Below are 71433 nucleotides of genomic sequence, written 5' to 3'. Positions count from 1 at the left end.
TCGAAAGATTGCTTTACCATTGCAGTCAAAATATGTGTTTTATAAAAAGTATTTTTATCTGTCACATATAAAAAAACTGTCACTGGCATATAAAAATAGGGGAGCATTCAAATACAACGCTGTGTTGAAATTCCAAAGCGATTGTTGAAATTTTGAATCAATGTATGTAGCTTTGGGATATTCAAATTATGATCAAACGAACATTTGAATTTTCATCTATACAGATGGTCGAAAATATTTGAATTTTTAGTTGTATAAAAATTTCAAATTAGTAGATTTAAGATTTTGAAGAAACGAAATTTTTTATATGCAAATGTATATTATTCTTTATTATCATCAATTTGTATTTATGTTTTTTTTTAATATGCAAGTACTATCCATCCTCTGATTTCAAACGGTTATATATGGTATCAAACGTTTTGATCAATATCACTAGTCTGTTTTTGGTTGGTTGGAATATATTACTAGTATTTAGAAATAAGCCCGTCCATGTTATATTTCTTTTCTGTACATGAAGTAAAAATAAATAAATAAAATATTTTTTCATTCAAATAGATTACTTTGGGTTATTATATGGTTATTTTTATTCTTATATCATTCAAAATCGTGCAAATATTCAGTGGATAGATTGTCTGATTATTGTCAGTACCGTAGTTCGTATCGCGCAGTCTGGGTCATGGGTCATGGATTCTGGGCTCGAACCCACTCTACCTTTTATTATTATTTTACTTGAACTTTAAATATTATTTTCATTAATATTTATTTCAATTTTATTTAAAACAAGAGTATGAACGATTACAAGGCATAAACTAAGAAGTTCTGATAAACTGTTTACTACGCCATTTGTCATTAATTTGACCTAAATGTCCTATAATAAATATGATAATGACGGATTTGTGTTGTTACATATTAAAATACAAATAATTCTTCCATTTATTGACTTCGCGGTCACTCTTCAAAAAGTTTTATTGTGTCATAGTATCATATCAAATGGTTTATACCACTATTTCCAAATATCCAATAAATGTATTTCTTAAACAAGAATTTCGGTTAAAAAAAGTATTTTAAATCAGAAAAGCCGTTTTAAAGTATTAATCGTAAAAAAAAGTGTAAAATTGAAATTTGTATGTATATACTGAAAAATATATCTCTTAAAAAATCAAATAAATAAAAGAATATCATAATAAAAAATAAGTGAAAGCATTGATCGTTTAAAATCAAAGTCCTTTTTAAAACACTCAAATAGCCGTTAGTAAAATTCAAATAAAAATATTTATCAAAATAATACAAACTGTTAAAATGGGTAAAAATAGGATATTTTGAAGTCTCAAAAGCGTAATGTGTTAAAATAATAATAAAACCGTGTTTTATATAATAATAAAATTATTCAGCAATCAGTTTGTGGTAAAATATGTCCATTTTTAATTAAAAAATTACTTGTAAAATACCACTATTTCTTTAATACGTTAAGATACAGGTTTCGATGCATTTTGGATCATTGTCAAACACCATGTGCATCAAGATACATGTCACAATGGATGTTAAGCATAAATGGTGAAATAGATTTAAAATTGAAAATATATATATACATATTCTTAAAACTGAAAGATATTATGTTTATTGTGACTTGGAAAATAACCCCTTTGTCCACCGGACCACAACGAATAGGAACGAATCATAAACAAACCGACTGGTTGACTTCAATAGTTCTCAAATTCTTCGTACACGAGTATATACAATAGTATGTAGAATTACGTTACACTCTATTTCATTCAGATCCAGTTATATATATAGAATGACACGTAATTTAAAGATTTTATTTTAAAACTAAGAAACCATGATACCCTGGAGTAGGCAGTGAGAATTGAACTCCATACCACTCTGTATATGCAAAAATTATTCGCCTCTTTCACATTCATGCATCTCCTCATATATACCCGCCGATTATTTCGACTCCTAATTTGGCCGCTTTCCAGTTTCCAGTGTTTGACATAGCAGATCGTGTTTTTCTCGATATTCATCTGCTCATTTCTCAACTACATTTACCTCAAAAATTTGTTTTACCATTGTTTCCGCACTCGTTTGTTCAACACGTTTAAACACAACACAACTTTCTTTATTTTATCGATAATCCGTGTAATATATATGTGTACGTGTGTGTAAATAAATAAATATTTTGGCTGAAACAATTATCGGGAACTCAGTAAACTTATTTATTGTAATTGCAGACAGTTTGTAGAATTTCATATTGAATTGTTGGGTAATATGTCCAAAATTAAACACGGTTATTGGATTGAATTCTGCTTCTATTTTTTATATATATATATATATATATATATATATATATATATATATATATATATATATATATATATATATATATATATATATATATATATATATATATATATATACGATATGTGATGCGTTTCGTCTTATTAAGACATTATCAAACACTCAAGTATTAATAAGACGAAACGTGTTACATATCATGTATGTTAATAAAGTAGAATTCAATCCAATAACCGTGATTAATTTTGAACATATTAGCCAACAACTCGATGAACGTTTAAACATGATTTTCCAGGAAGCTATATTGCATATTTTCAAATTGGATTTCAACCAATTTCTTGTTTTCTAAATTGACACAATATTTAAATAAAATTTGACATAACAAAGTGAACAGAAAATTACATTCAAAATTAATATTTCCCTCGAAAATTCGAAAATGATCTGACATTACCAGTATATTTATGACATTGACAGCATATCAATTTGTTTAAGTGAATATTTTTTTAATATAATGATTTAAAATGCTCATTTTTAATAAAATTGTGTTAATTTATTGATTCGGTGTTTAATTTGTAACTCCATTTTAATTTACGTATTAATTTTTAAATTAAACACCGATTTTTGAGTCTACTAAGTTGTATTTTATTAACAAAAAGACATAAAAAATTAATATGGTGACAATTGTTTCGCCTATTCCATTTTATCTTCACATTCGTTTGAAAATGTCATAACAATTATCACAGTATTAATTTTTTAAGTGTTTTTATCAATAAAATAGAACAAAGTAGACTCACAAATCTGTGTTTGATTTAAAAATTAGTACATAAATTGTGTTTAAAGAAAATGTTACATAAGTTCAAATTCTTACAAAAATAATAATACCTTTTTGAAATACGATTTGTCATGAACTTCGTGGAATTCTTTGACGATGTAATCAGACTCGACAACTTTTGAGAAAGAAAATATCTTATGCAATGTTTTATTTTTACATTTAAAATAATAATTTCCTCTCACACAAAACGTCAAAAAAACATAAAAATATCAAATTCACCGTTTATTTTCGATTACAAAAAAAATGAAAGAAAGGAATGTAAGGCTGAACAAGAAATAATTGAAAAGATTAGGAAGAGTTCTTTACGGTGGTATGGACATGTGGAGCGAGTGGATAACGAGAGAATGACTAAGAAAATATATGTGGCGAATGTGAGCGGGAAAACAGAACGAGAACGACCGAAAAAGAAAGAAAAAAAAAGGAAAGACACGATCAGATCAATCAGAACCTAAAATCTGGTGGTGTCAAAAGTCTGCGTTATCTGAGGGCATGTATGACTAGATGTATGAATGAGAAGGAGGCGAGGAGTGTATGTCAGGACAAAAGAGTGTAGCATTCCATCTTTTCTGCATATCCCTTCGGGGAAACGGCGTGATGGTAGTAGTAGTAGTAAATTTTTATATAATATTTTAAGTGGATATCAGTAATTTAGAAAGCAAATAAAACAGATTTTCTCAACAAAAAAATTAAAGCGTTATTTATGCTTCAATTGGAAAATTGAATTTCCAAAAACCATTCATTAACTTAAAAGGCATCATTATTACACACTATAAAATAAGAATAATCATTAAATACAATAGTTGTAAAACATACATGGCTGACATAGTATTGCACCTATCACTTAGTCAAGTTGGAATAAAAAACATTATTTTATTGTTATTAAAATTATTATTCTTACAACATTTTCAATGTGTCCAAATACTTGTTCACAAAGTCTGGATTATCTCCATTTACAGGAGTTATTTTCATATATTTTTTTTAACATCTCATTGTTGTCAATAATGGGTAGAATCGGTGTAACATTCACCAATTCTACCCATTATTGACAACGACACTACTCAAATTCTTGGAAGTTCTATACATATGAACCAATTTCGAAACGTTGTTCTTGAATCATTAGAACTTCACTAGAGACATCTATTGGTGAGATGTAAGAGTTTCTGCTTAGTAAAAAGCTTCTTTACATCTCACCAATAGATGTCTCTAGTGAATTTCTAGTGATTCAAGAACAAGGTTTCTAAATTGGTTCATACATAAATATAGAACTTCCAAGAATTTGAGTAGTGTGGTTGTCAATAATGGGTAGAATTGGTGAATGTTACACGTGTGTAAAGTGATCACTTAAACCGCAAATGCCCAGACTTCCATATTCTTCTTCATCTTTGATGAGATGTTAAAAAATAATATTATTATTCTTAATATAAAATTATTTTTTTTTACCTTTGTGTGAAAAAGTTAAACGGAAAAATATATTTAATATTCTCAATATTATTCATATTTAAAGCATTTACTTTGTGGTTAGTCATTTTTAATTATTAATTTTTACAAAAATGTTAATAAAATTTTATTGACATTTTTGGAAAAAATAAATAAGTAAATATATTTAATTTAATTTATGTAACCGCGGTATAGGAAGTAAAAAAGGAGATCATCAGAACATGTGGTTTACAGATAATTGGATACAAATAGGTAAAGGTGTTAGTATTTTCTCACGAACTTGTTCACGCGCTGTTTGTCAAAAGATATACTCGTATCAAGTACCCATTATCATAGTCTTTGCTACATTTACCGAGGAAAAAAAGAGTATATTTTTCTTCATCTTCTTATTTATATATTTATTGATTTGGCGTTTAATTTGTAAGACTCCATTTTTAAATTATGTTTTAATTGTAAAATCAAACACAGATTTTTTGAGTATACCAAGTTGTATTTTATTGTTAAAAAACACATGACAACTAATATTGTGACAATTGTTTCGCCTAGTCATGGCATTTTCAAACGAATGTGAAGTTTACATGGACTGACGGTCCTTATATAGTTTTACAATTCTTAAGTATTACTTAACTACCTAGAATTGTATAGCTATATAAGAACCGTCAGTCAATTTAATCTTCACATTCGTTAGAAAATACCATAACTAGGCGAAACAATTGTTACAATATTAATTTTCATGAGTTTTTTAACAGTAAAATATAACTTAGTATACGCAAATAATATGTTTTTAATTTTATAATATATACTAATTTTTTAAATTTATTTTTTACAGATCCTTGAGATCTGACTATACTACAGCTATCTTTCTATATTTTCAGGCTTCTGCTTGGAGGTCCACGTTCTTCATTGATTCCTTGAAGGGTGATGCATGGAATTTTGTTTTCTGACATTCTGTTTACATAATCATTTCATTATTGCCACCATTGTCATCCCCACCTCATGATATCTTCCATCTTACACGTGTTCCGGATATTAATATCTCTTACACGGTCTCGCAGTGTATTTCCGGTTATAGATCGGAGAGTTCTCATCTCAGAGAGTTCTCAACCGAGATTTGGTTCAAGAAGTATCTTTCCTTGTCTCAATTTCATAAGTTGCTATAGGTTCAAAACATGTTTTGTATATTTTCATTTTATTCTCAAATCTCATGTTTTTGTTCCTCCAGACTGAATTTCTGAGGTATCCAAATATATGTAGGTGCAACCTTATAGATTTGTTTTAGAGTTTCACTTTAGAGATCATCCTTACACTATAATTAAAAATTTTTTTTTCAAGGAATAACCCGCTAAATCTCTGCTTTAATAAGTTTGTCTGCAGGTAGGATAGTAAGGATAGGAAATAATAAAATGAAAAATACACCACAAACTACTACAACTATCATCACGCTGTTCCTGCAGGGGCAATGCTCAATGCATCAAAACACGTGTCAGAATACGTTTTCAAAAATATTGGTATTTAAAAAAAAAAAAAATTCATAATAATAATAATGTCATGACAAAAAATATCGTAACAAGTTTTTTGTCTTACAATCATGTAGATATATTTTTTTGTTTCAATTTCTTTTCTTCTCCTCACCCTACAGTCTTTCTGTTAACGACGTTTCCGAATTTATGTCAACCAAAACAATTTACCTTAAATTCACTTCCATTTTGATTGTTTGGTGGTGAAATTGGTTTATTTTATTTCGAAAAGAGCTTTTTTACGATTAACCAATATCCGATTTACCAGGAACCGAACAGTTCCATCGTAAAATGTGCTGAGTCTAGAATGGGAACAAAAAGTTTATATCCGTAAAATAAAAAGAGCTTTTATCATATGAGTTCTCACATAATCAACGAGTGATGTAAGTTTTTTGGTGAGTCGTTAAAAGCTTTCGACTATTTTTACAACAGAATTCTTAGACCATAAAATGACAAAGCTCTTTTTAGTAGAAAAACAACAATATATGTTTTATTTCGACTAAATCCGATTGTGAGGGCTTTAGCGTGATGTAGGCTATATAGAGTAAAAAAGATTACTAGTAACTATTACTAGCCTTGGTACAATTGTTTATTATTTAATAAGAAACACAGGTATACCTGGATCAAAAAATGCATTTAAGTAAATAAATAAAAAAACAAACGCATAGTCGTATAAATATAATTTATTTATTTTAGTTTATTAATTTAAACACGACTAATTTGGAAAATTACAGATGTTCTCATAAAAAGATGAATTTATTTTTAAAAATTAGTTCAAAACATCTTGTTCATATCACCTTTTCCTAGAAATAACTTCCCAAATTTGAATCTTGTGGTTCTCAATCATAGATAGAATGGTAAACGAGTATGTTACACCAGTTTACAAAATAATCACTTAAAAAAACACAAGATATGTTGTTAGACCTGTAAATGCCAGGAACTCCATATTATTCTTCAATTTTGTTAAGATATCAATAAAACAACTTTATTTCTTAAATTACGGAAAGGTGATTTTTCGTAAAATATAAAATTTATATTTTAATTCAACAATTCTACTTCTGTAAAAATCTATTTTATACACAATTTTGGTGCATTCGATTTCATTTTACAACATGGTTTTGATAATGGTGATAGTGATACTCCGTAGTGCAATTAATGGTCAGCACGCTCGGCTACCGTTCTGGAGGTCCCGGGTTCGATTCCCAGGGGGGGGGTCAAATAAATATAAGTGATTTCTTCACTATAATATTGATTCAATATCACCCTGGACTGGTACCTGAAGCGGAGGGCTGATCACCTTTCCTTCATGTGTAAATGATCAAGATAACACTGCGTTTATATGAAGGGTGCGGATAAGGGTTTTATTATTTTATTATTAACGCGTTTTATTTTATATTTTTTGTAAATTAGTGGTATTTATCAAGTAAAAATTTATCTAAAATTGTAAAAATCCACATTGTGACTGAGGAATAATTAAAATTGTAATAAAAATATATCAACGATAACAGACCACTTATTACACATTAAATAAAACACTTATAAAATACATTAATTCATCGTTTTATATATAATTAAAAAAAGGAAATACGTAGAATGGTAACGAAGAGGTAATGTAGGTTATTAAGTTTATTAAAAATATTTTCCGACCAGGCACTCACGGCTAAGAAACTTTTCTTTTTGTCATTCGTCTTACATTTTTACATTATGGCTTTTAAAAAGTTTTAATAAATTATGCTTCCTTTCAGAATAAATTATTTCTGAAGTCGAAAAAGAAATTTGGCTGAAACTTAATATTCAGGGCACTGTATTTACGTGACGTCCTTATAATTCCATTTTATTGATACAAAAAGAAAAATTTAAAAATTCTTTGTTACTATACTTCAAATAAATATTGTTTTAGATTTTTTGAGCTGAATTTAATCTCATGTAGAGGTTGCTTATCAGACGTATAATTAATATCTCAGCATTGAAAAATAAATTTTTGAGAAACGTATGAAAATATATAATTTAAAATATTTTTATTTTGTCCAAATTCTTGTTCACAAATTTGAATTTTTTCCAGTAAGTTATATATATTTTTAAAGTCACCGACCTTTGATAAATAGGATCAAAAGAACTGTTAAAAGAAGTTGAATAAAAAATACAATCTTTCATTTTTTTTAAAAAAACGATAAAATGTCAAAAACAAATATTTTTACGTTTAAAATTTCCTGCTTCTGTTGACATTTGTTTTTTTCTGTAGAATTTATTTGAAAATATTTAAGCAATTTTTGATAATATAAAAAGGGACAATGAACGTTCAATTTATTAAAGTTGACAGATATGTCAGAATAAAAGGTGAAACGTCCCACGTTCTGATGTCTTATGAAAATTGAACTTGACCTCCCTGAAAAAACGTGACCTGACTTAAAATTAAGGAATTAGAATATAAACCTTCAAAAAAGAATTTCTCTTTCATTAACATATTTTTAAATTCAAAACTTAATAAGAAATTATTAAAAATATTTTTAAAAAGGTATTTTGAGGTACTTTTAACATGTTGGAAAAATGTATAGCAAATGAATCATTAACATAGTTTATTTGCCAAATGTGAATTCCGAAACCTAACGTGTTGTAACGTGTTTCATTCACCAATTCTACCCATGATTGATCACACTACTCAAAATCTTGGAACTTCTATATACATAAAATATATATATAATATATATACATATATAGCTCAATTTCGGAACAAAGTGCTTGATTCAGTAGAATTTAGCTAGAAACATCTATTGGTGAGATGAAAAGTTTCTCTTATCTCACCAGTAAATGATAACAACAAAAAAAACATTTTTTTATTGAATATTTTTAGTACATGAATAAAATACACTCTGAAATTCTGACATTACGATTTCGACCAGATCACTAGAACTGCCAAAAAACTGAACGTATTGCAAGATATATAAACTCACAAAGACATCCGTCGAGTGAGTGATAGGTGACAGTATAGGGGAGGTTTTCTGACAGCTTTAAGGGATGCCCATTCTCCTAGATTAAGAGAACGGATGTGAGTCCCATTACTTCTTGATTCTCGTATGTGTTTATCACAGCAGGAATTTCGTCATATTTGTTATTGCCAGTTTTGATCCACTTAAGTACCCTTCTTGTATTTTTTTCTTCCTACCCTTTTCCGCATCATACAAAAAATGTAAAATCCTCACACTTCAGATACTAATCAAGGGTAATATAAAATAAATATATTGTTTAAAATCAATTAGGTTTATTTTGACCCCCCTGAATATCAAACCTGGGACCGCCAGTTAAGTAGATAAACGTTTTGACAGCTATGTAGCTACACTTTTGAAAGAGACCTGTTAATTTAACTTTTTTTTTATTTTAAAAGATGTGTTTTTTCAACAACGAAAAAACTGCATAATTTGTTTTGATAATTACCATTATTATTTTTAAAAATTACAACATCTATTTATATTATCAATGAACATTTAGTATGACATTCGTTTCTCGAATAGTCGTAGAAAGTTGTTTAAACCATTGAATAAAACAAAAACAATATCTTAATACAATATAATTATATATCTTAAATTGACGCATAATGTATTACATTTACTTTTGTATTTTTTAACAAAAATGTTAGTAATTACTTAGAAAATAGTACTAGTAAAAGTGTGTGAATAGTGCTATGGTGGTGACGGGTAGTATTGTTTTCATGCTGTTGTAGTGATTTTCCTGACGAATGGACGGATCCGTCTCGAAACCGGTAGATATAAAAATCGCGGTGAGTGGTTATACACTTATATTACTCAATATTTAAAAAAAATATATATTTAAAAATTTAAACGACCAACCACAAAGAAAATACCTAAAATATTAAAAATATAGAGAATGCCATATATTTATTTTGCTAGAAATGTAAGTTCAAAGTATAAAATGTAATTTTAAATTTAAAATTATAAAATGTAATTTTAAATTTCGGCTCATTTCAAACGGGATGTTTGGAAATGATTTAGAAAATATATGATTTATCAAAACACGTGTCAGAATAGATTTTGAGAAGTTTGTAGTGTGAAACTTAAATTAAAAATATTAAATGTTACCCGGGTTTTATGAAAATAAAGTGGCAGGCTATCGATTATCCCACCTTAAATATACGAGTTTGTTTACAGAATTATTTTATATTTTGTAAAATAAAACAACTTTGTTTTAACCACTTTTTATAAGTATACTTTATCCAACCGTTTTCGACTAGAACCTTGGCATCATCAGGGTTTATGTACTCTAAAACATTGAAATACTCATAGTTAACTATGAGTATTTTAATGCCCTTCAATATCTCACTTACGATACCAAGGTATCGTTATCGGTAAGGGAGTATTTCAATGTTTTAGAATTTAGTACATAAACCCTAATGGTGACAAGGTTCTTGTCAAATCGGTTGTATAAAGTGTACCAATAAGTGGTTAAAACAAAGTGGTTTTATTTTGTTTTACAAAAGATTAAGTTCATTAAATGTGCCACAGTGTATCTGCGAAAAACATTCAAAAAATAATATTTCTTTATTTACAGCATAATACAAGTACTGACACATCGCTCACTCCTTTCAAGAACGTCATAAATAAAAAATCGACAATTTTCATTTGTGTATGTTTTCGGAATGCCCAGAGAATGTACTATATCCCACCAAAAGAGGCATATTTTTAACTTAATATTTACCCGCTATAGGGCAGAAAGTGTTATATTTGCATTTTGATGAAAAAGTATGCTTCAATTATTTTTTTTAATATACTAAATATTTTTCAAATGTAGAAAAAACTTTCAGGTTTTCCTGAAAAAGATCTGTTGCAAAGTAAAAAGTTTAATAAGTGGCTTGATATTTATCTCTAAAACATTGCGTTATGTTTTTAAACTTTAAAAACGTTCTCATGAAAAATCAAGTTTTTTGATTTATGACGTTCTTGAAAGGAGTGAGCGACATATGGTGTTCGATACAAATTGCAAAGTGAATTTTTTGAAGTATCAATATTTAGTATAAAGTAAAGGATATAAGCTTTAAGGTTTTACGTATTAAATATTTACACTGCTCTGCTTTTTTTGTGTTAGGCATCATGATTTTATCGAGTTTCGAGTGACTAAAAGGGTTTGGAGAGGGATGATGGGGTACATTTATATATTCGGGAGTAAAGTGATGGGTCTAAAAGGGATGAATTGTATACAAAGGATAAAACAAGGAAGTCCTTCGTGATATATTTACATACGTATAATGGATTTTTTTATTTGTTTCTCATTTTATATCCTATGAAAACACAACGAAAATGTTTTGACGTCTCAACATAGATGAAGAAAAATATGAAAGTCTTGATATTTACAGGGCTACAACTAGTCATAGGCTGGTTAAAAAAATATTATTGCGATATTTTTAAATACAAAAATACAATTACCATATGTCTACATTGTATAATGGATTCTTCACAACAAATTAGGGGCCGTTTTTTGACATCTCAACATAAATGGAGAAAAAAAATGAATTTTGGTTTTTTTCAGGGCCTATGACCTGTCGTAGGCTGGTTAAGTGATGACCTTACACATTCATTGATACACAACATTCACCATTCTACCAATGATTGACAACCGCAGAACTCAAATGTTCGGAATTTCTAGATAAATTTATCAATCACGTGTATGTAAAACCTAGAAATTTAATTTGTCTCATAATGTAAAAATGATTTACTTCTTCAAACCCTTATTCATTCCCGATGGTGCATAGGGCACCGTATCATACAAATGCAGTATCACCTTGATCGTTAACACATGAAGGAAAGGTGATCAGTCCTCTGCTTCAGGTACAAGTCCAGGATTACATTGAATAAATATGAGAGTGATAAAATCAGTTATATTTATTTGACCTTCCCTGAGAATCAAATATGGGACCTCCAGTACGATTGCCGAGCGTGCTAATCATTACACTACAGAAACGGACCATACTATTAACCGTTTTCATATTCCGTTTATTTTCCGTGTTTATTATTATTACCCCAACTATGTTTTAAAAAAATACTATCTTAATTATATAAACTGTACTGTATATGTATATTTAAACATTGTTATAAGACTATACTGTGAACAAATTCACTACAGCCGTTAAAAAAAAAATATTTAAAAAATCCTGATCCCTAAAATGACTTTGATACGCGATTTTTTTTTATTCATTTAATATATTTGCATTTTTATTTATAACATAATACATTTGAATCATTTATACATATGGAGAACTTTTATATTTCGATTCGCTGTGCCTCTCCATAAAAGAGACTGTGTTCTTGTGCTTGGAGAGGGACTTACACTCGTGGTTTAATGTTATATAATTAAAGATATAATAGTTTTTTTTTAAAATTAGGAATGTAAAGGCAACTAGTCGTAACTCAAGTTGCGGCTGTTTGGCATAACATAGCTCAAAGCATTCTTATAACTAGCCTCTATCATATACAATCACAGATTTTGCTCTATCTCTTTCCTTTACCGAGATATTCATTATCCAAATAGCCGCATAATTTTATTAATTTGATACATGTTTTGGCAAAAAGGATCATTTTAAGTTAACTTTCAACTCGTTAATGTCAAAAACTGCTGTTTTTAACATGTGGCTATTTGCCTTTGCACATTAGTACGATCAGATTTCAGGTTTTACTCTTAAACGTCGAAATAAATGAAGCTCATATATTATGTGGGATATATTTTCATGGTTACCCATCCATTACATTCCTTTCAATATGCGGTGTAACGACCCTTCGGCAATGCACTTGAGTTCTAAGCACGTTCTTACGTTATGGTCGAGAAGATTTAAAGGCTTGATGCTGTAAAAATAATGCATGTTTTGCACACATACTAAGAAACACACAAGGTTCTTGTTTACATATGGTATATATGAAACTTATTACCTGGATCGGAACAAATGATCAACACTTTAAATGTTAAAATAAACACTTGAATAAGAACACTTTTTTGAGTTTATTCATACTTGACTTGTTTCGAGAACTACAGATGTTCTCAAAATTAGGTAAAAACACTAATTTAATTCAATTTATACTTGGCTATTTCTTGGAACATTTTCAAACACCGTTCGGTAAAGTTTTAATGAAAAATGGCTTAAACTCCTTTGTCAAAAAAAAAACATTCGAAAATAATGCGGAGTGCGTCACAGTGTGTAATAATAGATTTTAGGAATAGTCCCATATACCAAGCAAATATAATATTTTTCCATTTTATGTAATATCTATCCATTTTTAATCTTAGCCTTACATAGTTAATACCATTGTGAGAATAAGTGGTATTTATCAAGTAAAACTAAAATATAAAAACCATATTTTTTGTTAATTAATTCAATGCTCTATCGACGATTAATTTTTCCAATTGTATATCCCTATCAAATAATCAATTTGGGAAAATAACGATTCATTTCATCATTTTGCAACCCTTCCATATAATTCCTATTCAACATTTTTAATTTTTAAGGGTTTACGCACTAATACCATTTTGGAGTTGGAATATCTCATTAGGCAGTAAATATAATGACGTGAAGCAAAAATCACATTAACACCTTAGGTTCCCATAAAAAAATGAGTTACTAAGTAAATAAAATTATAAATCATTTCCATATGACAATATTTTAAGTGTGTTCATATCAAAGAACAATTTTGGGATTTGTCTCTATGAGGGAACTATTTATATTGATTTCTTGGCATAGATGAAAAAGAATATGAATTTTCGATTGTTTTAAAGTACCTAGTCTTCTGAATTCTTCTTTGTCTGTGTTAAAAAATTAGTACAAATTACTCATAACTGAACACAAACCTAGAATTTGGACGTTCTTAAAATATTTGTGAATAAATAACTGATAACAATTTAAGTTATAACAAATAATCATAAAAAAATCTTCCATAGTGTAAATAATGCAGTGTTTGATAGAATAATAATAATAATAAATCCCTTACCGCACCCCAATGGTGCATAAGGCACTGTTTCATATAAACGCAGTGTTATCTCGATCGATTACACATGAAGGAAAGGTGATCAGCCCTCCACTTCAGGTACCAGTCCAGTGTAATATTGAATAAATATTAGAGCGAAAAAATCACTTATATTTATTAAACCCCCCTGGAAATCGAACCCGGGACCTCCAGAACGGTAGGCGAGCATGCTGACCATTACACTCCGGAGGCGGATAGAATAAATGATAGTTATAAACAACTGCTAATTATTCTTATCAGTACACAAGTTTGAATTCATAGTGCGTACTTTTATATGCAAAAATTACAATTTGACATTAAAAATTAGATATTATTTTTTTGAACCTCATCAAAGATGCAGAGGAATATGGAAGTCTGAATATTTACGGGGCATTTAAAAGTTACGACTAAAAATGTATATAAACCGAAAAATAGAAGTGAAAACTCATCTTTGATATCTTATAGTGTGGTGGACATATCGTTTACTTTACAATAGAAGAAAACAGAAGACAAGAGAGAAGAAAAATATATACAATTGTATGTATTAAAGTATGAAACAGTAAGAAGTAAGTCAAAACAAATCATACCGTATTTCCGAATCGAGGAAATTTTTCTTCATTTTCATTTCCTGAGCAACACGCAATCAACAAACATATTACTACACACGAAAAAGCCTTCATTTCGATTTTAAAAAAATACCCTCACACTGAATCACAACCTTATACCTTAACTACACTGTCTCAAACTAGCTTACTTTTGGGTCACAAAGTGTTAAGTGCCTTAACGATAGCGCAGTCGCAGTTAAAATGCATAGGAACGTAATGGTGAGTGCACTTTTATATGTGAACCCGAGTGCATCTAATAATATTGTACCTATGTGTGTACATACACACGAGTAGAAGTAAGCACCAGTCTCGGTAGCTATCCAGTTTCAACATTCTTGCAGTACTGCAATTGATATTGAGGGGAGAAGGCGGGACAACTCTACATTTATAAAAAAACTATTTAAAGATCACAACACTTTGAGTTTGTAAAAAAATAATTCACCAATGCTGGATTTCATGCCAAATAAAAGTGATTGATGTATTTTTTCTTTGAAGCGTAACTGGTTACCTTTCCTTCGTGTGTTTAACGACCAAGATATCACTGCTTTTATATGATGCAGTACCCTATGCACCATTGGGTGCGGATAAGGGTTAGAAAAAAAATACTCTAGATATATCAACAAAGATGATGAATATTTTTAACTTATATAAAAACTAGTGTAAAAATATGTATAGTGACGATACAATTATTTTTGGAAAACACTTTGAGTGTGACCAAATATATTTTCACAAATCTGGATCTCCAATAACGAGTTATTTTTTTAAATATTTATTTTTAAATTTTAAACTAAATGAAAAAGAATGTGGCATCTTTCATCTCACCATAGATGTCTCTAGTGAATTCAAGCACTTTGTTTCGAATTTGAACAACATATGGAAGCTCCAATAATTTGTGTAGTGTGGTTGTCAATCAAATGTAGAATTGGTGAATGTTACACGCGTGTAAAGTGATCAGTTAAATGGGCCTATAACGGTCGTTGGCCCCATAAATGCATAGACCTCCAAATTCTTCTTCATCTATGTTGCGATGTCAAAAATAAAATAAAAATCTTCATATAGAAACTGTGAACCCAGTATAAAAAATAAATAAAAATTATTAAAAGTATATGATCTTAATGAGCTCTCAAATTATATTTAGAGAGTATGATATTATTAAATCTTAATTACACATAGTGCTACGTAATTTAAAAAACGTGTCCGCCTCTGTAGTGTAATGGTCAACACGCTCGGCTACCGTTCTGGAGGACCCGGGTTTGATTCCCAAGGGGGGTAAAATAAATATAAGTGATTTTTTCACTGTCATATTTATTCAATATTACCCTGGACTGGTACCTGAAGCGGAGGGCTGATCACCTTTCCTTCATGTGTAAACGATCAAGATAACACTGCGTTTATATGACGCAGTGCCCTATGCACCATTGGGGTGTGGATAAGGGTTTTATTATCAATTTAAAAAAAGGGAAAAAAATATTTCTCTTGAACGATATTCCATATTTATGGACAATACAACAATTTGTTTTACAATAAGTAAGTACCCTTGAATATATAAAAAAATTAAAAACGTAAATTTGGACCCCAGTTTCCCCTATGCAATGAGGTGATAGAAGATATATGTCCGTGTTAATTTTATGATGATCTGATTAGTGTATACAATATAACCTATTAAGTGTATATATTTAACTAAATCGATCTAATTTGAGCAAACATAATGATTAAATAATAATGAAAACAATCAATATCATCGTTATTGAAAGTAATTAGTCATCTTTTCACAAATAATTGTTTTTTACATTTTGTCTCTCGACTTATTTTACTATGAATTCTTTTGGCCATTACTTTAATGAGTGGAATTGAAAATTAACGTATGTTTATTTTTATTATATATGCTATAAATTAAACAATTTTTAAATTTTCTTTTTCTAGGTGCTCATAGAAAAAGCTATAGTAAAAGCTTTTTTATTATTTCTTAGTAAATTTGTTAAATGGAAAGTAGAATCGTATAAAAAAAAGTGTGGACATAGGTACCTACCATAAGCCTTTTAAATACCTAGACTTCCATATTCTTCTTCATCTACGTTGACAGATCTCAAATTTTAATTGCTTTTAATTTCATAAAATATCCTCGACACATGATTTGTGCTACTGTATTAAAAAATGTGGCAATATTTTTTTTTGTACTTCAGAAGAGACATTTTCCAGATGTCAATAAATTTCACAAAATCATTGTCAAGGCGTTTTTGAAAAATAAATTTAAGTTTTCATATTTGTTTACAACGAAGACACATGGATAATCAAATTACAAATAAATGTTTTGAATTGTATATTAATTTATAAAAAAAACCTTCGATTAATTGATTCCGCAGTCACTTTGTGGTAAAACCTTTGCATTTTTCATTAAACTTTAATTAGTGAACACCACTACTTCTTAAAATCTACTATGATTCGTGTTTCGATGCATTCCGCATCATTTTAGAATTAAATTCACAAACAGTGTTTGAAAATAGTGCGGAATGCATCGAAACACGTGTCAGAGTAGATTTTAAGAAAAAGTGGTATTTATTAAATAAATTTTAATTAAAAAAAACGTTTGTTTATGAAGCAAGGAAAGAATTCGAATAAAAGTAAATTCTTTTTACTTATATTTGATTCATACCTCATTTATTAAAACTTTTTTACATAAAGTTGATTCTTTACGCCTTTTTCAAAGTATTATAATTATACGCCAAGTTCATAACGATCATTCGGTCAGTGACATTCTTAATGTAATAAGTTGTGCTATTTTCTTTGACCTTCCACGAAAATCTTAAGGTCGAGGTCACCATAAGTTTGTTTAAATATTACTTCAACAACAACAACAAAAAAAGGTTTATATAACAGAAAATAATATCCTACGTCTAAAAAACAAACACTGGAAGCAAATAATTTCATTTTTGCTTACATATATTTTATTTTTGATATCTTAGAAAGATTGTTTAAATACAAGATATTGACTAAAAGGATTCCGTTTTTACCCAGACTTTTGGGATTATCATAAAAAGCATATGGTTTTCCTTGTGAAAAAAGCTAAAGGATCGAATTTTTGTAATTTCATTAATATCAGAGCTCTAAATTGCTTAAAATAATAACTTAAATATGCTCTTTTTTCTTTAATGTACATAAAAATAAAGAAAGCCGTCATTTAATTTTTATGGTTCTTGAAAAAAAAAGTTTCATTTTAATTCATAAAATTTAAAATGAAAATTAAAAGTAGTTAATTTATAAACATATTTCAAACTTGTTTTTTTTTTTAATTCACGAAAACTTAACTAACGAATAAAATTTTGGATTTTGGATATCGTACTATATGCAAGTGATTTATTATTGACATACTTATTCAATATTACTGAGTACCAGTATTTAAAGCGCAGAACTGATTTCCATAGCGTTCATGTAATTAACGATCAATATAAAACTACAATTAAGTTATGCAGTGCCCTATGCATCATTTTGTGTAGGTAACGGTTTGAAGAATAAGTTTTCAGTTGACTTGATGATGGAATGATTATTCTTAAACCTATGGTCGTAAAGTGGTATTACACAAAGTGAACGATGAATGATAAAGAGAGTGTTATATTACCATATCACAATTCATAATAAAATATAAAAAATGTTAGAAGAAAAATATTTTTTTTGTTAAACCAATGTATATAGGAAAAACAGAAACAAAGAATGATTAAAGAAAGCACTTGTTTTTTTACCACTTGAGTTTTATTATAGACTACATGTTTCAGAAGTTAAACTTCCATCATTCAGGTCTGTATAATAACTAAAATATAAAATATAAAATTGTTCTATAAATAAGAAGAGGGGAAAGTAAGGGGAAGTTAAAGTTTTATATTTTAGTTATCATACAGACCTGAATGATGGAAGTTTAACTTCTGAAACATGTAGTCTATAATAAAACTCGAGTGGTAAAAAAACAAGTGTTTTCTTTAATCATTGAAACATGTCTTACCACAAAGTTAATGCCGAAACAATAAATAAAAGAAACAAAGAACATTATGGATTCCAACCGACTGAAGTTTGGAAAAATGTCCCTATTTGCAGTGTTGATAGCTCATACACCCTCTGTTTATTAATCCGTCAGGCCAATATTCATAAGTTTAATGGAACTTATGGAGCTTTTTGAATTGGATATTTTTTGTTTAACCCTATACACAAATGTTTATGAGCTCTACCATGCTCTATCGGTTGACCAATTCACTACAATTAGACCTTTGAACAAAATAAAGGCTGTTTTGTCTAAAGACACTTTTCATTAGGCTGAAATGTTTCTATCATATGTACTTAATTCAGTTACAATACGCGAAATATCATAAAAACTAGAAAATAAAAGAGTATAGGGGTGAAAAAACCTTTGAATCTACAAAAGAGATTAAATTAATGGTTATGTATGTAGGCTGTATAAAACAGTTACTCATTACTGTGTAAAGGGATCATATTACATTTTAGTTTAATAATAAAATTGTATTGTGGCCAACAAAAAGGATAAATTTTCCTTTTAGATATCAATTTAAAAATAAATGTTATTTATCATGTAATTTTAAATGTAATGTATGTAATTGAGCACTGTGGCAGTTAGGTAGACGCTTGACTAAGAAACTGGCGTCGTGGGTTCAATTCCCATATATACCAAACAGAATTCAAGATTTTTTTCTATTAGTCTAGGTGTTTGTGATGTTTTTTTTTTCATATCTATTTTCCATTTTTTTCCTATCTTACTGCAGGTAAGACCCTTAAATGGAGACTTTGTGATTCATTACTATATAAAAAATAATCACCGTCATATATCTTTCCAAATAAATTTATTGAAATACTTTTAAATACATAGTTCAACCTCATACTATAGTTAAAAGTGTATTTAATACCGTCTTTGAAGTCGCATGTTTGGCTTCCAGGAAATCTTAACTTTAATATGTATTTCATGTCACCCTGGTATTTTAACCACAGGACAGATCACCTTTTTTTCAAATGAGCTATCACAACAACGATTCATTGCAGTGTTTTTTGCACCAATGGGTGTAAAAGAGGGTTAAAAGATAAAAAAATACATTTTCTTTGATCCTAATTCATCTCAAACGGTACATAGGCACACCACCAACAAACCCATACATCGGTTTTTATTTGAAAGTAAAGTAAAAGTCTTGAAGCCTAGATCTGGGAAAGAAATGGAATAAATTAAATTAAATATATATTTTTTTCATTATTTAAAAAACATTAAACCATATAAGTTTTCTTAAAAAGATGGTGTTTTAGAGTGTAAAAAAACATTTAGTCTGATAATTTGAAACAAAAGAAAAAACGCGGCTTCCACTTGCTGCTTTGAAGTTTTTTTATTTATTCAAAGCAATTTGCTTAAATTTAGTGTTTTAGTCATTAAATTTAACGTTACTTTATTTTTAGAGGAATAAAAATCTACCTTGATTAAAATTCCTTTTGTAGTTCATTGTTATATCAACACAAATTAGAAGAAAACATTAAAAATACAAAAGCCAGTGAAGGATGTTCCATACTCAATTGTTAGTTAATTCAATAAAAAAACTCGTGGAATAGAGAATTTGGAATTGAAATTGTTTTCTGAAATTCAGAGCAAAAAAATTAAAATAATCAAGTGAAATTAGGAAAAAGTAAAGTTTTTTAATATGTACCGTTTGTAGTGTAGCCGTTGGCAATTTTTTGTAAGATTCATGGATATATTTCTTTATTTGAGTTTTCGTCAAAACTAAATAAACAGAATTGGATACAAATATTGTAAAAAGAAAATAATTACTGAAAATCTTATACTAACTAATAAATATTCTGGAAAAATCATGTCCAAAGTCTGTGTTATTTAATGATTTCCCATTATTCTTGATAAATTTTAATACAAGCGAGTACGTAGAGTAATGGTCAGCACGCTCGGCTTAAGTGCTGGAGGTCCCGGGTTCGATCATATCCGGGTCAAATGAAAAAAGGTGATTTTTTCACTAAAATATTTATTCAATATTATCCTGAACTGATACCTGAAGCGGAAGGCAGATCATCATCCCTTCATGTGTCAACAATTAAGATAAAACTGTATTTATATGATGCAGTACCCTATGCACCATTGAATGCGGATGAGGGTTTGAAGAAGAAGACAAGCGAGTTCTTATTTTACATTAAAGATTGTCAAGTATACGTATTATATAATTTTGAACATTTTCAAAACTCACGATCTGTCTTTGGATGGTAAATGTTATGACATTCACTATTTTACCTATTATTGACAGCCACATAAATTCCAGTAAATTCTTATTCACTCTGTTCTTCTTCTTCATTTTCCTTCTGAATATAGGTCTCTTCCATATCCTTCCATTTTATTCGATATGTTTCTGATTGTAGGAAGTTTCTACCCCCCACAAGTATTTGGACACACATTCAAAATGTTGTAAATAAATTAACTGGTCAAAGTATACGCATAAATAATAAAATAAAAAGGATATTTATAAGCGATTGTCGTGTATGAGATGATAATCCAGCTTAAGGACTTCACATACAAATGAAAGAGTTTCTGCTCGATATAAAGCTTGCCTCATGCCACCATAGACGTCTCTCGTGAAGTCTATTGAGGTCAAGAACTGTGTTTTGAGTTTAATAGTGTAATGTATCTAGAAGTTTCGAGAAATGTCAAAAACGTAAAAAATAACTACTAAGCGGAGATAATCCAGATTTGTGAACAAATATTTGGACGCACTCAAAATTTTGAAATGACAGTATGCGATAAAAAATATTTTATTTTTTTAAATTGCATGTTATAACTTATCAACTTCTGAACATACCAAAACATTCATTGCTCGTTAGTTTTACTTTTCACCTGTCGATAAAACAATCTGTTAGTTTTCAAAAGAAGTCATGTGTAATGAAATAAATCCCATTAAGTGGTTTATAATAAGTGTTTAATTTTAAAAAAATAATATCAACATATCATTCCACAAAGTTAATGCCGAATCAATAAATAATATTATAGGGGGTACATGTTCTATATTGTATTTTTACATTTTAAGCAGCGTAAATCACTGGAATGAGTTATTATTTAATTAAAATACAATTTAAAAACATATGCCCCCTGTGACGTTATATTCCCCTATTCTTTCTGATAACGCAAGACTAATCTCGACGTTGAAGTTTACTGTATTTATAATTATTTGTATTACATTTAAAAAAAAATCAATTAAAACTACTATCCCCTTAACACAGTCAACTAGAGACACGCCTTAAACTGCAGCTTCCACATATTAATACGATTCCAATAATGTCCACTCGACCAGTTACAGACCTGGACATAACGTACGACATTCGCCCACATCGGTGGGACTATTTGCGGTCAGTAGATTAGGCTGTGCGAAACCGGTCTGCTGATCTCACAGAACAAGAAGCTGCCCCTGTTAACTCGATTCATCCGCAAAGCGAGTTTCTCGTCTTACAAGAATGGCGTGTCGCCGAAAGGATGAAGAAGATGTGCCATTTGTGGGTATAAGTGTGCCAATTAAATCGTTACAAAGCCAACATATCATTTTACCCAAAAAATATTGTCAATGGGGTAATAATTTACATTTTAAATGGGACTGTCTCAAATACATTTTAATTTACAGCAATAAAAACATACATACGTGAATAAATGTATTTATTACACATTCAAAGGTCATTCGAATTTTATTAAAATTAAACACTTGAATAATCCACTTTATCGAGTTTTATTTTAATTAACGACTAGTTTCGAAAACGACAATTGTTTTCATCTTCTGGTACAAATTAAAACTAACGAATAAAAATATATTTAATCGTATATTTAGGTTAATAAATATAGGTAGGGGGGTTAAGGAACAACATTTTTTGTAAAAGGAAACATTGATAATAATGGTGACGTATTTTGAAACAGTATATTATTAATTATTGTTTTATCTGAATTTAAATTTTTAAACATTCGAATGTCTATGAAAGAAAAAATTTACTAGCAATAAAGTGTGACAATTAGTCTTTATAAAGCCAACATATCATTTTTACCCAAAAAATGTTTTAAATGGGTTAATCGTTCACATTTAAATGGGACTTTTTTTTACATTTAAATTAACAGCAGTTCAAACATACACACCTAAATGTATATTTTTATTTATAAAATATTTCAAAGTGGCTCGAAAGCCTTTGAAAGAAAAATTTAACACATAATAATCCAATAAAATCTTTTTAAAGCTTATTTATCATTTTTACCCAAAAATTAATTGTAAATCGGGTGTTCGTTCACAAAGTAAGGGAACTTTCTCAAATACCTTTAAATTTATAGCGATACAAACATATTTATTGTAACTGCAGACCGTTGGTAAAATTCCATATTTCAATTAAATTTTCTACCATAAAATAAAAAAATGCGATTTGGATGTGATTATACCGAGCATTTCGAATTTATTTATTTAATTACAAAAATTATTCTCTATACAGTTTGTGATATATGTAACATAGTATAAAAATGAGCACCCCTGAAAGTACTAACGTTTTCACGACAAATAAATATAAAGTAGAATCGTAAATTTAGTTTGATTTTTAGTATCAATAAAAGTACAAAAGTAATTGGGTGAAGTTCCTTTTATTGGATTCAAGTAATATCTTTGTATGAGATTAGTATTCTTATGAAAAACATTCATTGTTATTGACGCCCTAATAGAAACAGAAGTTTTCGTAAAAGTCTGGACATTTGATGTTAAGTTAGAACATTATATTCAGTAAAATACTCACGATTCAACCAATGACAACGACACATCGCAATTCCTTTAATGACCCGATATTCAATAAAACCTATTTTTCGCAGTGACAGTAATAAAACAATCCGTTATTTTTTGACATCTCATCAAGGATGAAGAAGAATATGGAAGTCTGGCGCTTACGGGGCTGACAACCATCATAGGTTGGTTTAAGTGATCACTTAACAAACGTGTAACATTCACCAATTCTACCCAATATTGACAACCACACTACTCAAATGCTTGGATCTTCTATATATGTGGAGGTCTTCACCAAAAAGTCCTATATTATATATATAATAATTACATCGATTTATTGTATTTAAATGAATACAAATAAAGTTTTGTCTAAATGTACCTACAAAAAAATAATACTTTACTTACATTACTTTTAGACAAAGAAGCTGAAGTAAGTCAAATAAAAAAATAATAATAAAATTTAATTAGTAAGCACAACTATAACGTCCTAACAAAGTTTGAAAGTAAATATGCGGTAATATTGATACGAAACTGATCGAAAATTGTGTCAAGCAGATTTAAAAAATAAAAACTATTTACCAAGTTACGTAAATTATTTATTGATTCGGCATTAACTTTGTGGAATGACATGATTATTTTATTAAAATTAAACACTTGAATAATCCACTTTATCGAGTTTTATTTTTATTTACGACTAGTTTCAAAAACGACAATTATTTTCATCTTCTGGTACAAATTAAAACTTAAAACGAATAAAAATATATTTAGGTGTATACATAGGTTAATAAATATAGGTAGGGGGGTTAAGGAACAACATTTTTTGTAAAAGGAAACATTGATAATAATGGTGACGTATTTTGAAACAGTATATTATTAATTATTGTTTTATCTGAATTTAAATTTGAAATTTCTAGTCGTAAATAAAAATAAAATTCGATTAAGTGGATTATTCAGGTGTTTAATTTTAATAAAATACCACGTTTAAGATATACATAAAGAAAGACATAGCCAAAAAGTGATTGTAAAATCAATACATGAAACTACTGAGTGTTAATGACTTGTATTTTTCATGATCGAAATGCCTCAAATTATCATAAATGCACTGTTATCATGTCAATAACCTGAGTGCGGTGAAATGTAATAAATACTTCTTAAATAATTGCTAATCACTTTCAATTTCATGTCCGTTGCATTAACATATCGTTAACCAATTAACTTCTTTTAGTTGTTAAATAACGTAAATGTAAGAATCCAAACACGCCATCTTAAAACACTCACGAACAATATTTATTTTCACTTTTACGATGTTCGATTTGTAAGCATTCTCCCAATTAAAACGCAAAAATAACAACAACACAAGTAAAAAATAAAAATTTATTTATATTTTAAAAATATTAATCAATCGTAATTGAGATAGTCAGTTTTTTAACATAATACGTCATATCAGCCGACTAAAAACTGTTTGTTTCTAATGTGATGTAAAATGAATTATATTTTAACGTATTCTAAAAATGCATAAATTTCCTTTTTTTTTTACTTTTAGTTGTTAAAAAATCATTTGGAAAATTTATTAATTTAATTAAGCATTAATTGGAGTTTCTGTAGACGTATTTTTTTGTTATTTTTTTACTTTATTAACGATCGTAGCTAATTTGCACAAAATATATAGCACGTTTACTTTATGATAAAATAATGTGTTTTCTCTTTTAAAGTAGGTATTTTAATGTTTGGAAAAGAACTTATCTAAACAAGGATGAACATATAAAAAACAAGGAATTATGGATTAGTCTGAAATATTGTAATTATTATTGTTTTATAGTTAGGAAGTGACATATTCCAGATATTGATATGGTCCGCGAAATCTTTGCCGAGTTTTAGCGTTCGGTGTATGGGAGTTTTGAATCTAGATACTGTCCAGCTGTTATTAGAATAAAATAAATGACTTTTGTTTTTTTTTTAAATCAAGTTTTGTAAAACAATAAACAAAAATATTTTGAATCTATTTGCGATAAGAAAGGCAACTTTTGATTTCGGTAACTTGATTTAAACATTTAAAAGAAAACAACACCGACTAAACTTAGTAATAAAAATAATTTGATTTTTAATTTTTAACTAATTCAATCTACAAAAAAAAAACGAATAACCCCGATATTTTCTACCTGTATATAAGAGTAACACGGAAAACAGATTTTAAATATATGAAAAATGTTAAAACTGTTATTGACACGAAAATATTTACCCTTAAAGCATTCCGTTTGTAAAGTAAAAAAGTCAAATGACTTAGTCTTTGACATTTCACACACTAGTGAATAAACTGTTAAAACTTTCAACGTATAAAAGCTCTGCGGGTTTTCATTATAATATTCTCTATTAAGAGTACCATATCTCTGCTCTTTTATACGCCAGTTTTGATAAAAGCATAAACCCGTTTATGGGATACCAAACAACAAGTTTTTGACTGTGGAGCTTTATAGAGTGGCAATGTATCACATCCATACATCGATTCTCAAAATGCTCTTGGCGTGGTGTTTAAAAGTATTGTTTTACTTAAATACTATTAAACAATCTGTAAAATAAATATTTCTAATGTAAAATAAATATTTCCCTTTATTTATTTAATCTGGAAAATAAATGTTCTCTTTTAAAATAAATATTTCTTATGATCTTGAACAGTTTACGCTGTTACGACATTAAAATCAAATGAAAATTCTCATATTCTTTTTCAAGAAGGTGTATTTCAGTGAGTTTCGTAGGTTTCAGTCTCTTTAATGCCTGTCGTGAGTAGTTTTGAAATCTTTTTTTGTAATGTTGCTTAATTTTTTCAAAATTTTACTAAAGTTTCACGTAAAATATTGAAACGTTGAAAAAAAAAAGAATGTTTCAAAGAAATGTTTGAAAGAAAAACTTTTGTTTAAAAAAAACATCATTAAATTTTTATGCTTGAAATGGATTCCTGTATTTTTACGAAGAATTTTCTTTTTATCAAAGGCTTGTCAAATGGTAATAAGAATATCAAATGGTAATAAGAAAGGTTGGGGATGGAAAAATATAAAAAAAGCATAATAGACAATTTGGATAACCATCTTCGATTTCTCCTGTAATTGATAGTATTTGATCTCATCACGCCAGTTTTACAGTTACCTTTAACCCCATAGCTTCTATTTTGAATCAAACAATTTTTTTACATGTAAATATTAAATAAATTCTAATCGCCTCTGCATTTCAAATCGAAAAATGTAAATAATTTTTATCACTTGTTGTAATGCCATTTTTTTTTAGTAAATTGTGGGTCAAATAGTGAATAAAACAGAGTGTTTAAAGCGATACTTTTATTAGCCATCACATATCGTAAGCCCGTTAAAAATTCCAAGAACTCTATGTTCTAGGTATTCTTATCTCAAAATACTTATTTTTCAATGTTGAAATATTAATTTAATATTTATAAAACCATGTTCATCTTCTCACAATACAATGCCAGATCGATGAGCAATAGAATCATAGCCTATTTTGTATTTTGAAAGGAAATACTGCAAACTACGTGATCTGTAAGTGATTAAAAAAATATCTTTATAAATTCCACACGTAAAGGAGTTTTAACCCCACCAAATGATCTTTATAAATAAATATAAACATATTATTTTCAAATCATTTTATTTTTATTTTAACAGTAATTATTTACATAGTATAAATAAACAGGAAAACTTCCTTTATTGTAATAAATATATTTTATTAATCTAATCTTAATCTATGTTCACACATTTGTTCTAAAATGGCTTAAAATGATTAGATTTTTACCTTTTATTTAAGTACACTGCATATCTACACGAAAAATTTAAATAAATACTGTATCAAGGGTGAAAGTTCATTATTGTTTATTATTTTGTCATTGCAAGACAGACATTATTAAATTATGTGCTAATATTTTGTATATAATTTGGTCCGCCTCCGTAGTGTAATGGTCAGCACGTTCAGCTACCGTTCTGGAGGTCCCGGGTTCGATTCCCAAGGGGGGTAAAATAAATAGAAGTGATTTTTTCACTGTCATATTTATTCAATATTATCCTGGACTGGTACCTGAAGCGGAGGGCTGATCACCTTTCCTTCATGTGTAAACGATCAAGATAACACTGCGTTTATATGACGCAGTGCCCTATGCACCATTGGGGTGCGGATAAGGGTTTTATTATTATATTATATTTTGCATAATTCAATTTTTCAGATTGTTTTGATGCAAAATTATACAAAGCGTTTTATTATTTACTTTAATATTTTTTGTGGAATATTTTAAGAGATATTCCAATTTATGGAAAGGATTTTATTGAAAAATAAACTGTAAATTTTATTTACACGTGTAGTTTTAAACACGTGTTATTTAAAATATAATTTTTAAACCATAAGAAATATTTGATATACACATATATTTTAATTAAGATTTATTTTTATTAGCCTGAGCAACCCGTTATTAAAATTGGGTATCGAGTTTTGGAAGAGTGGGTTAGAACCCTGCAACTCTGACTGAAAGTCTGCGACGCTAACCACGGTACCATAATACAGACACACACACACACACACACACACACACACACACACACACACACACACACACACACACACACACACACACGCACAGCAAATGCACACGCGTACACACGTTACATATACACGTAAAAAATTTACAATATTTCTATAAAATTTTGTATACTCGTAGATAGAAGTACGAAACTTTAAAAGTACAACACTCTCCTTCGACTTTAATCGACTTTGTGGTAAAAAGTGGTATTGCACACTACATTATACACTTTGAAAAGGCATTACACTGATGAGAATAATGTTACGTTATCATACCACACTGTAAATAATGCTTTAAATATACAATAAATATTAAAGAGAACAAATTTACGCTTTGTTTTCTTCTGGTTTCAAGTCCTTAGCGTTTCTATACTGCCACCCTTGGTAAGCGAGGTCCTGGGAGTGACCTTCCTCCCTGAAGGCTACACCCCCAGACGATGAGTGCTCCCTCCCGTAGTAGCCTTCGTAAGGCCTCTGATGATACGCGGACTGCCCGTAGCTCTGTAGCCCTATCCCGGCAGGGGTGTATTGCGGACTGTTGTAATATTCTTGGCCGAATCCAGGATAGGATGACTGAAGATTTGGTTTGCAGAGCTTGAAGTATCCGATCAAACCTAAAGGGAAAATAGGAATATAATTTTTTGATTTGGCATAAGCTTTGTAGAATAATTTGATTATTTAATGATGAAAAAAAACACATGAAAACTACAGACGTTCTCATCTGATGAATTATTTTATATTTTTTATGTTGATAAGAACATTTATAGTTCTTAAAAATATCCGTCTTCTTGAACTGTGATTTGGCTTTACATAAAAATAAACTAAGTATAACTTTATTTAGGAAAAAGTATACGATAAATTGTGCTTAAAAATATGAAAAAAATGCTTCAAGTATTTACTTTAGAAGAAAACATAATGTTATTTTAAGTATTAATATTTTTTAATATTTTTGATCAGTAAAGACTTTTAGGAAAACTTTATGGTTTAGCTATTTTCACGTATGCACGTCCTTATGCGTACAATATTTTTCATTTGCATTGATAAATAAGTAAATTATTGGATACGTGTCTAATAAGTAATTTGAAATTTACCAGAACTTCATTCCTGTACTTATTAAATTTATCAAATTTAATAAGTATATGAATGATTAGATTTTATTCAAATTATTATCTTTTTAGTGAATGATGTTAGGGAAAATATTTGATGGAAAAAATATGCATAAACGTACTGTAAAAAGGTTTAGTTCTAAAAATTGTCGATAAGTTGTCATCCGGAGTGGACGTATTCGCTGCGCAATGCTCAATAAAAGCAACATTTAGGAGTTTTTTAAATAACATTTTCATATGGTGTACGGAGTGCGATTTTGGTCTTGTAAGGGAAAGGTAATTAACTTTAACTTAGCTATGAGTATTTCAATGTTTTAGAATTAGTACATTAACCCTGAGGATGTTAAGGTTCTTGTCGAAACCGGTTGGAAAAAGTGTACCAATAAAAACTGGTTAAAACAAAGTTGTTTTAATTTATAAAGTTTTTAAAATGTGCCACAAAGTATCTGAGAAAAACATTTAAGAAAAAAAATATATATGTAAATATATTTTGGACGGGCTAAAGATATTGTTTTATTTGATCATTCGGAATTTGTTTTATGAAAAACATGACAATACAAATAAATCAGTTTTACAAGACTTTTTTGGAGTTTACAAATGTAAACAAGACAAGTTTCGAGAACTGCAAATGCCAAATATAAATAGTTTGTATTTTCACATGTTCATAAGAATATTAATAATTCTCAGAACCTCTAGTGTTTACATTGATAAACTCAAAGAGGACGTAAACAAGTGTTTTATTTTGAAAAATGTTTTTGCTGTAATGGTATTTAGTTAAAAATAAAAGTATCCTTTGATAAATATATGTTAGATAAAAAAACACAAAATCACTTTCGTAAGAATTAAAAATGACGCAATATTAACGAGTTTTCAGTCTTCCCACGTAACTCAATTTATCAATATTCTATATTAATATTGGCTTATGGAAAACATGAAAAATGGTTCGTAATAAAATTTCCTGCTTAGTCTAAGGATTGGAGGCTTCTCCTTTGACCTGTTCCATCAATCCAAGGCTGCCATATTGACGTAAAAATATAGCACAATTTTGCTACAGAGACGCTAAAAAGCATACACAATAGATGACTATGAAATTTTGCGGTCGTGTGATACATGGTGATAGATGATTCGAAAAATATATCCAATATCTCGTACAAATTAAAACCTAAAAATATTACCTACACTTTTTAATATTTCAATTTTATAAGCACATCATGTTCATAATTTTCTTTGGTCAACAAACGATGTTTTAATTTCTTCTTCTTCTCCTTCTTACCCTTATCCGCACTTAATGGTGCAAAGGGCACTGTAGCGTATTGACGCAGCGTTATCTTGATCAGCAAGGTGATCACTCCTATGATATCGCTCATTTTTATATAATACCAATAAACACAATTCAGAAAATAAACATACATAAAACTAACAAACTAACCATCACAGGCAGGAAGAGAAAATAGAACGGTATTATTTTTTGGAATCTCAACATAGATAAAGACGAATATAGAAGTCTGGGTAGGCTGGTTTAAGTGATTATATTACACTTTCTGCTAAGTAGAGATAATCCTGATTTGGGAACAGGTATTTGGACACACTCAAAATGTTATAAATAGAACGGTACACGAATCTGTCTTTGCAAACAATCGTCACCTCTTCCACATTCATGCATCTCCATTTACATACCAATAAATTATTTCAACTCCTAATCTGACCACTTTCAAGCATATGAAATACTTAATCATGCCTTTTCCTCTGTCTTCCTCTGCTTCTATGACCACATTTGCCTCTTAAATGTATGGTTTTAGTATTCATTCGTCACTCATTCGATTCACATGCCCAAACCACTACATTACCTTTGATTTGTAAAAGTTTTCATTTTGAACCCCGTTTTCATGAGCAAAGATTAATTCTTAAATTAAAAAAGGGTAAAGAATAATTTTTTTGTTTCTTAGAATAATAATTATTTTTACAATAAAGTAAGAGTTAATTTTTTTTTTTTAACATTTTTTTTAACTCTTCACCTTTCAATAACTCTTTAATTTTCAAAACTATGTATTTATTTCGAAGAAAACTTTTTTTTAAACGTAAAAACGATGTTTCAGAAAAAAATCATTTTTGTAAAATGTGACCTGTATTTAGAGAAAATAAAGTCGCGACTTAACAAATACTTGCCCTTAAAAAAGAACTTAATAAAGATATACCATGAGTAATTTTCATCCTATTTTTAAAACTTTTACTTTTCAACAAGTCTCAATGAGTACTTAGCCTATTCGGGCTCTTTTAGGTCATCGCTCAGTGAGCAAAAAATTGAATACAATGCTTATTGCCGACTGAGAATATTGGATTTTATAAAAGATAAGTTTTTCGGGTGCTCTTAAAAACACGAAAAATAACTTAGATTATTTGCAATATGTCAAAAGTTTAAATCACTTTGACAATGTTATCGCTGTCTAGGTTTCCTTTTGAACCCGCTTAAAAAGTTCTAAGTATCGAAAAATTCAATGACCATATTATAAGAAAAAGTTGACTTGAAAATATTTTTCCTAAAACTGGAGTAATTTTTCAGACTAATGACATTAAAATAAGAAATTTTCTTAAAAGAATTTTCAAAATTAATTTTCAGGATTATTATGATGGATTAATAATTCGTTTATTCTTACGAATTATTTTTCAACATGCTCCATACAATTTTACTGCTAGTTTTGAATTGAAAATCTCGTAGGCAAATAATTATCCAAAATAGCTTCTATCTGGAGATAAGTCGTTCACTCCTTTCATCAACACCATATATCAAAAAACTTGATTTTTCAGGAGTTCGTTTTAAAAGTTTAAAAATATTATACAATGTATTAAAAATAAATATCAAGCCAATTATTGAACTTTTTATTGTGCAACAGATCTTTTAAAGTAAAACCTGATTTTTTTTCTCCATTGGAAAAATATGAAGTACATTAAAAAAAATAATTAAACAAAACATTTTATTTAAAATGCAAAACCAACACTTTCTGCCCAGTAGCGGGTTAATATTATGTTAAAAATATGCCGCTTTTGCTGGGAAGAAGAGCATTTTCTGGGCATTTCGAAAGCATGCACAATTGAAAATTGTTGAAATTTTAAATATGACGTTGTTGAAAGGAGTGAGCGAATTGTATCGTTTGCTAATTACGTAAATAATTATAAACATTTCATCAAAATGAGAATGAGTTTTAGTTCCTCGTGTGAGATAAAAGAGTTTTATAATAAAACAATTAACTTAATTAACAAGTCTGGTTTACGCCATAATTCCCAAAACCTTTTCGTTGCAGTATCCTTTGCTTCTTTTATGTGAACAAGATAGATCTTTTTTTAAAAAAAATTGTATTTCAGTTTAAATAAAATCGATGAAGTATAAAAAGAAAAAATAATCTTAAAAGATAATAAATAGTTTTTAAATTAAAAATATTTATATTTTGCATATTAAAAGCATTATTAGTTTTGTGGTATGGTAATATGACACTCTCCGTGTCATTCATGTGTAATACTCAAAGTGAACGATGAATGATAAGGAGAGTGTTAAAAATACTTATTTAATGTAAAGACATTCTCCAAAAAAAAGTATTTACAAACTCAATAATGTAATCTTATCCAATGTTTATTTTTTATATTTTAAATCATCATGTTACTTCGCAAAGTTGATGCCGAATCAGTTAATAAGTTTCATGTTTTTGTATGTGCTTTTAATATATTTATTAAATAATTTAAAACGTGTAATTAATATTCACTATGCTAAGGCAATTAGTTGAATGGTCTATTTTAATGAAACTAACTACTTAAATACCTTTTGAATGTTAGCTTATAAAATTAACATAATCCTTATTATTGTACTAAGCAATAAGGTTAAGTAAACCCTTAATTAAATTTTATGGTCAAAATTAATATACTTTTCGAATAATTTTACCATTAACAGATTTGTAAATTAGCATTAATTTATGTTTTACATGCCTTCCAAAATAATAAAAATGAATTATTTTGAATGAAGAAAAAATAGTCAAGCAAATTTTGAGGCATTTCAATAACTTCAATAACTTGGGGGAGGTCAGGTCAGAAGTCAGAATAATCGGCGGGTATATATGAGGAGATGCAAAAATTTGGAAGAGGCGAAGATTGTTTTGAAAGATTGGAGTGGCATTTCATTATATCCGGCTACTCCTGTGGAGAAACGGCGTGACGGTTAGTTTGACATAGTTTTTTTTATGTTATTTTTACCGTTTTTGTCTTTTTATATAATTTACACCAATTAAATCATTCCAAGTTTATTCATAATTTATCATTGTTTTATCTTATCAGTCATATTTTTTTACGTACACATTTAGATGGCAATTATGATAAAATCAACCGTATGAAGAAGAATTGTTTTCAGTATTTGAGTGTTTCCAAATTTTTGCTCCAAAATACTGGATTTGATCTTCGAATTATAACTGTATTGATAGGCTCAATACAGATGAATATTATTATTTTTAAATGGGTAATTTTAATAGCACCTTTTTCGTAAAATACTACCTTAAGGGAGCAGAAGAAGTCTATTGAGACGGGATTATGGAAGTCTGTGAATTTTAAAATGATGTATAAATTGTATAAAAGGATATAATAAATTGTACATAGTGTATAATGGGATAACCCAAATCAACCAATGATAAGCCGTAAGCCCTGCAAATACCCAGACTTCATTGACATCTCAAAAGAATTATTTATCTTTGCTGAGGTATTAACCCAAATCATGATATAAAAAACTGCCAAGTATTGTAGCATAATCCAGTATTCATGTACTAACAGAAACGTTAAATTACGCCGGCGAAATAAAAGTTATGCAATCCGCAGAGCAATTGTGTTATTCTGGTAAACAAGAAGGCGCTAAACAGTACTGTTTTCAGAATTAATTTTGTAAGAGAAATATTATTTCACGTTTTATTAACCTGTCTTACCCAAAGTATATAAAAAATACCCTTGCTCGTAATTCATTAACGTTGATATTCATAGAAATATTACAAGCAATAAGTTATATGGAGTTTACGACAAATGACATGCAGTTGAAAAATTGTATATTCATAGACCGAATGCAGGAAATGCGACGCGAATAACCGGAATAGATGCAAAAAATAATTGCTAACATTCATGCACACGGTTGTCGTGCATACTAGTAAGAGTACGATAAATTAATTATCTCGGTGAACATCAAAAACACACGGTGACAAGACCTCTCGACCATTGGATTGCGTATCTGAGAATTGAAGTAAATTGAGGGATTGTTTTTAAAAGCAGTATATTGAACATATTTTTAAATATCTCAATATATAAAAAAAGTGTTTCTTATTATTTAAACAAAGATTTAAAGAAAAAACTAAAGAGACATCCGAGACCCATATTTAAATTAATCACATGATTCGTAGGTATTTACTCGTAAATAAACATCGTTCAAACATATAATAGAATTAAACTCATTTTTTGAGCAGTAGTTTACCCTCATACGTAATACCATTTTCATTAAATAAGCCTTAGAATAGGATGATTTAAAAAAAATATGTTTAAATTTTATCAGTTACCAGGAATAATGATGGCGAGGAATCCAAGCAGTTTCTTGAAGCTAGCTAGGCCAAGAATCAGAGGCAGGAAGAGAAGCAGCTTCAGCTTGAAGAGTTTTAAGATCAGCAGCATTGGGATGAAGAGCTTCTTCAGCTTGTTTCTCTCTGAAAAATATAAATCATACTTCGTTAAAATCAATAAAAATTAATTAAGAACAAATTCTGAAAATAAAACAAGTCATCGGTTGATTTTTTTAAAAACATTAGAGTTCACTTAAACAAATTTATGATTGAATAAATGGTAGTAAGTATATCAAAAAATTAAGAGAGAAATTGGACTTGAAATTTGTTTGAATAGAATCATAAATTTAACTATTAATTTGTTCAAATGACAAATTGCTCGCACAGTGCAGGCCTTATTTCAAACTCTTGAAACATTTTTCTATGGGAGAGTGAAGAATTTTGCGAATAGTTATTAATCAAATTATGAAATTTATGATTCACACTTCTTCATTTTTTAAAACTTAATTGCTGTAAGGGTTGAGCACTGATTTTTTAAAGTGTTCATAATATTTATTTAAATTTACTAAGTTAAATTTAATGAGTTTTAAAAAATCAGGTAACACACATTAAAAAAGGTCACCATCACAAGAAAAAATACCCATTTTTTTTTATATATTTCTTCAGCAAAACTACGTTTGAATAAACACAAAAGTTTTTCATTACCAAATATCAATATATAAAATCATTCAAGAGATATAGGCAAACTTTTCAAGATAAATATGAGGGTAGGGATATCGACTTCCAAAAAACAGCCTTCATGGAACCCTTTAACAAAGGGTGAACGACACAATAAAACCATCCTTGATAATTTTTTGTTCATTGATACAAACTGCCCGAGAATCAAAGGAATTGTTTGGCATGTATATTGCTGTGAAATGAACGGACGAGTAAAGAATTGTCGATTTTCAGAACGATGAATTACTTTTATCCCTTTTAAACCCTATTTTACTTTTCCTATAGACTAATGATACCAAAAACTTTTATAAAAATGTATAAATGACAATGTGGCTATCATAAAATGATTAATTTCCATCACATTTAAACAAAATATTGAGTGACTTGCATATTTCAATTCAAATTGTTTTTTTTGTTATCAAAGGCTTTGTAATATATATTATGTATATGACATTGGTATAATACGCAAGAAAATTTGTTTTTCCTTTTTTTTATGAAAACCAACAATAGTACAAAAGAATTTATTCTCTTTTACATATTTAAAATATTTTTCGACAGTAAAGCAGCGATTAAAATACGAAAAATATTCGTTTACATTTAATTAATGGCAAAGAGAAAATCACATTAAAAATATTCATAAAACACATGTTATGATTGTTTTAACAGTTTTGTGACAAATTCGCAATTTCGTACAAATTTAATATAAATTTTAATAGCACGTAATACAATTCATGTTTACAATAAATGAAATTATTAAAACCAACTTTTGTCGATATACAAAATAAATAATATACGCGACATCTGTTGAGTTTTTAGAGCTAAAAAGAAAATTTGTTAAGAGTTTAAAACCAGAATGCTATAAACAAATTAAAACCATTTTTTGTCTGATCCAGTTTATTTTACCGCGCCTAAAAGGTGTTACTTTAAAAAAATACTATGTTTCACAAAATGGTATAAAAAATAAAATTGCAAAACGAATTGAAAGTTTTTTATTTTTGTCATTAGTAAATCTAAGTTTTGTTTTATCTATGTGACAATTTTTAATGTTTATTGCGGAACAACTGCATTATCAGTGAAGATTTTTTGTAAATTTTATCAAAGTCAAGTTTTTCAATCTTTTAATTCTAATTATTCATCCTTTATATCACTTATTCTTCAAATCTTTTGTTTCGCGTGTCTTATCATTTTAAAATATTGTATTTGAAAATGATGCGAAATCCATCGTAATACATGTAAGATTTTTTTTAAGGAACAGTGGTATTTTAAAGTACAATTTATATTAAAAAAAAGATAAATATTACCAAAAAGTGACTGCCAAATCAATAAATGAAAATATATATGTTTTCTCACTAAATAATATATTTGAATGTTACTTGCGTTAATAATAGAGCCTTTATATATGAAACAGATAATTTAAAAAAATATTTTTATGTTAAATTTCAATTTGAATGGGTAGATATTACCACATAGTTATTATCGAATCAATAAGTTGAAATAAAAAATGTTTTCTTTATTATTGTTGTAAAATTTTCACTTTCAAAAATACTCAAATGTTACTTACTAAATAATGGAGCCTTTTTATCTTCCAAAACGTCGATTTCTTCAGCAATTTCATTGATAAATCTCGGAGAATACCTTCCCTCTTCGCTGACGCTGTTGTCAATGTCAATTTCGAAAGCTGACGACTTCAGGAATCTGAAAGGGATGATCTTAGGTTTAGAGCCTTATATCTTTTTATCAAATAAGGAACACAAAAGGTATTTTTAGATCATTTTAACAAAGTGAAGTATTTTCAATCAACATTTTAAACTTGATCTCATTTATTTTGTCAAAATACGTAGAATCCCAAAGGCCTTTCTGAAATATGGAGAATACATGGTGCTCACAATTAAATCACAATTATAACGAAAAATTCACAGCAATCAATTTTGAAATGTTTTTTTTTTCTAAATCTGATTTGAGTCGAATTGTACTTAAAGAACTGCTTCAATTTATGAAATTTTAAGCTAATTGTTAATTATACAATAGCAACTTGATTAGTCACGCGCTTCAGAAAAGACTGAAAAAGCACCCTTTTTAATTCCCCTTGTAATTGCACCGGGTCATCTAGCATAATTTCAAAATTTGAAAAATTAATTCAACTATTTTTGGTATCACCATTGTTAATATCATATCACATACTTTTTAAAATTTATTTGTTGGAAAAGTGCAGTATTATTTCAGGCTCCGCCTAGTATGTGAAATAATTCTGAAGAATTCTCACTTATATTCAAGTAGGGAAAGTTATTCTTATATTTTAAGAGATGGCAGCACCATCTATCATTTACAAACGAAGCAATGCTGCATGTATACAACTTTTGAAAATTAATGCAATATGGATGTTTAATATGCGTTGCTAATGAGATGTACATAAGCTGCAAAAATGAAGGTAACTTTGTTTGCACATTATTCATATATTATATTTATTTTGTTTGAAATAATCCTTATTTACAGGAAATGTAATTTATATCCGGTAATAACCATACAATTAACATATAAATGTTTGTATTGACAAAGTGTTATAGCAGTTAATTAGTTAAATTCTACCTTAATTGTCTTTCGTAGTAGATTAACCCTTCGCACTCTAATAAATTTGCAATCAAATATCTTTAATTTTCTGCTAAAATAATTATTGTTTTCCATTTAAACCAAATTACCAAATATGAAATTTTTAATGACTAATTAAAAACGTTTTAAATATAAACCAATGTTTGTTTGTTCATATTTTATTAATTGCCATACCTTTAACCTGACTGTGATAAAATTTAGTCGATTTTCAAAAAAAAAGGTTTTTATGAAAGTGATACGTGAATTAAAAATGTTCAACACTTCTTATTATTCATCCTTCACTTTGTATAATACCACTTAAAGTAACAAACGGATGAGTATAAGTAACTTTTCAGTGGTATTACACAAAGTGAACGGTGAATGATAAGGTGAGTATTTTATTAGTATATCACAAAAAAAACAATGTTTTAATATACGAAATATAAAAAAGTCTAGATATCACAGTGTTAACGACATATTGAAAGCTATTTTAAGTGATCACTTTATTTACTGTGTTACTTACTAATCACTCTCCATCCAGGATATCAATGATAATATTGATAATGATAACTCTTAGCCTTAATTTGTAAGCAACAATTTAGACATGCTCAAAATATAGTGAACGATACAAAATTAATTATTTGGAATTTAAAATTAAAGTTTTTTTAAGGTAAATTAAATTAAATTTAAATTTAAAGTCGAGTCGAGTCAAATAGATATTTTGTTGACAAACTCATTAAAACAATGAGAATTTTTTAAACTGGTTTCTTACATGATAATAGTATGAAGTTAATTTGATAAAAAAATTATAGAAAAATTGACTTTTAAGCTTTGGGGGTATCATGTTAAATTTTTATGAATTTTTGAAATATTTTCTTCCACTAGTAACGACGTCGATTTTGAGATAGACTTTTATTTGCAAATACTCTGCAGTTTACTCGTATTCAAGAAGAGCATCTCTATAGAGGTTTCCTCTCCGTTAAAGCTATCACCCTCTTAATGTACGGTCTAAATTTACATATTAACACTGATATTCAGACACTAGATTTTGAGAAACACGATAAAGGAATACTCGTCACTAAATCCTTAGGCTTTATGATTCAAAATTGCTGTCAAGTTGTTCACGTAATATGAAATGACTTAACGTGGATTAGTTAGGCATTACATTTAAGGATATTGAAATAGTGACAATTCTAGTACCGCTTTGTTTGTCTTCGTTATTGAAGATAGCCATTTAAAAATGGTTTCAAATTTGTGCCACGTATTTTCTAACTTTTTTATTTGGGTTTTAAATATTTTATATTCACATTATCTGGTATATATTTTATGTGATAAAGTTGGCAAAAAAAAATGAAAGAAGTTGAAATGTACGCAAAACCATGTATGATCGATGTTAAAATGGTGAAATAAGGAAGCGATACAAGGCTGACATATATTTTATCGATAAAAAATTTAAGACTGTGAAAAATGTGAGGGTGGTAAAACAAATATATGAAATAAACTAAGTTGGAAATAATAACAGAGGATGGACGATACCACTTGAAATGATCATGTTCCTGAAATACTTGACACTTTAAAGGTCGAAATTCAGAATAATAATAGGTGAGAATATGTATGAGAAGATGTCAATGATGTGCAAGAGGCAAATAATGATTGCAAAGACAGCAAAAGGCGTTCTATCATCTCTGTTTACAGGTGCTGGTAACTTATTTAGTTTAAAATCAGATAAAATAATTAAGACAAGTACAAAGAAAGTAATCTAATAAAATATTTATAAAGCCATACAAAATGCTAAATATAAATTCCACGTTCTATTTGACCATTCGGCTTAAATTACATAATATGTTACAGGATATGAGAGTTACGCAATCAGTCTTATCCTGTCGGAATATGTAAGAACTTAATATTGAATACTATATTCAGTGCTTACATTGTGTATCCAAATATAGAGGAAATGAAATCTGAAACTGTGTCCCTCATTTCCGGCCGTCAATTCAAACTTAACTAAGGCTTCCAATTTCTCTTCCGTCTTTGCACCCCTACAAGCCTTTTGGGATATTTTAGAAAATTCATATTTATGGGAATATCGCGAATTGTACGTTTAAAATATATGAAATAATAATTTGACAATTTTACTTAAAATCTCAATAAAAATTTAAGCTTCCTTAAATTTAAAGCCCATTGAATATTTTAATGAAAATATTTTTATTTATGTCAAAGATGAAGAAAAATCATAAATCAATTGAATAGTCACTTTGTAGTCAAATAAATCCATTTTATTTCATTGTCACTGCATCATGTTTACGATATTTGAAAATTATGTAGAATGCATCGGAATACATGTTACAGTAGATTTAAAGAAATTTTGATACATACCAAGTGAAATTTTAATCGAAAAAAAGTTTTGAAAGTCTAAGTTCTTATTTACACGGAATATGACGTATAATAGGTCGGTATAAGTGATAAATTTATACACGCATAACATTCACCATTCTACGCATGATTGACAACAACATTAATACATTTTTAAAAATTGTATTTATACTTCAATTGACGCCTTCTTTCACATGATATTTTTCGGTAGGTACCATATATGGTCGAGTATTTTTTTATAAAAATGTTACTTTAGTAAAATGTGTGTATGATTTTTCCCGCATTATTAGTTATATATACTACGAAACGTTTAAGGATATCATTTTTAATTTTTATTGAACTTATATTTGGACCAGTTAATTAATTAGTATTGTGAATAAATATTTATAATATAAACTGAAGAGGTATTGTTTTACCAACAGTATTGTCTAATGATTTTTTTTTCAATGGGAACATCCATATATCACGTTTTTCATTTTCAATTCAGGACGCTTTGGAAGTGGCGTTCGTGAAAGACAAATGCTTTAATAAGATGTGCTCTTCAGGCTTCAGTCATGGATAGATTGTTCTTCAGGGGGCAATTTATTTCCTGGAGGTTGTATAAAAAGACCACATTGAAATGTTAATATCTTGTACTACATCACAAAGCGATCGGAAGACGAAAAGGTCTGATATATGTTAATGTCGAGGTCAATATAATATGCGTAGTGGATAGTGAGGGCGCATTTAAGTGAATTATTGGAGAGATGTCGTAATATTATATCAAAGTTATAAAGCAATAGCCCTAGAATTTATATCCTTTAGTTTATAGATAATGTTTTTGAATAGTGAACTGAATCTTTTATAAATATAAATTTAATACAAAATATAAGTACTGATCATTCTCATGCCCAATTCTCATGCATGAATTGATTCAAAATCTAAAATATTTTTTCAGTATAACTTTTTATAACGAACCTATACCCTTTATTTTTTATTGACAGCAGAAATATTTTTTGCTGTTGATTTTTTCAGATTTTTTTTGTAAAAAATATAATATGTAACTGTGATTGAATGTCATGTCAGAAATATAGCAGTTTAACTAAAATTGTGTTTTCAATTTCAGTTTTGCAAGTATATTTCTGTAACTTTTTGTAATGTTTAAGAATAAGCCTGATATACATAAGTATTTAAAAAAAAATCACTAGAATACCATTGATTGAAAATAAAATGGTTAATTTGTCTTTAATTTACCACTGAGACAGCAAAAACAACCCTTACCTCTCAAGCTTTCTGCTCGCAAACTTCACCAGCGCATCCCATTCAGAGTCTTCAGCTCTGGCGTCCCCAGAATATTCATAAGGTTCCTGTACCAAAGACCGCAGTTGGTTTTCCGGCATTCTGATAATCCGAGCTGATTCCGACAATCTGAAATATTTGAATTATAAAGGTAAATATATTTAATACAATGTTTTTTGCTACATTGTAACACATTTTACAAACTTTTATTATTAAATTGGTTAAAAACAAAGTTTGAATTTTATATTATGAAGTAAATTCATTTGTCAATTTATTCAAAACATTATTTATTGATTTGGCATTAACTTTGTGGAATGACATGTTGATTATTTCTAAATAATTAAACACTTGAATATACCACTTTGATGAGTTTTATTTATATATACGACTAGTTTAAAAAACTTACAGATGTTTGCATATTCTAAACTAAAACAAAAACTTAATTAAAATGAAAACATCTGTAAGTTTTCGAAACTAGTCGTATATATAAATAAAACTTAAAAATTAAAGTGGTATATTCAAATGTTCAATTATTAAAAACATATTTATTGTACAACGTTTTACTCCACTATTTCACGAACTGCACTGATAACGCTTTTCCAAAAAGGCAGACTACAAACATCGTCTGCTAATGTATCAATAAATACAAAATACGGCTCCAGGGTATCTTTAAATGTTGTGTATTCCAGACAAATTATTTGATGGACCTCTCATGCTTCAATCGACAATAATAGCTGCCATATATAAAGTGATCTTACTTATTAGCAAAGACGTCTATGAAACGTGTGTGTTTATTGATTTGGCATTAACTTTGTGGAATAACATGTTGATTATTTTTAAATAATTAAACACTTGAATATACCAGTTTAAATGAGTTTTATTTATATATACGACTCGTTTCGAAAACTTACAGATGTTTTCATCTTCTGGTAAAAATTAAAACTCAAACAAAAAAAAATTAAAATGAAAATATCTGTAAGTTTTCAAAACTAGTCGTATATATAAATATAACTTAAAAATTAAAGTGGCATATTCTAGTGTTTAATTATTAAAAAATATTAAAAACATATTTATTGTACAACGCATTACTCCACTATTTCACGAACTGCACTGGTAACGCTATCCCAAAAAGGCAGACTACAAACTTCGTCTGCTAATGTATCAAATGCAAAATACGGCTCCAGGGTATCTTTAAATGTTGTGCATTCCAAACGAATTGTTTAATAGACGTCTTCAATCGTGCTTCAATCGTCAATAATAGCATAAGCATAAAGTGATCTTACTTATTAGCAAAGATCTCTATGAAACGTGTGTAGGATTAATCAATAGATTAGCCCTGTAAATACCAAGATCTCCTTATTCTTTTTCAAATATGTTAAAATATAAATATCGAAAAAATTGTAAGTGAACAAAACCTAGGTACGTTAACAAAGATTTTGACACACTCAAACTATTGTTTAGGAATCTACTTTTGAGTATTGATTTGAAGACTGACAAGAAGTTGATGCCCGTCTTTAAGGTGGAGAGTTAATTCATTCCAGATTCTAGAAGGACGTTATAAATTTCGTGAAAATACATTTTTAATATAATATGAAAAGTAAACATGCAATTGCGATACGTACGTGTAAGCTTCCTTGGAGAAAAATTCGCTGAACGAACTCAATGCCTGTGACTTGAAGCATTCAGCCAAGTCTCCTGACAAACAGGCTTGGTTAGTCCTTGATAGGTAAGGATCTGTGTCTGGTCCTGTTCCGAGACCAATCCAGTCCAAAAGATTACGACCCTGTCGTTCCTGAAATATAAAAAAAAGTTATTCACAATTTTAAAAGAATTTTTACGCTACATTCTTACATATTTTACACCTGTTCCGTCCTTAAAAATATATTGATATCGTTTAATTTATAATTTAAACGTTCCTGTTAGATTTTTCTTTTTGTCAGTCTTACCTCACATTACTGAGGGTTGTGACCCTTGCGGAAGCAATGACTGTTCTCTAGTTATCCCTTGTAGCGTTCCAACTACCGAGATGCCCGCTATTGTCTTAACTTGATCGGTCCATCATCGTTCGGGAATCTTCCTCGTCCTCTCTTCCCCTCCAGGCTACCAATCACAACCAATCGTTTCAGGCTATTCTCAATACTACGCGCAACGTATCTAATGAACTGAAGAATCCGTCGTGTACAGACATTGGCCAGAGTTAAGCCATCCAAGTGTAACTCATAATAATATACTGATGAATACATAAGTTTAATTCTTCTTACAATAATTAATTAATAATTAATTAATAATTAATTATTTAATTCTTCTTCGTGGGTCACAATCTTTGTGACGATTGGTTTGTTTCTTTTTCCGCTCGTCTCTTCATCCCGGCGTACTCGCTACAACGCATGTCAGAGATACTTTGGTCCATGTAAGTTAAGCAGGGTCGTCTTTTGTAGTTTGTGTCTTCGGCGATTGTAAAAGGCAGAATTGGGTGTCCTTTATTATGGCCTTTCTACATGGCTTGCTGTTGTACTTTATTTAGTAAGCATCTAGACTCCCAAGTCCTGCTTATACCTTGGACCAGCTTTATAGTTCACGATTCTCTTCCATACAATAGTTTGCTCTAGACTAGACATTTAAATAAGGTTATTTTCAACCCTCATAAGCAATAAAATTCAATAATTCTAGATTTTTTTATCGAATAATATTCTTGCTTTATTTATCCGGCTGAAAATTTTTGATTTTGATCAACCATCCATAATTTTCCTTTGTTTAACATACCTTGTTTGACATAACTTTTTATTTATAACTTGTTTGATATTTTTACAATTTTTTTCCTTAATTCCTAAACATATTTTATTCTTTTATTATATTCAAGTAAAAGTGATTAAAATAGTTAAATAAAAAAGGAACCTTTTCAACGATATTGAAAACAGTATATTATAGAAAACAGCGTGAGAGTAGACACATGTTGTTACTTTTAACAAAAGAAAATCTGCAGTTTCATTAGTCTCTTTTCCCTTTGTACGCAAATAAAGGGATGATTCAAAGCCATTAGTTTTAATTAAAAGTTCTGTAATTAATTTTCATTTTGGAATGAAAATTGCAATGGAAAAATGAAGAACGTTTAACAAATCCAGAAATATTTGTTAGTAAAACAAAGCGTTATAATATTTATGGCATACTAAAAGATTCATATATAGATAAAACTTACTATAAATTTATTCGGTCGGTTGCCATTTGAAGTCAATTTTACTTCCCACAGCAACTTTGTCATTACACTATACTTATAAATATTATATATTGCTCACTCCTTTCAAGAACGTCATAAATCAAAAATCAGTAGTGCATGTTTTCGGAATGCCCAAAAAAATGTACTATATCTCAGCAAAAGAGGCATATTTTTAACTTAATATTTACCCGCTACAGGGCAAAAAGTGTTCAAAACCTTCAGGTTTTACCTAAAAAGATCTGTTAAACAGTTAAAAGTTCAATAAGTGGCTTGATATTTATTTTTAATACATTGTTTTATATTTATTTAATACATTGTTTTATATTTACATTAAAAACGATCTCGTGAAAAATCAAGTTTTTTGATTTATGACGTTCTTGAAAGGAGTGAGCAATATATGTTTGTACAAAAACATAATCAATATTTTTTTCTTTTTTTTCGAAAATGACTAATTTATTTCTAGACAAAAGATCTTCTTATGAATTTTTCGTTTTTAGCCTTACATTAAAAAGATCATTAATTTTTAATATCTCCTTCCTCTTTTCGCTAACGCAAGAAAGTTCTTAAATTTTTATTCGATTCTGCTCTTAAATTTTACGACCATGAATTTCGTATTAAACAAAGAACAAATATTAATTTAGCTGGGTTATAAAAAATAAACTTTTAGAACTCAAGGGTTAAGAATATTTAAAAACTCGGTTTTTTGGTAGGAATTTTTGAGTTTTTTAATATTTTATTACACGCGGATTTTTCCTACTCTTTCATCCCCTTTAGATAGCGGTTGGAATCCTCACCCCCTCCCCACAATAAAATATTTTGTGTAATATTGCCATATCCGAACAAAAAGTATGAAAGAAATGTCAATACAGGGGTATTAAAAATGTACTTGGGATCCTCCGGGCAGCGAGACTTTCAATAAAAGAATATTACAATGTTTGAATCTGTGAAAATGAAAAATTAAATCTTCGTCTGTTTAAAATCTGACATCTCTTCAAGTTATTCACGGATAACTTTGAATTTTGACACATATCGCTCACTCCTTTCAAGAACGTCATAAATCAAAAATCGACAATTTTCAGTTGAGCATGTTTTCGGAATGTCCAGAAAATGTACTATATCCCAGCATAAGAGGCATATTTTTAACTCAATATTTACCCGCTACAGGGCAGAAAGTGTTGTTTTTGCATTTTGAAGAAAAGGTATTGTTTAATTTTTTTTTAAATATACTAAGTATTTTTCAAATGGAAAAAGAAAGCTTCAAGTTTTACCTAAAAAGATCTGTTGCACAGTAAATGTTCAATAAGTGGCTTGATATTTATTTTTAATACATTGCATTATATTTTTAAAGTTTAAAAACGTTTACCTGAAAAATCTATTTTTTTGAATCGTGATGTTCTTGAAACGAGTGAGCGATATACACTATTATACATATATTTTTATGTGGTGATAACTTGAGTAAAAAAAGTCTTCATTAGTCATATTTGTAAACTAGTTCGTACTACAAATATTGAATGAAATGAAAACTTACAATCTAAAAAACGTTAAAACTATTCGATAGCTTTTGAAAAATTTAAAATTGTTACAATTATTCATCGTAAATGAGGAAAACTGATAAATATCTCTTTGAATTCATTTCACATACCTACATCGTTGTTCAAATATCTTAGTAAATTAATAATTCTACGTTTTCTGTGTATATTTAATTTCTAATATATACCATCTAACAACAGCTACAACATTTTTTGAAGGTTTTTCGCAGATACTTTGTGGCATATTTTATAAACTTTATAAAATAAAACGACTTTGTTTTAACCACTTTTCATTGGTTCACTTTTTCCAATTGGTTTTGACAAGAACCTTGTCATCCTCAGGGTTTATATACTAATTCTAAAACATTGAAATACTCATAGTAAGGTTATAATTAATAACCTTTCCCTTACGATACCAAAAACTTCCACGCACTCCTTACCCCATATAAAAATACAATAACTGCAATGAGATCGGTGACCTTGGAGCTCGCAATTAATTTAACGAGCGTGCCGTGGCTGTTGCGGCTCGATGACATGGAATGCTCTTTCATAAGCACAATTACATTTAGAGCCACAAAAAATATTTCTTACCCCATTTCTTCCTTCCACTTCCGGTGCGCTGGGACCAGAAGGGTGGGACGGAGGCTGATCCGGAAGCCTGATTCCACCCTCTCCACGACTCTGCAACGTGAACATGGAAGCTGCTAGAGCCAGCAGGATCCATTTTGCCGAAGAAAGCATCACGATGTCTTAAAAGTCGGCAGACAATTCTGAAAACAAGCGAAAAACAAACATGAAATTTTGAGAAACATTTAAAATGGCATTCTTCTCCGTCTTAGTCCTTATAATTTAGAATTTGAATGTGAATGTTTTATATGGAATCAGAACTTTCTTGAAAGTAAAATCACGTCATTAAACTGGATCTAGGGACTATTTTTACCCCGGATTTTCAAGTCTTTACTCTCTGAAGGCTGGATTTATCATAGAATTAGGATAGGAACCCTTCGGCCTTCTCTAGAGACAATAAATCAACGCGCGGAGCTAGGAAAATAACAAAGTTTCTTAAGTATCCTGAAGAAAGGACAAATATGTAGGTGTTTATTTTTTAAAGAAAATAGTGTCTTCGCAAAAAAACGGTGAACGTTTTATCAATAGAAATAAATGATTTCATTAATTGATTTGGCAGTCACTTGTGGTAATACCTATCTCTTTTTAATTTATGTTTTACGTTGTAAATACCACTATTTCCATTGTATTTACTAAGTATAGTGATAAGAAATAGTAAGTAGTATTTACCAAGTAAAACTTAAATAAAAAAGGGATATCATACCTACGTAGAAAAAACATATTCAGATTTATACTGATTCAATCGCTGTTTTTAATGCGTTTTTGGAACAAATTTATTTTATACTAGTTAAAACACTAGTTTTATACTATGTATTTTTATACCCATTGAGATAAAAACAAATGATTCTATGAGCAATGTTAAGTGCTCCATATGTTGCTGTTACGTTAAACAGATTGCATTACAAGTGTAGTTAAAAACGGTTCGTCTACGTATCACGCGTAAAAACAAATTTATTTAAAAACACGTAAGGTATGGTAATGAACGATAATGTCAAAATTTCAAAGCAATCGGTTCATATCTTGAGAATATTAGGATTTTATAAAACTAATATTAAGATTAAAAAAAAAACTAACTAACTAACCATCACGCCGCTTCCCCGCAGGGGTAGGCAGAGAGAATAGAACGCCACACCACTCTGTCCTTGCAAACATTCTTCGCCACTTCCACGTTCATGCATCTCCTCATACATACCCGTCGATTGTTTCGACTTCTAATCTAAGATTTTAATTTGTATGTAAATTAAGGATATGCATACTAACATTGATGATATTATTAAAATTCATAGTTTTGTTTTTAAAACTTCGAGTATTTGTACAAAAAAAAACATGTACAAAAACCTACAACTTTCACCCAAAATATAATGTGTAAAATAAATGTATCATGGGTAAATATTGCTGGTACAAAATACATAAATTTGAATAATAGAAATGAAAATTACCATTACTTTAGCTCAAATTTCTAAGCCTACGACTGCAAGAGTGCTATCTCTCATATTTAAATAAATTTAATTATAAATAAAACACTTGTTTTTATACCTCTTGAGTTTTTGCCTCTTTATTACTTCTAGTGTGACTAGTTTCAGAAGCTACATATGCTCTCATCTACGGGTTTGAATATAAACTCATATTCAATATATATATATATATATATATATATATATATATATATATATATATATATATATATATATATATACAAATATATATTTATATATATATGTATATATATATATATATATATATATATATATATATATATATATATATATATATGTGTATATATATATATATATATATATATATATATATATATAAATATAAATATATATATATATATATATATATATATATATATATATATATATATATATATATATATATATATATATATATATATATATATATATATATATATATATATATATATATATATATATATATATATATTTATATATATATATATATATATATATATATATATATTTATATATATATATATATATATATATATATATATATATTTATATATATATATATATATATATATATATATATATATATATATATATATATATATATATATATATATATATATATGTGTGTTTACATATTCAATAAATAATTGGAATATATAATGTATTGAATACATCTATATTATTTGAAACAAAGTTTTTTTTTGTGTAGATGGAAGTTTTTGTAACTTCAAATTAAAATTCAATTTTAAAATTCATTAAACTCACAAGTGGTAATGTAATAAGTGCTATATTTCCAATTTAATCATGTCATATCCAAATATTCAAAATAAAAATCATGTCTTACCACAAAGTGAATGCCAGAAAAATTAATAAATGAACGATTATTAATTTTTCATTTATTTAAAATTGAAAAATTAATAAATAAAGCGATTTATTTAGTGAATTGGAGAACATTGTTAGACATGGTAAATGCGCAAGTAAAATAAATATACAATTACACTAATACTGATTGACTTCTGAGACTATACTACTCTTAAAAGAAGGCTATCAATACAATTGACAGTTTTTTTCTGAATAACAAGTCATCAATGAACCAGTTCTCCAACGCAATAAAATAATTAAGAAAATAAATACAGCCGCAGACTAAGAAATTTTACCAATAATACATTTAAGAGATTCTTATTCATAGCTTTCTGGAACATAGATTGCCACTTATTTAACAGCCAATGGCCGCCGTTTCGCTCAAGTAAGTTGATTAAAGCGGCATTAATTTGTGAACCACCCTTCTCGAAGGGATATAAAATAACGATATAACGAATAACACGATTCGGTTCTGACGATAATTTTATTACCATCCATAGATCTAAGAAAATATGGATGACGTTTAAAAAATACCTAATTAAAAAAAATGTGTTTCTAGTGATTTTTATGGTCATAGCTAATTAAACTTATTTTTAATAAAATACATCATTATTTTTAGGTAAAAACCAATTGTTTTCACCATTAAAATGTTAACTTCGTCGATTGTGGGGTTGAAAATGAAACGAAAAAACAGTTGTAAAAAATAGGGCGAAAATGTTTGTGACACTAAAAGTGACGATAAAATTAGAATTCATATACATAAATCGAAGAATATGCATCAATAGTGCAAACTTCGGGGACGAGCTAATTATACAAGACCTTAAAGCAATCTTGTTAATATATATTTTTTTTCTCTCAAATTGCATATATTTTTTAATATATTTGAGAGTGTTTATAACAAAAGGCTTTTTTTCCACCAATACCAGAAAGAAAAACAAAAAATTGGTCAATATTTGAGTAAAATATAGTTGATTTTGTACGCACCTAATAAAAAGGACTATTTTTGCAAATAAAATCATGAGAAATTTTATTTATTGTTTCGGCATTAACTTTGTGGTAAGACATGTGACAATGATTAAAGAAAACACTTGTTTTTTACTACTTGAGTTTTATTATAGACAACATGTTTTATTTTACAGACCTGAATGATGGAAGTTTAACTTCTGAAACATGTAGTCTATAATAAAACTCAAGTGGTAAAAAACAAGTGTTTTCTTTAATCATTATAAGAAATTTTAGCGTACATAAATATGCTATAAGAAAATATAAAGGCATAAAAAATTACTAAGTTTGTTTGAAAAAAATCGGAAAATTCACTGTTTCATACTATTTTATTCAAGTAGACAAATCTTTGAAACATAAATTTTACCCGGAGAATTGAGCGTTTTTTGTAAAATCGACATACATGGATCTGGCGGATTTTGAAAGCAGGCGACATAATTGTATTATTGTATTTTATTTCAAATTTAAATGGTAATGAATTTAAAGGATACATTAAAAATCTAGTCTGTTTGCAAATAAATTTATACATATTAATTAAATGACTTCAACGGGGTACAATTTATGAATCTTAGAGTTAAGGTTGACAAATCTTGGATAATCCACCAAAGAGATAGATTGACAGCTGGGAGACGACATCACAGGAGGCTAATCCCTTTAAAAACAGGCCACAAGGCCTACACCAAAAAGAAGATGAATATAAAGCTTAAAATTATGTCATATAAAAATACTTGAGCCAACTAAAATTCAGGAACGTTTGCACGAAGCAGATAGGATTAATATCCTGACATTTTGTCCATTTGAAGCCGTTTCATTATAACATATCTTCAAAAGAAGCGGTCCTTTGTAAGCCTAGCAAAAAATATTTTATTTATTGTTTCGGCATTAACTTTGTGGTAAGACATGTTACAATGATTAAAGAAAACACTTCGTTTTTTACCACTTGAGTTTTATTATAGACTACATGTTTCAGAAGTTAAACTTCCATCATTCAGGTCTGTATAAAAACTATTATACAGTTATTATACAGACCTGAATGATGGAAGTTTAACTTCTGAAACATGTAGTCTATAATAAAACTCAAGTGGTAAAAAACGAAGTGTTTTCTTTAATCATTCTAGCAAAAAATAGTGAAATCAAGATTACTTTTACTGCATTTCTCCTCATTTAAACTTTGTTCACATATTTTCCGAGTACTTAACAAAAAGTTGCTCGTATGCCACAAATATTCAACACTGAATTAAACACGATTCAGTTTATACTCACAACAGTTTTGTGGTTTTACCAATATTCAATTAGACATTTAGTTCACGTACGCAATACTTATTTGGACCAAATGAGCACATTGGGTCAAATTTGGAGAGTTTCATGTTGCTGTAGATATTAACGAGTTCGATAAAACACTTTATAAACCTTTACATTTTAACATCTCAACATAAATTAAGAAGAATATGAAAGTTTGGGTATTTACAGATCTTATGAACTGTCATACAACCTGATCACTTTACGCAAGTATAACATTCACCATTTTAATCATGATTGACAACCACACAATTATTTTTTTTGAAACTCATACTACTACTACTTCTACCAAATACCATAATGCTGTTGTTTTGTAGGCAGAGAGGTTGGGACGCCAGACTCTTCTGTCCTGGCATACACTTCTAGCTTCCTTCATATTCAAACATCTAGTCATACCCTACAATTTTAGGTTCTGATTGATTTGATCATGCCAAGTCTTTTTCAGCCGTCCTCGTTCTGTTCCCGCTCACATTTGTCAAACAATGTTCTCTTCTTAGTTAATTCTCTTCTTAGTCATTGTCTCACTATCCATTCACTCCACATGTCTATACCATCCTTGAGAAATGTTCTAAACCTTTTTAATATCACTGGTTCATCCTTACATTCCTTTCAAATATCTTCGTTTTTAATTCTACCATACAATAAATTCATACGTATGTATATCATAAATGTCATGACGCTTTGTGTTCGAATTCACTGGAGGCATCTTGTAAGATGTTTGAAAGGTGAAATGATGAATGAATGCAAGGCTGAGATATGCATTATCTATAAAATCCATAACGGTGTATTGGGATAGTTTCCACATATCGCTCACTCCTTTCGACAACGTCATTTATAAAAAATCGACAATTTTCAGCTGTGCATGTTTACGGAATTCCCAAAAAATGTACTATATCCTAGCAAAAGCGGCATATTTTTAACTCAATATTTACCCACCACAGGGCAGAAAGTGTTGTTTTTGTATTTTGGAGAAGAGGTTTTGTTTAATATTTTTTAAATATAATAAAGATTTTTCAAATGGAGAACAAACATTCAGGTTTTACCTTAAAAGATCTGTTGCTCAGTAAAATGTAAAATAAGTGGTTTCAAATTTATTTTTAACACATTTTATTATATTTTTTACTTTAAAAACGAACTCCTGAAAAATCAAGTTTTTTATGAAATTTTGTTGAAAGGAGTGAGCGAGTGAGAAACGAAAGAAAAATTCATTTTCATTTTTATTATTTTAACTTATAATTTGACCGGTTAATTTAATAATTAATATAGAGTTTAAACATAAACAAATATAAACATACATAAAAATAAACACACATTCATTTTAATATACATATGTAGATGGTCCAGCTAGCAATAAACTTCAATCACTATAATACAGCAGCTAACCATAGTTTTTTTGATATTTCATGTTGTTGAAAGGAGTGAGCGATATGAAAATTAATGCCAATATTCAGTTTTGAATTGAAAAGTATCTTACAATGATTTTATTTAAGGCAATCCCATTGAACACTCGATGAAAGCTTGTTTATAAATTGATATATTTTTACTACTAATATTGTACCTTAAAATTATTTCATCGACTTCAATATCACTTATAAATATCTTACCATAGAGAGAGAAACGTCAGAATGCACAAAGAGAATATCATTCTAAGGAAATTTATGGAAAATGAGAGCAAATAATGGTCACGCTTCTTAAGATTCAAACAGTCTTACGATTCTTCGACATGAAAGCGAATTTTGAAATATTTTAAAATACAAATCGTGTTTATTTAAAAAAAAAAAACAATTCTTAAAATTGATTGGTATAAATAAAATATTTACGTTTTTTCACCAATACTAGGTATTATCAGTTTAACAAAATTTATGTAGGTTGAACGTATTTTTTTTGTTGAAATCCTATCGATCGTACAAAAGTAAACTCATTTCTATTTCAATTTTACTTGGTAAATAAAACTATTATTTTTAATCTATTTTGCGTATTTCGATGCAAATGGCATCTTTTTCAGGTTAAAATTAAATAAGAAATAATAGATATTAATTAACATAAAGTGTCTGGCAAATCGATTAATGGAAGAATAGACTACTTTTAATTTAATTATATGAAATATTAATATTGTTTCACTAAACCTTTTATTCCTAGGTCACTATTCAAAACTTATTAAAAAAATATAACGATACATTTTAATCATGGCTCTTATAAAGTATAAAGAATTAAGGTTACTTGATTTAAAACTAATCTAATACGATAAATTTCCATTTTTAATTCATATTTATTTTATATGACATTTGTCCGCCTCCGTAGTGTAATGGTCAGCATGCTCGGCTACCGTTCTGGAGGTCCCGGGTTCGATTCCCAGGGGGGTTTAATAAATATATGTTTTTTTTCACTGTAATATTTATTCAATATTACACTCGACTGGTACCTGAAGTGGAGGGCTGATCACCTTTCCTTCATGTGTAATCGATCGAGATAACACTGCGTTTATATGAAGCAGTGCCCTATGCACCATTGAGGTGCGGTAAGGGATTTATTATTATTATTATAGGACATGGTATTTTCGAGCCTACGGATGATAAATCGAGAGAAATATTTAACCCAGCGAAATGCTAGGTTTTAAGCCCTATAGTGATCATGTTTTCAAGATGCCTAAAAAAAAATTAATAGTTTTTAGTTGAGACACCTTTATTATCCATCAAAAAATTCAATTTGATGAATTTGTTTGGTAAAAAAGCTTTTTGTTATATTGTAACAATATGGAAAATTCTTAGTCGTTAAACCCAAACATCTTTTATTTCAAGATAAAATGAACCATAGATTTCTTGTATATTTTAATTAAAATTCGGTCTCACGGGAATTTTTCCACCTGTATTTAATTTAAACATTACCATTTTAGTATAATTCTGAAGTAAAATTATTTCTTCAAATTTACTGTACATATTTTTTGTTCAATCCTACCAGCATTTAAAATTACTTTGGGCGCTAGGTTGTTTCAGTCCCCGTTATAAAATTTAGGTATCAATAGTTATTTGCTTGATTGACCATAGAAATGAATACTTTGTTTTATTTAATAATTTTTAAATCATTATCATATGTGAAAATGAAATATAAGTGAATTTCGAGTGGTGATTTATATAACAAAAGAATGCAAAGCTAAGATAAACATTTTCGATAAAATTAATATATAGGCGTGAATATTACACTTATGTGAAATATTCACTTAATCAGCCATAGACAGATCGTAATCTCTGTTGATACCCGGACTTTTATATTCTTCCTCAACAATGTTGAGATGTCAAAAATATAATAAAAGTACCATTTTTTTTAAATTTTCAACGGAATATTTACAAAATCTTCTACTTCTTTTTCAAACTCTTATCCGCACCCCAATGATGCATAGGGCACTGCATAATATAAAAGCAGTGTTATCTTGATCGTTAACTCATGAAGGAAAGAACGGTAGCCAAGTGTGCTGACCATTATGATGGAGACTGACCGGAGCCATTCCGTCGTAACGTAACACATAAGGTATTGTATAGCTACATAAGGACCGTAGTCCATTTGATCTTCACATTCGTTTGATAATGCCCTAACAAGGCGAAACAATTGTCACAATATAATTTTTTATGTGTTTTTTGTTAATAAAATACAACTTAGTAGACTCAAAAAATCTGTGTTTGATTTAAAATAAATACAAAAAGTAACGTAACACGTTACGATGCGAGCATTCGTTTAGTCAGAACAGCGAGCCGAGCCCTCCATCCGTAGTTTAGGGTGCTCGCTGATGCTCGCCGCGATCGATGTTACGACGTTACGTTACGAGGAAATGCTCCGGTCAGTCCCCACCAAAACCCTACGGAGGCGAATAAAATGCCTAATTTACATGATACATAGTAAATATTTCTTGGGAAGCTTTTTTCCATATTTATATAAATTTGTTGAGTAATATCCGGAATGGCGCCTAATTTGTGGTTTAATATTAAAAGGGCGGGGAAGGGATCAAATTTATAATTACCAAAGTTTTAAACTGCGCGATTCAGGATTTTGGAAACTAGGGTGGATTTTTAGTATTCCCATGATGGCAATTTGTTAAATATTACGTAAAATATTTGCCAGAACACGATATGACATAATCAACTCAAATTTCAACTTCGTATTAGTTTATAATTGCCCAATGCAAAAGAATGACAAAAATGCAAAAAATTATCTTTTTGACAGGTATTTCTCTGAACTGAATTGCCCAGTGAAAAAGAATGACAAAAATGCAAAAACTTATCTTTTTGACAGATATTTCTCTGAACTGAAGTGACCTAATGATTCATAACTACAAAAGTCTGGGCAGAAGTCTGGGCATTTACGGGGCTGACGACCGTCATAGCCTATAAATAGAATTTATAAATGTAACACAAATGTGAAGTAATAACTACACTTAACAAAGCCTATGATGGTCGCAAGCCCTGTGAATGCCCAGACTTCCATAATCTTCATCATCTTTGTTGAGATGTTAAAAAATGTGCTAAAATTTTATTTATTTTAATTATTTCCTTGATTTTTTTCGGTAACTATTGTAATTTACTAAAATAAACAAATATATTCCTTTATGTTAAATAATGCAGTACATTAATTATAAAAATCCTTTAAAATTTACCTTAACCCTTTTGAGAAGTTTACTATTTTACCCACGACCTATTCGACTTCATTAGGGAAAGGAAATTTGAGCACCAATGCTATTTATTTACGTGAAAAAATGTAGAATTCTACTTCAGAAATAATATTTGAAAATATGAAGAGGTATTTTTAAAGAATCTATGAAGAATGAATTATGAATACTGGGCCGAGATGAAAAATCACTCTGCGTTATAATTACGTTAAGAAATTGGGTTATTATTTCTTCGGGCCGACTATCTTAAATGACAGACATCTGGCAAACCCGTATTTAGTTTACAATTTTACAGTTAATATTTTAGAAAGATATACATCCAAACAGTATTGTGATATTTTATTCATTAAACAAATTATCTAGTCAAATTATAAGCTGAAATAATAAAAATGATTGGATGTTCTATATACATAAATGAACCAATTCCAAAACGTTGTTCATGAATCATTAGAACTTCTCAAGAGAATTCTATTGGCGAGATGGAAAGAAGCTGAAATTGAGCCGAAACTCTTTTATTAGTATGTGAGGTCCGAATCCTGGATTATAATCACATACATGAGAAACGCCAGAAAATTTCCTTACTTAGCTTATAATTTAACCAATTATGCTATTATGTTTGTGTTTATAATAATTCATATTTTTATAATAAAATGAGAGTAATAATTTTTTTCCATATTTATTGTCTTTGACCAGTGAGCGGGTTTCAGGTCAGTCTGATGATGTTGGTTATGGTGAAATCACGAATACGTGTGGAAATAAACTAAACAGTTGCTATTTATTTACAACATTTTGAGTGTGTACTAATTTAAATCACCTTCAATTGTTGTCTTTTATATAATTTTAAAAAATGTTTTACATATTTTTTTTGGAACTTCGTAGTGTGGTTTTCAATCATGGGTTGAATTGATGAATGTTACACGCGTGTAAAGTAATCACTTAAACCAGCCTATGACGGTCGTAAACCCTGTAAGTGTCAAGACTTCCATATTCTTCTTCATCTATGTTGAGATGTTAAAAAATAGTTAAACATACATGTTATTTATTGTATATTCGCTTTACTTCTGTGTTATAATAAGTCCTGCATATTAATAGTATCAAAACACATAATAGTTACAATATAATCTAGGGAAAACGTGCTTACAACTTCAAACACGGGTTGGATTACGTGTTCATTAACTTATGATATGTTTAAATAATAACTTATTATTTAATGTAATTCATTTATGAAAGCGTATCCTAGATACAAAATTTTCCGTGCGTTTTATCACGTATTCCCACTAAAATATTACATCTCATTTATTAATTCGGCAGTCACTTCGTGGTAAATATAAATTAAATACAAAAAGACGGATTTTTTAATTCGTTCATTTAAAAAACGTGACCGGATTTATGACATACACATAAGTGAATATAATAATAACAAAATAAAACCCTTATGCGCACCCCAATGGTGCATAGGGCACTGCGTCATTAAACGCAGTGTTGTCTTGATCGTTTACACATGAAGGAAAGGTGATCAGTCCTCCGCTTCAGGTACCAGTCCAGGGTAATATTGAATAAATACGACAGTGAAAAAATCACTTATATTTATTTTACCCTCCTTGGGAATCGAACCCGGGACCTCCAGAACGGTAGCCGAGCGTGCTGACATTACACTACGGAGGCAGACATAAGTGAATACCGTAAGTAATATTATATTCATTCATAAAATTTTGAGTGGGTCTAAATACTAACTCACAAATCTGGATTATCTTCGATTATAGGAGTTATTTATGTATTGTGATCACTTAAACCATTCTATGATGGTCGTAAGCCCCGTAAATGCCTAGACTTTCATATTCATAATAAATAAAGTATTATTTTTTTTTTAATAACTGATGGGTACAATTAGCACTTTTTTAAAAAATAATTAAGCATAGCACACTTACCTGATGTATTTTTTATCACTTTGTTATTGAAAAAATACTTTTTTATCACTTGGCTTGTGTTTCTGACGTACCAAATCATCACTGAATCGTTTCTTCTCTCTCTCACTGCTACTCATTTCGTTCTTCCACACTGCTCTTCTGAATCTTCTATCAAACTGTTTACAAATGTAACAATGGCGGGGTAAAAATCGACGTTGGCAATTTTTTTACGACGTTTAAGCGACAGAACTCGACGAATGTTTTAAGTTTATGAATCAATTCCGTTATCTTCCTCTGACATTCAAGCATGCCTCTACCGGCTAAACGAGTTATTCTTCTTGGTGAAATAAAGCCACCTCACTAAAAAGTCAATTGCATTCATACAAGATAGCTATGATTTTAATGCATTCATCATATCTCTTCCATTGAGTGTTCTGCTACTTTCTCATTTCATTCAGCGATCGTTTAGCCATAGAAAGGTGAATGTTTTTAAAACTGTGTTGCGCATATTTGATATACAAAAATTAATTTAATTATATATTTTTTTAGTAAAAATAAAAATAATCCCAAACTTATACCGATATTAATTTCACAGGATGTAGTAATCGAAAAATTTTGACATCTCGACGGAGACGAAGATGAAATGAAGACGTTATGAATTGTAAAATAAACATTTGGGTTTTAACTCTATTATCATGCGTTCAAGGCAAATGATGCACAGTGTAAACTAGACAATGACAAGTCAATAACATTCAGACATCTATATTCCTATTTCAATAACACATTTTGTATATTAATGTATTATAATAAGTACTATTACTTTTACAATAAAAAAAGAAACATCAATAAGAATCAATAATTTACATAAAATATCATTAAAAAATAATCAAATATGAATGTATAAAGACAGGTGCTGTGGCATAGTTAGGTAGATGCTTGATTCCGAAACTGCCATCGCGGGTTCGATCCCCGCCAATTGCAAAGTGAATTCAAAATATGTTTATTTTCAGTTGGTTTGGGTACTTGTGATGTATTTTTCACATTTACCTTCCCTAATCTCACTATCCTACCCAAAAACAAACCTCTCAAATATTAAAAGGTTATTCCTTTAAAAATATTTGTAAAAAAAAAAAATCATTGATTTTTCTTGTGAATTGTAATTATTGATAAACTTAAATTTACTTTTTTGTCATGAAAGTGAAAACATTTTTTTTTGCGAAACACCGTTTGACATTCTTTCAAACAACTTACACAGCAAAGTGGGCAACAATGCGTCTCGCCTATCTTCATTTACTGAGAATGCAGCTGAATCCAATTAATAAAAAGAATCAAAACAAAACCTGCATGATTTTTTTATAACTTGAATTTGAACGATACGTTTTTACTAATGCATGAAAAATAATATTACGTTTTTGAACTAGCTGTGAACTTGCGAACGCGAGATACCTTCATTGGCTGTGTAACTGTTGATAGATACTGTAGTTGGCAAAAAAGGCATCTCAAAAGATTTATCTTTACAAAAATTTACGTATTTAAGAGTTATCTTCAAATATTTGAGTAGATAATATTGTCTGCAAGACAATAACGCATTTTGTGAATTCTAAATATCTCCTAACTATGAATATAAGAAAGATAGCGTAAGACATTAAGTAGCTTTTTATTTGATTTATTTTCTTTGACGTTGAAAAATTACAAATATATACGTACCTTTTGCATTATTTGATAAAGGGCTTTAAAGTCCGTTTTTTAAAGGTTCGTTTGAATGATTTTGTAGATCATTTTTATAATTTATTAACATAATCATCTTGTTCAAACATTTGGTCCATTTTTTTTAAATATACACTTAAAAATACATTTTCGCCTATAATTATTCCTAGAAATAACTGTAATAAGTTCATTCAATTCAGAATTTTTTGATCTTGATACTTTGATTCTCAGAATTTTTGTGTAAAACCATAAATATTTGTAGTCTCTCGAAGTATGAAAACCAAACGTTTCAATTCTAGAAGTTACAAGAATATTTTTTAAACAATACCTTTATATTATTGTTACAACAATTTCTAATTCAATTTAAGCTACCTACATTATTTCAAAAGAGCAGAAGCTATTTTTTTTAACTATGAAAAATAACTCCTTTAGACACACTCAATATGTTGTTAATTAAATTGTTGATTTAAATATATGCTCTCATTCATATATATAAAACCCTTAATATTTTATTGTATTTCATTGCAGTATTGATCAGAAGTCCATAAAATATAAAATTAAAAATTATTGATCTTTTCTTTCATTTTACGTTGAAACGTATTTAATATTTTCTTCACGAAGAAACTAAGATTCATGTTCTGACTTAAGCTTAATTCTCCACTTAAGCTCAGCTTAGTTCGGTCTAGTATTCCGCTCCAAATTGCTATAATATCCAGTTTCCTAAATAAGTTTAATTTAAATCCATCGGAACCATCCATTTTAGTGCTCGTTCAAGGAAAATGCCTTTTCAAGGAAGTCAAAGGGGCCTGAAGCCATTTGCTAATTCAGTCAGTCCTAGTAACAACAGTGAATAGAAAAGAGGCAGAAAATACGATTCATGACAAAAAGCACCTAAAAATCGAGACATTTGCAAACCTTGGATGATGCATCTATGTAAAAAATATAGTATATTTTTTATTATATCATTTTTTGACACCTCATCAAAGATGATGAAGAATATGATATAACAATCACAAATATGAGAAACGCCAGAAAATATTATTTTCATTTTTATTATTTAAGCATATAATTTGACCAGTAAATTTATATACAAAATTTTAAGTGTGGCCAAATACTTGTTCACAAATCTGGATTATCTCCACTTATAGGAGTTATTTTCATATTATTTTTTGACATCATTTGAAAGATGAAGGAGAATATGGAAGTCCTGGCATTCACGGGGCTGACGACCGTCATAACTGGTTTAAGTGAACACTTAACACACGCGTGTAACATTCACCAAGTCTACCCACTTTTGACAACCATACTACTCAAATTCTTGGAAGTTCTATATTTATGAACCAATTTTGAAACATTGTTCTTGAATCACTAGAACTTCACTACAGACATTTATTGGTGAGATTATCCAAATTTGTGAACAAGTATTTGGGTACTCTCAAAATGTTGTATTTTTTTTTCCAAAAATGATTTTTTCTGTTATCTCTTTATAAAACTGTATGAACTTAATTATTTCAAATGTCCTTAATGTAGGTTTGTGAGTAATTATCACGATATTTTGATTTATTGAAATTTCGAGTGAAAAAAAAAATTGTTAAAATGTTGAATTATATTTTCTTTTTTGACATCTCAACAAAGATGAAGAAGATAATGAAAGTCATGGCTTTTGCAGGGCTTACGAATCTTTCATAAGCTGGTTAGATGAACACTTTGCACACGTGTAACATTCACCATTCAATGATAGAATAGTGAATGTTGCACGTGTGTAAAGTGATCACTTCATCAGATTTTAACAGGTCGTAAGTCTTGTAAATGCCCAGACTTCCATAGTTTTCTTTCTCTTTATTGAGATGTCAAAAATATTATATAACTCCTAAAGTAGAGAACCTCTTTGGACACACTCAAAATGTTGTGAATTAATTAATATTGTTGATTAAAATTATCAAATATTTTATTTATTGCTTCTTGTAAAAACCCAAATTATGTGTCTTATAAATAAACAATCCTTACCATATAGGTAAACTGTATATTTATACTACGTAATATGTTTTGTTCAAATTGCCTACGGCCGTTACTAAAATAAAATAAAATAAAAATTAATTTTGTTAAACGTACGAAATAATTCATATAATGTTTTCACTCCATTTAAATGAAACCCCAAATACTCATCATAATTACAAAGGTGTTATTAAAAAGGATTCTCAACACTGTGTTTTATACTAGGAAGATTTTTCTTCGATGTAGCAATTGCTAGAATATGATGAATACTTAAAAATAAACTGAAAAACAATGTACATTTTAAGGTTTATTTTAATTTTTTTGTAACGTATACTGTGCTTTTAAGTTCATCCCTGAGTTCCTCTTTTCTCATGGAAGAAATGCCTCATTAAAACAACCGTTCCGACTGAAGTGCCTTCTAAACTTTCCACGACGCTGGCGCTCAGAGTGCACCCAACTGGTAATGATTTGGTTGTTTCGACCATAAGCAAAATAAAATTCACGTTTTTTAAAAATATTATTTAATGTTAAAAAAAAAGTATTTTACTATGCCCATGGTCAAATTTACCAAACCATTTTCGGTTATAATAGTATAATAAAATTTTTCTAATGTTTTTTCACATTAAACCCTTATTGGCACCTAATGGTGAATAGGGCACTTCATAGTAAACATAAACTAACTAACTAACTAACCATCGCGCCGCTTCCTCGCAGGGGTAGGCAGAGAGAATAGAACGCCACACCACTATGTCTTTGCAAACATTCTTCGCCTCCCCCACGTTCACGCATCTCCTCATACATACCCGCCGATTATTGCTTCTACTAACTTGACCACATTCAAGTATTTGGCATACCTGTTTGTGTCATGTTTTTCTTGGTCTTCCTCTGCTCCTTTTCCCAATTACATTCGCTCCATAAATTTGTTTTACCGTTCTTTCCTCACTCATTCGTTCTACATGTCCAAACCATCTCAACACACCTAACTTAATTTTATCGATAATGCTTTTCTCTACTTTGCATTCCTTCCTTATTTTACTATTCGAACATCTGTTATACATCGTTTGGTCGCACATTCTTCTGAGAGATCGCATTTCGACTGCATTCAGTCTAGTTTCATCCTTCTTTTGCCAACTCCATGTTTCACTATATAAATATGATATTTACTATTTCCATACTACTATTTGCATGGAAATAGTAAAGATCATATTTTAAAATCGTTAAATACGTAAGTTCAGGTATTTTAGACTATTATATTCATTCAATATTACCTTGTACTGATACCTCAAGTACTTGGATAATTACTTTTTCTTCGTGTATCTAACGAACTAACTATTGAGTCGCTTTCTTGCAAGGGCAGGCAGAGAGAACATAACGCCAATCCACTCTGTCTTTGCAAACATTCTTCGCCTTTTCCTACATTCATACACTTCCTCATACATAGGTACCGATTATTCCAGCCCTTGACTTTACTGCTTTCAAGTATTTGACATACTTGATCATACCAAGTATTTTCGGTCTTCATCTGCTCCTTTTCCCAGCTACATTCGCCTTATTAATGTATAAAATATAAATCAAAAAATAAATTACAACTACCCTAAACTAGGGTTCGATTCCCAAGGGGGGTAAAATAAATAATAGTGATTTTTTTCACTGTCATATTTATTCAATATTACCCTGGACTGGTACCTGAAGCGGAGGGCTGATCACCTTTCCTTCATGTGTAAACGATCAAGATAACACTGCGTTTAAATGACGCAGTGCCCTATGAACCATTGGGGTGCGGATAAGGGTTTTATTATTATTATTATTACCCTAAACTAGGAATTACTATATAAAAATTGCTGCACAAAGTGACTTGTGCTGAAAAATGTTTGCCTTTTTTTGCGCCAATGTGAACATCAATTATATTCTTTAAACTGGTGAAAAAATACGTTTTAGTACGTCAACACATCAGAAATATTGCCAGTAAAACTTTCACTACACTTTATGCACGACTTTTTTAAGTCTAAAATAAGCTCAACCCTACGTGTGTTCGACGCATGTCAATTTTTTACGTCGACGTGTTATTAATTTAGTATAACTCAACGCCACCCTTTCCACTTACATAGTCGTGTCAATTTACATGATTAATGTGCTATTTTAACCCTTATTCAATGTTTTCACAGCCCTGTCTAAAAAGTTTGTGCTGAAATATAAAACATTCATTTGTACAACTCCTTCGCTTAACAATGCAAATACGTATGTAAAATTACAAGTATTTTACTGAATTTTATAATGGTCATTTCAGTACTTCAAGAGCGATTTCGCCAAATGAGGTAGCGTGATCATTTCACTTAACAGAGCTTTTGTATCCCAACAATTTGAGACATATGACATATTTTAACACTCAGCTATCTCAACACCGATGTTTTTTTTTTATTATGAGTTTTATTTATGTCTTTAATGTTTTCCGCAGATAATTTGTGGCACATTTTATAATATCTCTATAAAATTAATTAACTTTGTTTTCACCACTTTTTTAGTAATACAATTCAACCTACAGGTTTCAACAATACATTGTCATCACCAGGGTTTATTTTTAATCAAAAATATTAAAAACATTAAAATACTCTCACCAAAAACTTCCACACACTCCATAAAACATTTAGGATTTTTATGGAGTGTGTGGAAGTTTTTGGTGAGAGTATTTTAATGTTTTTGAAGTTTTTTATTTTAAATAAACCCTGACGATGACAATGTATTGTTGAAACCGGTAGGTTGAATTGTATAACTTAAAAAAGTAATGAAAACAAATTTAATTAATTTTATAAAGATTTTATTTATGTATTCAAATATTCTGTTAAAATTCGACAATGAAACGAAAAGTCACCAACACCTTGTGTATCATACCTTCGTCAAGTCAAAACTGTCATCTTTCTTTTAAATAACCATCGCTCTGTATCGCATGTGTAAAAAATAAATATAAATCCAGACATAACACAATTTCATTTCACTCATTGAAATTTTCAACGACAAAAAGTCAGATTTTAGAATTGCTCTATTTTTTGCACTTTATCTATTTTGTTCGTTCAAGAAACGTCTAAATTGTTTGAAAGTAGTATTGATGCTTTATTTTTGCACAAATAAATGAAATTTATTTTAGTTTTTTTTTATTTATTGTCTAATATAAAAGAAAATCTTAAGTTTTATTCATATTAAAGCAATTTTAAATCAAACGCATAAATAGTTATCCTATATATTAATTTTTCTACATTTATTTTTTTTAAAGTTGATGTTTACACTAGGTTTTTAAATAGTTAACAAGGATCTTACAAGTTATTTACGATCACCCTACAATATGCACACAATATATAAATATATGTTTTTTTACCTTTACATACTTCTACAATGCATACCACATATCGCTCACTCCTTTCAAGAACGTCATAAATCAAAATACATGATTTTTCAGGAGAACGTTTTAAAGTTTTAAAATATCATACAATTAATTAAAATTAAATATCAAGCCACTAATTGAACTTTATACTGTGCAACAGATCTTTTTAAGTAAAACCTGAAGGTTTTTTCTCTATTTGAAAAATAACTTGTTTATTTAAAAAAAATAATTAAACAATACCTCTTCTTCAAAATGCAGAAACAACACTTTCTGCCCTGTAGCGGGTAAATATTTAGTTAAAAATATGCCGCTTTTGCTGGGATATAGTACATTTTCTGGGCATTCCCAAGACATGCGCAACCGAAAATTGACGATTTTTGATTTATGACGTTCTTGAAAGGAGTGAGCGATATCTCAAAAAAAACGAATCACTGATATAAATTTATAATTAAAGTAAACACAAACTATTTATCAGAATTACCAATTGTATCATCAGTCTCATTGATTTTCTCTCTCTCTTTACGAATGTTTAAGTAACTACTAAAATAAGGAACTGGCTTATTTCCCTACAAATAAATAATATTTATTAATCTGAAAATAACATTAAAGTTATAAACGCCGTTATATTGGCTGACTATTTTCATAATCTTATGAGCACACTCAAAGTGGAAATACTTAAGAAGTAATTTAATATCTACGCTATCATAAGAGGTTCAGGCGTAACTCTTAGAGAGATAAAAATTTGACTTTAATATGGTTGAAGTAAATCATCCCAATTTAGATCATAAATTAATATTATTAATGTTATAGACAAACAAAGGTTTAGTTTAACATATTAGTAATACGCTGTATGACGCCAAAGCGTATTACGCAAAGTTGAGGTGTGAGTAACGGGTAACTGTTACATTTTCGATGCTATTTTTTGGATTTTTCAGTATAACTTTTCAACTTTTCAACTTTTCAACTTTTCAACTTTTTATCCCTTTGTATTTTTTCCAGCTTATGTTTTGAATTTAAAATTAACTTTCTTTATTTTTTCAGTTCATTATTGTAATTTTTATGTATAGATAAATAGCCACGGTGACATTGCACATCCCTATTTAACACCTTGGGAGATGTCTTACCAATATGAAAATAAGCAATTAACCCTAATGTATGCCTTGCCATCCTCGTACAAGGCTGAACTGCATTGCATACATTTACTGCTTACTTCATACTAAGATAATACCAAATATAATTAATAAATAATATTGTTAATTACCATACACTGTAAATACTTTACTTGTTAAATACCACTATTGCTTAAAATCTACTGTGATACGTGTTTTGATGCATTCCGCATCATTTTCAATCACCAAGAAATTGTGGTATTTACCGACTTAAACTTAATCGAAAAATAGATAGATTTAACCAAAAATTTACTGCTGAATCAATCAATGAAATTGATCAATAATAATTTTGTATTCTTTAAAATTATACTTCAATTTAATTTTTTTATTGCATATTCCGAAATAACCATATTTTTATGATTATTTTTAAAAATTCTTAATTAATCATAATTAAATCATTTTTGAGAGAAATATCAGTCCTTCATCCTGGATTCTAATATAAACTCCAAAAAACTTCAGCTGGATGACCCCAGGACTCCACAGTAAACATATCGCTCATTCCTTTCAAGAACGTCATAAATCAAAAAACTTGATTCTTCGGGAGATCGTTTTTAAAGTTTAAAAATAAAATTAAATATTTAAAAATAAACATCAAGCCGTTTATTGAACTTTTTACTGTGCAACAGATCTTTTTTGGTACAACCTGAATGTTTTTTCTCCATTTGAATAATGTTAGGTATATTTAAAAAAAATAAACAAAACCTACCATTTCTTCAAAATGCAAAAAACAACACTTTCTGCCTTGTAGCGGGTAAATATTATGTTAAAAATATGCCGCTTTTGCTAGGATATTGTACATTTTCATAGCAAAACTAAAAATTGACGATTTTCGATATTTGACGTTGTTGAAAGGAGTGAGCGTGATGTTAATTCACTCAATATTGCTCCTTACCAATTCTACAAGAGGATGAGTGTCATTAAAATTTGCCTTATTACTCAACGTTTCGCAAATACGGATCACTATAATAAATACTATTTGTGTCATTTTTATGTACTACTACTACTACTACTACCATCACGCCGTTTCCCCGCAGGGGTAGGCAGAGAGGATGGAACGCCACACTCTTCTGTCCTGACATACACTCCTAGCCTCCTTCACATCCATACATCTAGTCATACATGCACTCCGATTACGCAGACTTTTGACACCGCCAGATTTTAGGTTCTGATTGATCTGATCGTGCCAAGTCTTTTTCGGTCGTCCACGTTCTGTTTTCCCTCTCACATTCGCCACATATATTTTCTTAGTCATTCTCTCGCTATCCATTCGCTCCACATGTCCATACCACCGCAAAGAGCTCTCTCTAATCTTTTCAATTATTCCTCGTTCAGCCTTACATTCCTTTCTTATATCATCGTTTTTAATTCTGTCATACAATGATTTTCCACACATTCGTCTGAGGGAGCGCATTTCAACAGCATTCACTCTGCTTTCATCCTTCCTTTGCCAGTTCCATGTTTCGCTTCCATACATTAGTGTCGGTACTAGCACGCCGTTGTGAACCGCTAGCTTGGCTTCCATGGACATATGTAAATTATGTAATTATTATTTTTATGTAAATTATGTGAAAGTGTGTATTTGTAATAATATATACTTTGCACACTTCTGGGAAAAGTTATTATTTCTTAAGCACCTACTTATTCACGTTGACATGTAAATTTTACTTGAAAGGTTTCTCGAAACAGCAAAAAAAAAATAAAGAAAAACATTGAAATACAAAGGAGATAAAATAAAGAGATTTACAAATTATTTTGTTAAATATTATATGATTTTTAAGATTTTTTTTTTGATAGTTTTTTTTGGTTCTTGTTAAACTCAAGCTAGTGAGAGTATTATATGGTGTATTAGTTATTACATTCATATGGTGTATTAGTTATTACATTCAGATATCATGTTGGAGGTTCCAAGTACGATTTCTTGGAAAGTCAAAATATATGTTTTTAATTTTAAATCTCATATTTACTGAATATTACCCTGGTCTGGTACAAGAAGTGCAAGACCGATCACCTCGCCTACATGCAATCAACGGTTAAGATAACAATCCATCGATACAAAGAAGTGCCCTATGCACCATTAGGTGCAGATAAAGGCTTAAAAAATTACAGGTACGCAATTATTGGTGTCCTAGCCATTCTGTTAGCCTTTTTACTCTGTCCTCCACTTCTTTTTACCTCCTCTGTTTAATTTTCCCTAAAGCAGTTTTATCCTTCAGTCTAAGCTATTTTTCTTACGTTATCTGCATCCCATCACGCATACTTCACTCATAAATCATAATTCACTGAAAAACCAACATCCATACTATCACAATAAAGTTAACACCGCATCGATTTGATGCTGTGCTCTATGCACAAATTTGGCCTAAAAAGAGGCCAAAAAAATCGATGCGTGTTATTTTTTAAATACAATAAATATTCTAAGTATTCATGTAGTTTTCCATTTTATGATATATTAAAGTAACTTAGTTTTTGTATTAATTGTTTAATCAAACGAAGTTTTTTTGAGCCTACTAAGCTGTATTTTATTGTTTGAAAAAATACATAATGAATAATATTGTGACAATTGTTTTGCCTGGTTATGGGATTTTCAAACGAATGTGAAGATTAAATAGACTGACAGTCCTTAAATAGCTTTACAAATGTAGGTACGTAAGTAATAGTTTTAACATGTACATTTATAATTTACGGGAGACCACAAATTATAACTGCACATGTGAGAACTATTTCTTAAGAACCTAGAATTGTATAGCTATTTCAGGACCGTCAGTTCATTTGATCTTCGCATTCATTTAAAAAAGCCATAACTAGGCGAAACAATTGTCACAATATTTTTTTTTGTTTTTTAACAATAAAATACAACTTAATAGACTCAAAAAATCTGTTTTTGATTTAACAATATCTAAATAAATTAAAATGGAGTTATAAAAATTAAACGCCAAATCAATAAATAAAGTAACATAACTTATGAATTACTGGAAATCTTATAATGGTTATTACAAAGTGATTTTTTTGAGTCTCTGTTGACAAAAATATTTCAGAACCACTGGATCACATGATTATATCATCAGTTTCTTTACACGACGAATAATGAACGGCTGCAGTGAAGAAAGTAAGAAAGGATTGCATTATATTAACATAAGTTGTCCTCTTACCAGTATAAGAGATCCAAAAATGAGTCACAAGATTCACTCTCACTTCACGACTCTTAGCACTACTAGAAGGTAATGGTTAAGTGCTGCCTTATATATGTAACGTAGATCCGGGGTTTATACACCGGTTAAAATTACGTAACTCCGAGGTATCCCCTCAACGCTTCGACACAATATTGCAGTCACTGATGACCAATCAATGCGAATTTATAATTCCAACCTAAGAAAAATAATTTAAGGGATTCACACATGCTAGTATAATAAATTTATTTCTTGAATGTTTTTCGCAGATACTTTGTGGCACATTTTATAAACATTATAAAATAAAACAACTTTTTTTAACCACTTTTTATTGGTACACTTTATCCAACCGGTATCGACAAGAACCTTGTCATCATCGGGGTTTATGTACTAAATTCTAAAACATTTAAATGCTCATAGTTAATTACCCATCCCATACCAAAAACTTACACGCACACCATACACCATATGAAAATACGATCAAAAAAATTGATTTAAAAATATGATTTAAAAAACTCCTAAATGTTGCTTTAATTGTGCATTGCGTAGCGAATACGTCAAATCCAAATGACAACTTGTAAGGTACGAATGGAATCGCCCAAAAACAGTTTGGACTCGTGCGCATTTAGTACATAAACCCTGATGATGACAAAGTTTTTGTCGAAACCGTCGAGTCCTGGTTCCAACTCTAATGTATGGAAGTGGAGCATGGAGTTCATAAAATTAAATACTGAAATAAGTTATAGTTAGTTTGGAGTTTGCAAAAGAAGGATGAAAGTAGACTGAATGCAGTCGAAATGCGATCTCTCAGAAGAATGTGCGACAAAACGATGTATGATGGATGTGCGAATAGTGAAATAAGGAAGTAATGCAATGCTGAGATGAGCATTATCGATAAAATTAAGAAAGGTGTGTTGAGATGGTTTGGACATGTAGAACGAATGAGTGAGGAAAGAACGGTAGAACAAATTCACATTAGTGTAAAAAGGAGCAGAGGAAGACCGAGAAAAACATGGCACGATCAGGTATTCCAAATACTTGAAAGTGGTCAGGTTTGGAGTCGTAAAAATCGGCGGGTATGTATGAGGAGATGCATGAACGTGGAAGAGGCGAAGAATGTTTGCAAAGACAGAGTGGTGTGGCGTTCTATTCTCTCTTTCTACCCCTGCGGGGAAGCCGCTTGATGGTTAGTTAGTTGGTTAGTTTAATTTATCCTAAACCCACAGTGCTATTATTCGATTAAATTATTCAGCATTTTAAAATATTTAATGTCACCCCACTATACATTTATTTCTTTCAGTTGAATGTAAATTGCTGTTACAAACCACTAAGTTTAGTTCTTACGAGTATGATTGATCTACAACTGTCTGGGAATCGATTATACACAAAAGTTACCGATTTAACTTCAAAGTTAAGAGGACTTTAACCTTACTTTTGGCCTATTATTTGTAATGACTTTGAAATTTGGAAACCGCTCATAAATCCATATTACCAGAAGGTATAATTAATGATTTTAAATATTAATATATTTTTAACAGAACATATATACAGTTAAAGTAAACAACACAACAAAGAAAAAAAAGGAAAATAATTAACCCTTATTCTTTGAGTTATGATTTTCATTTTTTTTGTTTGCTTAAATTAGTTCATATCAATATGTTAACTATCTCATTTTGAGGAACTGTATTTTATAAAATAATATAAAATAAAAAATTATATAGTACTAGTAGTACACACACAATTTATAAACCCCATAATACACAATATATAAACTACTATTAAAATAAGC

The 71433-nt window shown here is 29.2% G+C and overlaps 1 protein-coding gene across 1 annotated transcript; it reads right to left on the bottom strand.

The window, feature by feature from the left end:
- Positions 1-27168: 27168 nt before the first annotated feature.
- On the bottom strand, positions 27169-58470 carry Osi2 (DUF1676 domain-containing protein Osi2). Its single transcript, XM_088258705.1, has 7 exons — positions 58252-58470; positions 46994-47172; positions 43282-43451; positions 41642-41788; positions 36984-37117; positions 34706-34849; positions 27169-28640 (listed from the first exon to the last, which is right to left on the bottom strand). Exons 2-7 carry the CDS (start codon positions 47141-47143, stop codon positions 28354-28356), a joined length of 1032 nt encoding a protein of 343 aa, XP_088114831.1. The 5' UTR covers positions 47144-47172; positions 58252-58470; the 3' UTR covers positions 27169-28353.
- Between the last annotated feature and the right edge of the window lie 12963 nt (positions 58471-71433).

The sequence above is a fragment of the Brachycentrus maculatus genome, unplaced genomic scaffold (assembly GCF_059751285.1).
Source record: "Brachycentrus maculatus isolate JH-2025_06_01 unplaced genomic scaffold, ASM5975128v1 h1tg000102l, whole genome shotgun sequence".
NCBI classification, from domain to species: domain Eukaryota; kingdom Metazoa; phylum Arthropoda; class Insecta; order Trichoptera; family Brachycentridae; genus Brachycentrus; species Brachycentrus maculatus.
This window is presented reverse-complemented; position numbering and strand designations above follow the sequence as displayed.

Bases quoted from the DNA above. Each gene is read 5' to 3' on its own strand.
- Osi2 (XM_088258705.1), bottom strand. From the start codon at position 47,143: ATGCTTTCTTCGGCAAAATGGATCCTGCTGGCTCTAGCAGCTTCCATG. The intron at 43,452-46,993 runs GTAAGAAATATT...TTTATATTTCAG, and splicing joins AAGTGGAAGGAAGAAATGGG to GAACGACAGGGTCGTAATCT. The intron at 28,641-34,705 runs GTAACTGATAAA...TTTTCCCTTTAG, and splicing joins CCTCGCCATCATTATTCCTG to GTTTGATCGGATACTTCAAG.